Source organism: Pelophylax lessonae (genome assembly GCF_965119305.1).
Source record: "Pelophylax lessonae genome assembly, chromosome: 10".
In the NCBI taxonomy this organism is placed as follows: Eukaryota; Metazoa; Chordata; class Amphibia; order Anura; family Ranidae; genus Pelophylax; species Pelophylax lessonae.
Window position 1 is genome coordinate 232,421,676 of NC_138777.1, and position 72,089 is coordinate 232,493,764.

The window sequence follows — 72,089 nt, forward strand, 5'->3', positions numbered from 1 at the left end:
CCTGCCCTATTTAAAGCCCTGTTCCATGTGCCCCTTTTATACTTGGATCACCTGCCCCTCCAAAGGTCTCTGCATGGCCCTGCTCTAGATGACCTTGTCCCAGCACTGCTTGTAGGTAAAATTAATATCTCCTAAACCTACACGCATACCGTGCCAGAATCTCAGAGCTTCTTGCAGGAATGGAGGGCTCCCTCGCGCATGTGCGGGAGTGACGTCATCGCGGCTCTAGCTACTCACAGCACCGGAGCCCGCAATCCCAGAAGAAAGGATGGGAGAAGATGTCAGCTCCCTCAGCGGTGACCGGATGCTGCTGAGAGGGCTTCATTCTAAGGTGAGTAATTCATAATGTGCTAGTATGCAATGTATACTAGCACATTATGCTTTTATCTTGCAGGTTTTTTTTTTTTCTCTTCAGCAGGTTTACAACCGCTTTAGGACAATTTAATAAATGTGATTGGAAAACATTTTACATTTTTGTTTTCTTATTTTTACACATTGGAGACTTCTATACTTTAACCACTTGCAGACATACTGCAGCAGGCTGGCTTGGCTGTGCGAACCAACGTATAGGTACATCGGTTTGGGGAATAGCTCCTGGGGGCGTGCACGCGCGTCCCCATTAAGCAGCGGGGAAGCCGATCCATGGGGCCGCAATTGCCGCCGGGCACCCGTGATCGCTCCCCGTGGAGAGAAAACAACGGTCTGCTGTTGTAAACACGGCAAACCATTGTTCTCTCTGGAATGATCACAGAGCACCTGTGATCCTCCTATTTAGGATGACAGGTCTCTGTGTTGATTCCACAAGTCCTTCCCTCCCAGTTAGAAAACACCCCCTAGGCTAACACTTAACCCTCTGATCACCCCTGAGTTAACCCCTTCCCTGCCAGTGTTATTAGTACAGTAACAGTGCATATTTTTAGCACTGATTACTGTAGTAATGTCACTGGTCCCCCCAAAAGTGTCAAAAATGTCAGTTTTGGTTTCTGATCTGTCCGCCGCAATGTCGCAGTCCCGCTAAAAATATTGCCGCCATAGTAAAACAAAAAACAATAAAAATGACATAAATCGTCCCCGTAGTTTGTAGACGCGATAACTTTTGCGCAAACCAATCAAAATACGCTTATTGGGATTTTTTTTTTTTTTTTTACCAAAAATATGTAGCAGAATACAAATTGGCTTAAAATGATGAAAAAATTAGATTTTTAATTTTTTTTTTTTGTAATGTTACATTGCAGAATATGAAAAATATTGTTTTTTTTTTCAAAATTGTCGCTCTTTTTTTGTTTATAGCGCAAAAAGTAAAAATCGCACAGGTGATCAAATACCATCAAAAGAAAGCTCTGCTTGTGGGGAAAAAAAGGACATCAATTTTGTTTAGGTACAGCGTCGCATGACCACACAATTGTCCGTTAAAGTCACGCAGTGCTGAATCGCAAAAAATGGCCTGGTCATTAAGGGGGGGCAAATCATTCCCGTCCAGAAGTGGTTAAATGTTCCTCTGTTTAACCCCTTAAGTGGGGTATGCACTATAAGAAAATCAGGCAAACGATTGTCCGATTTTCCACGTTGTTCCACAGCAAATTGGAACCGATGAAAGAATTTTCTTACGAAAATTTGTCCGAAAATTCTCGTACGACAAAGTCTTTTTTTTGTTGTTTATTGTTTCTTATAATGCGCAGTCTTTCTTTTCTGAATTGTTCTTCTACAAAAATTGTACGAGAACGGTACACATTGAATGAAAATCGTTTGTTTTTTTTCCCATACGAGAAAAATTTTGAAGTTTATTCCTTTGAGAATTTTCGTACGCAAATTCTGAATCGTCTGCACAAAAGTTGTGTACACACTATACAAAAATCGTACGAAAATTCTTTGGACGAAAATGTTCGTGCAATTTTCTTATAGTGTGTATGAGCCTTCATTATCCCTTAACCACTTGCCGACCGCCGCAAGTACATATACTGCGGCGGTCAGCCACTCCTGGGCAAAGTGACGTATTGGTACGTCACTCCCCCACGAGCCTCTAGGGGGCGAGCGCGCGCCACAGGAGGCGCGCTCCCGCCCCTGCTCGTTCCCTGACATCCCCACGTGAATGACCGGCGGCTCCGATGTCCGCCGGTCACTCGTGATCTCCCGCTGGAGAGGGAGAAAGGCAGGCGGCTGATGTAAACACAACCGCCTGTCATTCTCCCTGGTGTAACTGCAGAGATCATATGATCCTGCTATGTAGGATCATATGTCTCTGTGATTACATCACAAGCCACGCCCCTTGACAGTTAGACTCACGCCCCTAGGGACACACTTAACCCCTTGATCACTAATAAAGTTAACCCCTTCCCTGCCAGTGTCATTATTACAGTAACAATGCATATTTTTAGCACTGATTACTGTAGTAATGTCACTGGTACCCCCAAAAGTGTCAAAAATGTCAGTCAGGGGTCAGATCTGTCTGCTACAATGTCGCAGTCCCGCAAAAAAAAAAAAATCGCAGATCGCCGCCATTACACGTTAAACAAAAAAACAATAAAAATTACATAAATCTTTCCCTTAGTTAGTAAACGCAATAACTTTTGCGCAAACCAATCAAAATACGCTTATTGCGATTTTTTTTTACCATAAATATGTAGCAGAAAACAAATTGGTTTAAAATGTTAAAAAATTTAGATTTTTACATTTTTTTTGAGAATTTCATATAAAAAATGTGAAAAATATTGTTATTTTTTCAAAATTATCGCTCTTTTTTTGTTTATAGCGCAAAAAGTAAAAATCGCACAGGTGATCAAATACCACCAAAAGAAAGCTCTGTTTGTGGGAAAAAAAGAATGTCAATTTCGTTTAGGTACAGCGTCGCACGACCGCGCAATTGTCAGTTGAATTCACGCAGTGCCGAATCGCAAAATAGGCCCTGGTGTTTGAGCAGCCAAATCCTCCGGGGCTTAAGTGGTTAAAGTAATTAGTTTTCCATCATGCTTATCCACATGCAGCTCTCTCGGCGTCATATTTCACAGCAGCAGTGTGTGTGTGACAGGTGAGCGTTCGCACACACCCAGGTAAGGTATCAGTGTGATCACAAATGTCACATGGTCCACGCCCAGTGATGATGTCACTAAGCACAACACGTGCCTTCCCCTTCCTACCACACATACCATAACACTGATCTATCCAGCCTGACTACATCCTCCCTCCAGAGTCTCACTCCTCTTCCCTACGCCGTCAGGACCTGTCTGCACTCAGCTCAGGTAAGGACTTTCGCCTTGATAAAATCCCACAACGGGTTCATTAAGACTTGTATGATCCCTACCGCTCCCTATTCCTGATTTCCAGCTCTGGGAAGCTAGTCCCTGAAGATGTATGTACCTTTAAATGTCTAGTTTTCTATACACAGCCAGTGCACATTATCTATGATGAGTTGTGATTAAACCCAAAAGCAAACATTTATAACACTGCAGCTTTATCAATTCTTAGATGTGACGGCTGCTTTAGTTTTCCTTTTTAGGCTTTCTTTTTTCTATTTTCATCTGGTGATCTTGCCAGTATGTTTGTTGTTTTTTTAACAGTACAAGCTGTCCAGCAGAGGCATCAGCTATAGCAGGGGTCTACAAACTTTCTAAACTAAGGGCCAGTTTGCTGTCCTTCAGACTTTTGGGGGGCTTGACTGTGGCCATTGGGAGTAGAAAAGGTCCCAATGTCAGCGAAAAAAAAAACAATGCCCCATCTCTGGTGTCAGTGGGAGGAATAGTGCCCCATCATTGGTGTCAGTGGGAGGAATAGTGCCCCATCATTGGTATCAGTGGGAGGAATAGTGCCCTATCATTGGTGTCATTGGGAGGAATAGTGCCCCATCATTGGTGTCAGTGGGAGGAATAGTGTCCCATCATTGGTATCAGTGGGAGGAATAGTGCCCCATCATTGGTGTCAGTGGGAGGAATAGTGTCCCATCATTGGTATCAGTGGGAGGAATAGTGCCCCATCATTGGTGTCAGTGGAAGGAATAGTGCCCCATCATTGGTGTCATTGGGAGGAATAGTGTCCCATCATTGGTGTCATTGGAAGGAATAGTGCCCCATCATTGGTGTCAGTGGGAGGAATTGTGCCCTTTCATTGGTGTCAGTAGGAGGAATAGTGCCCCATTATTGGTGTCAGTGGGAGGATTTGTGCCCCATCATTGGTGTCAGTGGGAGGAATAGTGCCCCATTATTGGTGTCAGTGGGAGGAGTTGTGCCCCATCATTGGGGTCATTTTGAGGAATTGTGTCCCATCATTGGTGTCAGTAGGAGGAATAGTGCCCCATTATTGGTGTCTGTGGGAGGATTTGTGCCCCATCATTAGTGTCAGTGGGAGGAATAGTGTCCTATCATTGGTGTCAGTGGGAGGAGTTGTGCCCCATCATTGGTGTCATTGGGAGGAATAGTGCCCCATCATTGGTGTCATTGGGAGGAATTGTGCCCTACCGTTGGTGTCAGAAGGAAAACTCGCTCATCCATGTCTTTATGGACCTTGCTTTGTGCACTGGTCCAAATCATTTGGTGGAGGGGGCATAATGGTGCAGGGTTGTTTTTCAGGGGTTGGGCTTGGCCCCTTAGTTCCAGTGAAGGGAACTTTTAAGGCATCAGCATACCAAGACAATTTGGACAATTTCATGCTCCCAACTTTGTGGGAGGAGTTTGGGGATGGCCCCTTCTTGTTCCAACATGACTGTGCACCACTGCACAAAGCAAGGTCCATAAAGACATGGATGAACTTTAAAATTAAGGTTAACATTGGCCCTTAGAACCCTTGATAAAGTCACGAGTGTTGTGACGTAACTCGTCGGGAGGAGCCGGGTGACGCCACTTCCAGTTTTCGGCTCAGACCGGAAGTCCACATTCAGATACATCATACGATCCGGGGACCTCGCAGACCTACTTGTTATTCATCTACCACTGTATACTTACCTGAAAATTACTACTTTTATTAATAAAATTCCTACTTTTACATGTTATACCATAGAGATGTTAGCTTGTTTTACATAAGCCGACCACTCACCATTATGGAAGATTTTCCCACTATTGGATTATTTTGAATGCGCAAATCCACCATTAATTAAGGTGAGCGGCCACTGCACTCACTGGTTGGATAAGTGCCTGTTTCCTTTGGGATTTTGCACAGAAGACACCTTTTATTATTGATTATCAACATTTAATGGTTGTGGACTTTATATTAATTCTGATATCTTTTTTCGCGTTTATATGGACTTTTATTATCAATATTCCTTGTGGAATTTTCATTTGTATTGCACAATTTTTACATTCACCTGTTTTAAATTGTTTCTTTAGATAAATTGAATAAGCACCACATCCCTAATATTCATAAAGATAGATTTAGGATTTTGTTGTGCAAACACACAAATAAATGATGGAGAGAAAATCATTTTGATAAAAACTATTTTAAAATAGTTTTTATCAAAATGATTTTCTCTCCATCATTTATTTGTGTGTTTGCACCTTAAAAGTCCCACAACAAAATCCTAAATCTCTCATTCACCTGTGTTCTCACTTTTAGCATGTTTTGCGCTTTATTTTTGCACTTTATTATTTTTATTACCATTATTTTATTATTATTTATTATTATTTATTGTTTATTTATTTATGTATTATTTTATTTATTATTTATTATTTTATTTATTGTTATAACTTTATTTATTTTGCACTTTATTTTTTGCACTGTATGCACATTATTGGATTTGAACACTTTTATTGATTTGTTGGTCCTCATATGCTCTATGTTGTTTTTGCAATAGTGCTGATTTTTCCTTTTTTTTATTATTATTTTATTGTATGTGGGTGACACTACAGTAATTAGCTGCTATTGTTTTTTATTTATTTGTTTGTATTTTTGTTTTTTTTTATTTGGATCCTCCCTTTATTTATTTATTTTGGTTAGCGCATTGGTTCATTGCACATTGGCCTAAGGCCCCGTTCACATACAAGCGACGCTACTTCCCGGGGCGACCCCCGAGGTCGCGGTGCGAGCAGTGCGCCGCGACCTCGGAGCGGCCGGCACGGACTTCATAACATTGAAGTCTATGACGGTCGCTCCGGGTCGCCCCAAAGAAGCTCCGGACCCTTTTTCTAAGTCGCAGCGACTTGTGTCGCTCCTATTAGAACGGGTCCGCAGCTTCCCTATGGAAGGCGACCTACGGCGACCTGTGAGGCGACCAGGTCGCCTCACAGGTCGCCCTAGTGTGAACGGGGACTTAAGAAAACTTGAGCTTTCCCCTTCATGGGCAATCGGGTCAGTTGAATGGTGGCCCCACCAGTAACACCTACCCACCTTCCCTCTGCTCTAATGCCACGCTATTCAACTGCCAGGAGCGAAGAAACATACCTATGGGGAAGGTATGGAGAACCATGTGACTCACTCCCCTCCATTCCATGTGACAGCACTGGTGCTTTGGTGCTTGGCGTTTGGCCACTCTGGCACCCAGCGCTGTCATATGATGGGAAGGATAAGTCTTTATAGTGAATTGGAGCTTACCCGGGGCTGAAGCTGGTCATACACCTATAGTCTACAGGCTGAATGATATAAGTCTAACAGATTCCCCCATCCACACTTGTAGGCAGGTGCAGTCTACTTTCACCAATGCAAGTGGAGCTTTTCCGCAGCAGCACTGCAGTTGGAGAGGCAGTCAAGGGGAACATGCCATGGTTCCTCTATGGCTTCCTGGGTCACATGGGAAGTGCTCCAATTGGATGATGACACCCAGGGGAGGACTGGGCCAGGGGGCAGGAGGGCAGTGGTCCCCTGGGCCACTCTGATGCCCTGTAAAGAGGCTGCACTGCTTCTGCCACAGGCATGCCTAAAGTATTCCTGGTGAAGAGAATTAAAAAGTCCCCACCGCTGACCTACTAAGTGCGGGTTGAAGGACAAGGACAGAGTGCAGACCTCTCCCCCCCCCCCCCCTCCCCAGCATGGATGGTGTAAACTGTGCCTGAGCAGAGGCCGGTTCCATGCCCAACTGGAGACTCTTCTGCCCCGGCCAGCCCCGACCGAGCTGTCCCAGCTCCCCCCAACCACCCCCTGCTGGCTAGGTCGGGAACCCTGATTCAGGCGGTAAGTGGAAAGTATCTGGAGCAGGGCTTCATCTTGGTATGGAGGTCAGGAGGAGGACGGGAAGAGGGAGAGTGGGAGGGGGCAGAATCGCTGCACCATTGCCAGTCATCCCCTGATGACTCTGGCAGCCATATTGGGTTAGGCAGAGACTATTTAAGACCCTGGCTCCCAGGCTTGGCCTTCATTTTGCAAGTGGGTAGAGTTAGAACAGGTACCCTATCTGGTAGGGTCAAAAATAATGGCAGGGAAAGGTTCCTGACGAGGAGGGAAAACATAGGGCTCGCAACTACTCTGGACATCTTCCCGCTTGGGCAAGAGAAAGCCAGGCCGCATTCTACCCCTCCTAACAGGCACTGTCAGTTCAGCTCTCTACACGCTGCTGGGCCTGTAAGTGTTCCCGGTTGGGTTTCCTTCCTGCTGTGCTTATTGTAAACTGTCTTTGCGTTGCTCCAATACAAGTTCATTCATTGCACTTGGACAGTGTGCGTTATTGCCGGCACACCACGCTGTCCCCCCCCCCCTACCTGTAGAGAAGAGGTGATGGGTGCTGCATGGTAAGGACTTGCCTCGCTTAGCAACGTTCTAGCAATGTCCTGCCCATCTTCCAATGGGGACACTGGTTCTGGTGAGCTGGGGATCCCCAAGGAATTCCCTTACTTTGCAAGGATTTCCTCTCACTTCCTGTTTTGGCTGTGGGACAGGAAGTGAAGGGAAATCTTTCAATGGGGACACTGGTTCTGGTGAGCTGGGGGGTCCCCAAGGAATTCCCTTACCTTGCAGGGATTTCCTCTCACTTCCTCTTTTGGTTATGGGACAAGAAGTGAAGGGAAATCTTCCAATAGGGACACTGGTTCTGGTGAGCTGGAGAATCCCCAAGGGATTCCCTTGCCTTGCAGGGATTTCCTCTCACTTCCTGTTTTGACTATGGGACAGGAAGTGAAAGGAAATCTTCCAATGGGGACAATGATTCTGGTGAGCTGGGGCGTCCCCAAGGAATTCCCTTACCTTGCAGGGATTTCCTCTCACTTCCTGTTTTGACTATGGGACAGGAAGTGAAAGGAAATCTTCCAATGGGGACAATGATTCTGGTGAGCTGGGGCGTCCCCAAGGAATTCCCTTACCTTGAAGGGATTTCCTCTCACTTCCTGTTTTGGCTACGGGACAGGAAGTGAAGGGAAATCTTTCAATGGGGACCCTGGCTCTGGTGAGCTGGGGGGTCCCCAAAGAATTCTCTTACCTTGCAAGGATTTCCTCTCACTTCCTGTTTTGGCTATGGGACAGGAAGTGAGGGAAATCTTCCAATGGGGACACTGGTTCTGGTGAGCTGGGGGGTCCCCAAGGAATTCCCTTACCTTGCAGGGATTTCCTCTCACTTCCTCTTTTGGTTATGGGACAGGAAGTGAAGGGAAATCTTCCAATAGGGACACTGGTTCTGGTGAGCTGGAGAATCCCCAAGGGATTCCCTTGCCTTGCAGGGATTTCCTCTCACTTCCTGTTTTGACTATGGGACAGGAAGTGAAAGGAAATCTTCCAATGGGGACAATGGTTCTGGTGAGCTGGGGGGTCCCCAAGGAATTCCCTTACCTTGCAAGGATTTCCTCTCACTTCCTGTTTTGGCTATGGGAGAGGAAGTGAAGGGAAATCTTCCAATGGGGACACTGGTTCTGGTGAGCTGGGGGGTCCCCAAGGAATTCCCTTACCTTGCAGGGATTTCCTCTCACTTCCTCTTTTGGTTATGGGACAGGAAGTGAAGGGAAATCTTCCAATGGGGACACTGGTTCTGGTGAGCTGGGGGGTCCCCAAGGAATTCCCTTACCTTGCAGGGATTTCCTCTCACTTCCTCTTTTGGTTATGGGACAAGAAGTGAAGGGAAATCTTCCAATAGGGACACTGGTTCTGGTGAGCTGGAGAATCCCCAAGGGATTCCCTTGCCTTGCAGGGATTTCCTCTCACTTCCTGTTTTGACTATGGGACAGGAAGTGAAATTAAATCTTCCAATGGGGACAATGATTCTGGTGAGCTGGGGTGTCCCCAAGGAATTCCCTTACCTTGCAGGGATTTCCTCTCACTTCCTGTTTTGGCTATGGGACAGGAAGTGAAGGGAAATCTTTCAATGGGGACACTGGCTCTGGTGAGCTGGGGGGTCCCCAAAGAATTCTCTTACCTTGCAAGGATTTCCTCTCACTTCCTGTTTTGGCTATGGGACAGGAAGTGAAGGGAAATCTTCCAATGGGGACACTGGTTCTGGTGAGCTGGGGGGTCCCCAAGGAATTCCCTTACCTTGCAAGGATTTCCTCTCACTTCCTCTTTTGGTTATGGGACAGGAAGTGAAGGGAAATCTTCCAATGGGGACACTGGTTCTGGTGAGCTGGAGAATCCCCAAGGGATTCCCTTGCCTTGCAGGGATTTCCTCTCACTTCCTGTTTTGACTATGGGACAGGAAGTGAAAGGAAATCTTCCAATGGGGACAATGGTTCTGGTGAGCTGGGGGGTCCCCAAGGAATTCCCTTACCTTGTAAGGATTTCCTCTCACTTCCTGTTTTGGCTATGGGACAGGAAGTGAAGGGAAATCTTCCATTGGGGACACTGGTTCTGGTGAGCTGGGGGATCCCCAAGGAATTCCCTTACATTGCAGGGATTTCCTCTCATTTCCTGTTTTGACTATGGGACAGGAAGTGAAAGGAAATCTTCCAATGGGAACACTGGTTCTGGTGAGCTGGGGGGTCCCAAAGGAATTCCCTTACCTTGCAAGGATTTCCTCTCACTTCCTGTTTTGGCTATGGGACAGGAAGTGAAGGGAAATCTTCCATTGGGGACACTGGTTCTGGTGAGCTGGGGGATCCCCAAGGAATTCCCTTACCTTGCAGGGATTTCCTCTCACTTCCTGTTTTAAATATGGGACAGGAAGTGAAGGGGAATCTCTGCAATGGGACTCAGATGGTGAAAAAAGTTTTACTTTTCTTTGCGTTGCTCCAATACAAGTTCATTTATTGCACTTGGACAGTGTGTGTTATTGCCGGCACATCACGCTGCACCCCACCTACAAGTAGAGAAGAGGTGATGGGTGCTGCATGGTAAGGATTTGCCTCACTTAGCAACGTTCTAGCAATGTCCTGCCCATCTTCCAATGGCAACACTGGTTCTGGTAAGCTGGGGATCCCCAAGGAATTCCCTTACCTTGCAAGGATTTCCTCTCACTTCCTGTTTTGGCTATGGGACAGGAAGTGAAGGGAAATCTTCCAATGGAGACACTGGTTCTGGTGAGCTGGGGGATCCCCAAGGAATTCCCTCACCTTGCAGGGATTTCCTCTCACTTCCTGTTTTGACTATGGGACAGGAAGTGAAAGGAAATCTTCCAATGGGGACAATGGTTCTGGTGAGCTGGGGGATCCCCAAGGAATTCCCTTAACTTGCAGGTATTTTCTCTCACTTCCTGTTTTGACTATGGGACAGGAAGTGAAAGGAAATCTTCCAATGGGGACAATGGTTCTCGTGATCTGGGGGGTTCCCAAGGAATTCCCTTACCTTGCAGGGATTTCCTCTCACTTCCTGTTTTGTTTCGCACGACCACGCAAATGTCAGTTAAAATAACACAGTGGGGAATCGCAAAAAACATGGCCTGGTCATTAACTTCTTCCGGACCACCCGCCGCAGATTAACTGTGGCAGGCAGCCCTCCTGCGCGAAGGGGGTGAGTGCCCTGCCGGCGGCGCGCTCCCGCCACCACTCAGCAGGGGGGACTCCGAAGCACGGGACGGGCGGCTCCGATTGCCACCAGGCACCCGCGATCGCTCCCCGCTGACAGAGAAGAATGGTCTATATAGGATCACAGGTCTCTATGATCATTTCACAAGCCCAACCCCCATACAGTTAGAAAACACTCCTCTAGGCTTACATTTAACCCCTTGATCACCCAAAGTGTTAACCCCTTCCCTGTCAGTGTCATTAGTACAGTGACAGTGCATATTTTAAGCACTGATTACTGTAGTAATGTCACTGGTCCTCCAAAAAGTGTCAAAAATGTCAGATAGGGGTCCGATCTGTCCGCCACAATGTCGCAGTCCCGCTAAAAATCGCAGATTGCCGCCATTACTAGTAAAAAAAAACAATAAAAATAACATAAATCTTTCCCCTAGTTTGTAGACACGATAACTTTTGCGCAAACCAATCAATATACACTTATTGCAATTTTTTTAAATAAAAATATGTAGCAGAATACAAATTGGCCTAAAATGTTGAAAAAATTAGATTTTTAATTTTTTTTGTGAATGTTATATAGCAGAAAGTAAAAAATGTTTTTTGTTTTTTTTTTTTTTTTTATTCTGAATTGTCGCTCTTTTTTTTGTTTATAGCAAAAAAAAAAAAAAAATCGCAGAGGTGATCAAATACCACCCAAAGAAAGCTCTATTTGTGGGGGGGGGAAAAGGGACTTTAATTTTATATGGGTACAGCGTCGCAATTGTCCCTTAAAGTGACGCAGTGCCGAATCGCAAAAAAATGGCCTGGTCATTAAGGGGGCAAATCCTTCCGGTTCAGAAGTGGTTAAAGGGATGAGGTGACAACCCTAATGTCAGCTGACCGCGGCTCTCTGTCACAGACCGGTCTGGCAGGTTTCAGGCCTACCTCCGCTGTGATATCATTACTCCAGTTTCAGCCGTTAATAACCTGACAGAAACTCCTCTACAGAGGCAGCTTGTCATGTATTGCCTCACACAAAGCACAGATATAATTACTCCTATCAGCAAACCGCGTGATCACAATACGTCACTAACATTCATTATCACTGACAAAGCGGAACATTATTATCAATAAACAATCAGATCGGTAATCAATACAAGCTTACTCGCCACCAGGGGTTGAGGTGTAGATACAGCGGGGGGGAAAAAAGTATTTGATCCCCTGCTGATTTTGTACGTTTGCCCACTGACAAAGAAATGATCAGTCTATAATTTTAATGGTCTTTTATTTTACCAGTGAAAGACAAAAATACAACAAAAATATCCAGAAAAACGCATTTCAAAAAAGTTATAAATTGATTTGCATTTTAATGGTTGATATATAGTCAGGTCCATAAATATTGGGACATGGACACAATTCTAATCCTTTTGGCTCTATACACCACAATGGATTTGAAATAAAACAAACAAGATGTGCTTTACCTGCAGACTTTCAGCTTTAATTTGAGGGTATTTACATCCAAATCAGGTTGAAAGGTGTAGGAATTACAACAGTTTGTCTATGTGCCTCCCACTTTTTTAGGGACCAAAAGTAATGGGACAATTGGCTGCTCAGCTGTTCCATGGCCAGGTGTGTGTTATTCCCTCATTATCCCATTTACAAGGAGCAGATAAAAGGTCCAGAGTTCATTTTAAGTGTGCTATTTGCATTTGGAATCTGTTACTGTCAACTCTCAATATGAGATCCAAAGAGCTGTCACTATCAGTGAAGCAAGCCATCATTAGGCTGAAAAAACAAAACAAACCCATCAGAGAGATAGCAAAAACATTAGGTGTGGCCAAATCAACTGTTTGGAATATCCTTAAAAAGAAAGAACGCACCGGTGAGCTCAGCAACACCAAAAGACCCGGAAGACCACAGAAAACAACTGTGGTGGATGACCGAAGAATTCTTTCCCTGGTGAAGAAAACATCCTTCACAACAGTTGGCCAGATCAAGATCACTCTCCAGGAGGTAGGTGTATGTGTGTCAGATGAAGATCACTCTCCAGGAGGTAGGTGTATGTGTGTCAGATCAAGAACACTCTCCAGGAGGTAGGTGTATGTGTGTCAGATGAAGAACACTCTCCAGGAGGGAGGTGTATGTGTGTCAAAGTCAACAATCAAGAGAAGACTTCACCAGAGTGAATACAGAGGGTTCACCACAAGATGTAAACCATTGGTGAGCCTCAAAAACAGAAAGGCCAGATTAGAGTTTGCCAAACAACATCTGAAAAAGCCTTCACAGTTGTGGAACAACATCCTATGGACAGATGAGACCAAGATCAACTTGTACCAGAGTGATGGGAAGAGAAGAGTATGGAGAAGGAAAGGAACTGCTCATGATCCAAAGCATACCACCTCATCAGTGAAGCATGGTGGTGGTAGTGTCATGGCGTGGGCATGTATGGCTGCCAATGGAACTGGTTCTCTTGTATTTATTGATGATGTGACTGCTGACAAAAGCAGCAGGATGAATTCTAAAGCGTGTTTCGGGCAATATTATCTGCTCATATTTAGCCAGATGCTTCAGAACTCATTGGACGGCGCTTCACAGTGCAGATGGACAATGACCCGAAGCATACTGAGAAAGCAACGAAAGAGTTTTTTTAAGGGAAAGAAGTGGAATGTTATGCAATGGCCAAGTCAATCACCTGACTTGAATCCAATTGAGCATGCATTTCACTTGCTGAAGACAAAACTGAAGGGAAAATGCCCCAAGAACAAGCAGGAACTGGAGACAGTTGCAGTAGAGGCCTGGCAGAGCATCACCAGGGATGAAACCCAGCGTCTGGTGATGTCTATGCGTTCCAGACTTCAGGCTGTAATTGACTGCAAAGGATTTGCAACCAAGTATTAAAAAGTAATAGTTTGATTTATGATTTGTTAATCTGTCCCATTACTTTTGGTCCCTTAAAAAGTGGGAGGCACATATACAAACTGTTGTAATTCCTACACCATTCACCTGATTTGGATGTAAATACCCTCAAATTAAAGCTGAAAGTCTGCAGGTAAAGCACATATTGTTTGCTTCATTTCAAATCCATTGTGGTGGTGTATAGAGCCACAAATATTAGAATTGTGTCGATGTCCCAATATTTATGGACCTGACTGTAAGTATTTGATCCCCTATCAATCAGCAAGGTTTCTGCCTCCCAGGTGTCTTCTATACAGGTAACAAGCTGAGATTAGGAGCACTCTCTAAAGGCCAGTACACACAATGATCTGCCGATTTTTGGATCGTTAGTATGGTGCTTTCGATAGCCAATTACGAATTTTCGGACCACAAAAACTGGATGTGCAGGCTATAAAAGTTTTATCGTACGTGAACACAACGTCCGATTTTAGTTTAATTGGCACAGTTTTCGTCCGAAAAAAATCATAAGAGCCAGACTAGGCATGCTCAGAAACTAAAGAATACAAAACAATTCAACACATGACATCACTTCTGAAGCTGAATTCTGTCGTACGAGAATTTTTGTATGAAAGTAACCTCTTCATATTTCATATGAGACCAGCATGCAACAAAAAAATGAAAGAAAATTCCTCCGATAATCTGATTGTGTGTACGAGGCTTTAAAGGGAGTGCTCCTAATCTCAGCTTGTTACCTATATAAAAGACACCTGTCCACAGAAGCAATCAGTCAATCAGATTCCAATCTCTCCACCATGGCCAAGACCAAAGAGCAGGCCAAGGATGTCAAAGACAAGATTGTAGACCTACACAAGGCTGGAATGGGCTACAAGACCAACGCCAAGCAGCTTGGTGAGAGGGTGACGACAGTTGGTGCGATTATTTACAAATGGAAGAAACACAAAATAACCGTCAATCTCGCTTGGTCTGGGGCTCCGTTGGGGCGGACAGATCGGACACCTAACTGACATTTTTGACACTTTTGGGGGGACCAGTGACAATACTACAGTAATCAGTGCCAAAAATATGCATTATCACTGTAATAATGACACTGGCAGGGAAGGGGGTAACACCAGGGGCGATCAAAGGGTTAAATGCATGCCTAGGGGGTGCTTTATAACTGTGAGGGGGATGGGCTTATGGAATCAATACAGGGACCTGTGTTCCTAAATCGAAGGAACTCAGGAGCCCTGTGTTGATAGCTGAGAGAACAGCGGTCTGTTGCGTTTACAACACGTCTCCACGAGGAGTGTTCACGGGTGCCCAACGGCAATCGCTGCCACCAGCCCCGCAGATCAGCTTCCCAGCAGGTGAATGGGCATGGGCGCCCCCCACGATCACTCCCGCTAAGCGCCGTACGGGTACGGCGATTTGCGGGAATCTGCTGACCTGCCGCCGTATATCTTCGGCAGCTGGTTGGCAAGTGGTTAAAATCCAGTAATGCACTGTCTCACCCTGCTCTGCACATGCTCAGTTGCTCTCCATTCTCGGCACTGTGCCCAAAATCAGAGCCGCTAGAGGCTGATCAGCTGACAGTTTTAAGACCTACACACTGGGTTGTTTATGGCTTCAGGCGTTTTTTTTCTGCAGCCAGTAAACTCCCCAGCATGTTATTCTATGTGTCCATGCACACACAGGCTTTTATCATCGTTTTTTGGCAGGGGCGTTTTTTCAGGCTGGAAAAAAAACAGAACTAGTGCTCTTGAAGAGAAGTTTTTCAGCTGGAAAAATGCTTACACTGAAAAACGTGGTAATATCCAGCATTTATGAGCGTTTTTGAGCCTTAAGCTTTTGTGGGCTTATAGTTTTGCTGAGAAACGCAAACGCTAAAAAATGCAGCAAAACGCTAAAGCAAAAACACTAAAAAAACATGGGCTTTTACACGGCATTCTACAGCTAACATTACTCGCGTTTTTTTAACATCCAGTGTGCATGAGGCCTAACTGTTGCTGAAGGTGGAAGAAGCAAGAGAAAACAAACAAAAGGCGCCTCTAAGTGCAGAAAACAAAAAACTTTTGTTGTCAAAGGATAAAAATGCACTCACTAGCATTAAAATAAGCCAGGCTCATCATAGGATGTGGCAAAGAATCCAGTGACAGGTGGTCCCAGGGGTGGTCCAATGTGCAGCTAGATGGTGGAGATCCCAACCAACCAGCAGAACCAGGAAGGACGGCCCCCCCTCTGGTGTTTGGTTGGGATCTCTACCATCAAGCTGCACATTGGACCACCCCTGGGACCACCTGTCACTGGATTCCTTGCCACATCCTATGATGAGCCTAGTTTATTATAATGCTAGTGAGTGCATTTTTATCCTTTGGCAAAAAAAATCTTTTGTTTTCTGCACTTAGAGGCGCCTTCTGTTTTCTTTGTACCAGAGTTTGCTTCCCTCTTGGTCTTGGAGTTGCTGCCCTAGTGTTGCTGAGACACCTACAGTATTTGCCTGTTCTGTATCCAGTCCATTGCGGACATAGCCTCTGGCCAGAATCCACTATCCAGAGCGCCCTCCATGTCCTCATCCTGGAAGAAGCAAGAGGACTGACACAGACTGTATGGAGGGCTAGAAAGCGGACGCGTAATCGCGCCGCCGGCGCCACGTGCGCGCCGGAGACCCGCTTTCGCGAGTAGCCGACCCGTATGGGTACAGTGGTTTGCGCAGAAGAGCCAGCCTGGTCGGGAAGCGGATAATCTTCTTTCTTCTTTTGAAGAGAATGTGGAGAGACTCTCCACCGTGACCATCACCTTTAGACACTGGTGAAAAAACGGAGGTACTTCCTGTGCGGGAGGGGTTGTAAAGGGGGGCATCCTTTCTGATTGGTTGCCAGTGTCCTTCACCTGTAGGTGGCTATATAACCCATATGTTATGATTTATGGCTCTGTGTCCAATGATGTACGAAAATAAATATTGGTTTTTTTTTTCAGAATTGTCGTTTTTTTTTTGTTAATAGCGCAAAAAATAAAAATCGCAGAATTGTTCAAATACCACCAAAAGAAAGCTCTATTTGTGGGCATCAATTTTATTTGGGTACAGCGTCGCACGACCGCGCGATTGTTCGTTAAAATAACGCAGTGCTGTATTGCAAAAAGTGGCCTGGTCAGGAAGGGGGTAAAACCAGTGCTGGGACAAGGTTATATAGAGCCCAGGGCGAACATGCCAAACTTTGCCCCTTCATTCCCCAAATCCCCCCAGCACAAATTCCCCCCAAATAAAAATCACCCCTTCTAGCAAAAATCCTCTACCCTTCAAATATTTGCCCACTCATCCCCCAACCCCCCCCCCCAGCACAAATGCCCCCCCCCCCAACAAAAATTACCTCTTCTAGCAAAAATCCTCTACCCTTCAAATCTTTGCCCCCCCCCCCAAATAAAAATTACCCTTTCTAGCAAAAATCCTCTACCTTTCAAATTTCCCCTCTGAGTACACATCCCCCCCCCCACTTTAATTCCCCCCTCCTAGCACAAATTCCCCCCCCCCCCCCCCCCACCAAATCACTTCTTCTAGCACAAATCCTCCAATTCCCTGCTACTAGCACAAATCGTCTTACGCCATCCCCCCTCCAAACACAAATTCCCCTAAATCACCACTCCTAGAACAGTTCTTAGCCCCTGTCACCCCCCCCCCCCCCCAAATTCCACCTCCAAACACAAATCCTTCCCCCCCAATCTGCTTGCAGTGCCTCCCCCATCTCACATGATACCACAGTGCCCAGGGCCGCCCCTCCTTCCCACCCCTTGTCCCGCGGCCCTGGGTATAACCTTCCAGTCCAGAAGTGGTTTTTGATCTAGGTGCGGTGCTAGATTACTGACGTTTATGTGTCCGTGTGTAAGCAATCGGCTGCATTCAAATGATCACACAAAAAAACAACAATGTGGCATTTTTGGCATCATCATTTTATTACATTTACACTATAAGGGCTCGTTCACACTTGCAGAAAACGGTGGCTGAGCTGGGTATAGTTTTTTTTATACTGGAATTTGCGGGATTGAAGCGATTGGGATCGTCATGGGTTCCCCTTTTGCTCCGCACCTCTGAAGAGTGAGCCTACTGGTTGCATCGGTGGTGATCAAGTGTGGTGGACTATTTCTATGGACTACATTTTTACTTCATAATATGAGGATTTCTTAATACTGGTTGCATTATATTGATGTCAGTTAGCTTTCCTGCCCATTGAGCTATGGGTGTGACATAAGACAAAAAGGTCCAAAGTGAGCAAACATTGACTCAGTACAGTGTGTCATTTTCCATTACTGATTACCAGCACGCCGCCGATGGATTTCTTTCTTCCACGTGATGGAGATAAACTCATAGGAAGAGAATTCGCACACCTGCCAGACGAGTACACGGCGGCACTGTGTATCCTGGCAAATCCACAAAGCAGAGGATTGTATTGTGGTTAACCTTTTACTTATATGTTTTATGTTATCATTACAGTGCAGTGTTTTATTTTATTTTTTTTATGTGATTTCTTTCTTCATTTATTATGGACGGGGCTGAAAAATACATTTTTATCTACAGTAAATCTTTTATATACAGTATTTTATACATAGCTCCCAACTGTCCCGGATTTGGAGGGACTGTCCTGGATTTGGAGGGACTGTCCTGGATTTCAAGGGACTGTCCTTGATTTGAAACAAAGCCCCTCTGTTCTTCTTTCCTCCTCATTTGTCCCTCATTTTGGTTTGATCTACCGTATATAGTTGTATAAAAATAAATTCACTTTTTAGCTTTCAAAAAAGTGTTTCCCAGTGCTAAACCTTTCATCCAATTTCTAAATTGCTGCATTTGTAAATTCCACAAGCCAATATAAAGGAATAGTAGAGGTAAAAAAATCACTGGTGGATTTAACTGATCATTTTTTTAAATTTAATTCTCCTTTAACCACTTCAATACGGGGCAGTTACACCCCCTTTCTGCCCAGGCCAATTTTCAGCTTTTAGCGCTGTTGCATTTTGAATTTGCGCGGTCATGCAACACTGTACCTAAACCAGATTTATGTCATTTTTCCCCACAAATAGAGCTTTCTTTTGGTGGTATTTGATCACCCCAAGTTTTTTCTTTTTTGCTACACAAATAAAAAAAGACCAAAAAGTTTGAAAAAAAAAGAAAAAGTTTTTTTGTTTATGTTATAAAATTTTGTAAATGTATACGTTTTTTCCTGCACTGATGAGGCTGCACTGACAGGCACTGAGGAGGAGGCACTGAGGAGGAGGCACTGATATGCAGAACTGATGGGTACTGATAAGTGGCACTGAAAGGTAGCACTGATATGCAGTATTGGTGGGCACTGATAGGTGGCACTGATAGGCGGCACTGAATGGCACTGATAGGTGGCACTGATGGGCACTAATCGTCATTAATGGGCGGCACTGGTGGGCAATAATGGGCACTGTTGGGCAGCACTAATAGATGGCACTGGTGGGCAGTACTGAAAGGTGGCAATGGTGGGCAGCACTGATAGGGAGGGCACCACTGGCAGGCTCCCTGAGCCCTGATTGCCATCACTGGTGGCCATGGTGGGCATCTGTGATGGTCATGGGTGGGCATCCCTGGTGGCCATTGGTGGGCATCCCTGGAGGCTCTAGTGGCACCCCCCCAAGGGTCTGCACTGGTAATCAATACTCTGATTACTAGCACAGACCCCCCCCCCCCCCGTCAGGAGAGCCACAGATCGGCTCTCCTCTACTCGTGCCGATCAACGGCTCTTCCTATTTACTATGTGACCAGCTGTGATTGAACACAGCTTGTCACATGGTAAAGAGCCTACGTCAGTAGGCTTTTTACCAAGATCGGAGATGCAGTGTGTCAGAGTGACACCCCCCATCACTGATCGCCGCTCTCATTTGCAGCTGAAAAGCCGTTCAGCTGTCATTACAAGGAGCGGAAGGGGACGTCCCCCCCTCCCACCGCCTTCCGTGGCTCGTCTGGGTCTCCCGTCCCACCGGGAGACCCGGGCATCCTACCTGCACCGCCACCAAAGAGAAGACCCGATCAAAGCCGCATTCGGCTCTGATCGGGTCTCCATATATAAACCCGGAAGTGATGTCATGACGTCACTTCCAGGTACTCGGGGCCAGATTAAGAAAAATGACAGCATTCAAAACAGCCAAACTTGGCGTTTTGAATGATTTTAAGTGCAGAGGAGGGGTTTGGGGTCTTTTAGACCCCCAGATACCTCCACAACAGTACCTGTAAAAAAAATTAATAAAAAAAATTTTAAAAATGTTAAAAGTCCGAAGATATCGGCCGATACCGATCTGTGATGACCAAAATATCGGTATCGGCAATAAAAAAACGATATCGGTCGATCACTAATTATATTATATTATATTATATTATATTTCCAGGTAAATATGAAATATTGCACATGAAAATGTGTCCTACTTATAGGCAGTCATATAAATGAGGAGCATTAGGCTTATTTGTTGTCGTTTTCTAGTTTCTCCTTAACTGCTGCTTTTGTTTACAGAGCTCAGCGGGTTAAGCTGAGATTTACACACAGATATAATGAGTCAAAGCAGTGAATCAGACACCGCGGTGTCGGTTTTCTAAAGGCAAATAGACTGTGTATCTAGTTACAGGAATTTCTCACTGTAAACTTACATTTTCTCTTTCTTTAGAGGAGAAGGCGCCATGCCGGGTTCAGGATTTAAATCTGAGCGACTGAGGGTCAATCTCCGACTTGTCATCAACCGTTTAAAGCTTCTGGAAAAAAAGAAAAGTGAGTGCACTGTACTGAATTGTTTTGCTTATTAATGATTTAGGGGTTGATTTACTAAAGGCAAATAGGCTGTGCACTTTGCAAAGTGCAGTTGCTCCAGAGATTAGTAAATGTGTGGGGGGGGGGGGGGATCTGCTGATTTCCATCATCCAATCACATGCAGGCAAAAATGCTGTTTTCTTTTCCTTGCATTCGATTGGGTATTCTTTGCCATATGAAGCTTTACCTCAAGCTCTGGAGCAACTGCACTTTGCAAAATGCACAGCATATTTGCATTTAGTAAATCAACTCCCTAGCACAGGTGTAAAACTGGCGTCCCTCCAGCTGTTGTGGAACTACAAGTCCCATGAGGCATTGCAAGCCTGAGCATTACAAGCATGACTCTCACAGGCAGGGCCGTTGTAACGTTAGAATTACCTACCCCGTGAGAAAAACCTACCCTCGTCACTTCCGGCCAGGAACAGCTGAGCAGCGCAGCAGTGCGCATGCTCAGAGCCCCGGATACCTAAAGGGACAACTGAGGAGCAGACTAGTGCGCATGCGCACTAGTATGAAAATAGCACGGTGTGCCGTGAAAAAAACCTACCGACGCGGCGGTTAAATAAAACAGCTGTGCGGCAATACGAGTCATCTCCGCTCCTGTCCCTGTCACTTCCCTGCTCTCGGCAAGTAAATATAAAAGAGGCTGGCGGCTCCGTGATTTATGTATTCATACAGCCGCCGCCGCTTTAATATTTACTTGCCGAGATCAGGGAAGTGACAGGGACAGGAGCGGAGATGACTCGTATTGCCGCACAGTTGTTTTAATGTAACCGCTGCATTACACACAGTGCCGTGAACCGGAAGTGACGAGGGGTAGGTTTTTCTCACGGAACACCGTGTTTAATATTGATTGGACCCTGGGAAAACATTTTCTTGGGCCCTCCCAAATCCACTTATTAACTATTCTCAGGAAGTGCAGGCTCAAGGGGCCCCTTTTGCCCTGCCTTAAAGATGGCCCTGCCCACAGGCAGAGACATGATGGGACTTGTAGTTCTGCAACAGTGGGAGGGCCACCAGTTTGGCACCCCTGCACCTAGTGCCTTTGTATGTGTGAAATTCTCTTTATTATTTTGTTATTATTATTATTATTCTGTTTATCTGCAGTCTTCTCTTCTCTACAGCTGTTCAAATTACAGAATTTATGAATATTGTCTGAGAGTTGAGAAAAAGGGAGCAGAGAGCTGAGGTTACACTTTGTAGAGATCAGTGAGGAGAGCTCTGAGAGCTGATTGGAGGAAAGGGACAGCCCCCCCCCCCACTTCACACAGCACACAGGAACAGCTGAGGCTGTCAATCACAGGCTGTGGGCTGGAGATCCGTCCCCTGTTACCATTTATCTCTTGGTGTCAGGCAAACCTGTCAAAAGTGACTCATGCTAATAACAGAGGAAGGAGGCAGCAGACAGAAATGACACTTAGTGCTCTGGAGTGAGACAAGTGCACATTATAGAGGGATAATCTTTGTTCATATTTCATGTCTGAGGGTTACAACCACTTTAACCACTTCTGAACATAGAGACCTGTGTTCCTATATAGAGGGATCACAGGCGCTCTGTGATCATTCCAGAGAGAACGGTTGGCTGTATTTACAACAGCCGACCATTCTTCTCTCTCAGCGGGGAGCGATCGCGGGTGTCAGGCAGCAACCGGAGCCGCCTGCCCCGTGCATCGGCTTCCCCGCTGCCGAGTGGGGTTGTGGTAGCGGGGTGTGCTCGCCCCCTAGCTGCCGGTGCGCGGCCGTCTTAGCCCTACGTCAGTTCGCACAGGAGGACCAGCCTGCTGCAGTATATATGCTGTGGGCGGACCTGAACCGGTTAAGAAAAAACTATCCTATTGGTGTAAGGCATGGTTTGGTTTTTAGCAATCTTTATTGCTTGCAACCCCTTTTAACCACTTGCCGACCACCTGCCGCAATTGAATGGCGGCAGGACGGCAGGTTCCCATACGGCGGTCCGCGTGAGCCTGCCCACTCACCAGCGGGAAAGCCACGGGGCTGTCGGCTGCTATTGCCGCTGGGCACCTGCAATCGCTCCCTGAGAAGAGAGAACGGCGGTCTGCTGTTGTAAACGCAGCAGACCGTTGTTCTCTCCGGAATCAATGCAGAGCTCCTGTGTTCCTCCTATTGAGGATCACAGGTCTCTGTGGTCATTTCACAAGCCCATCCCCCTCGCAGTTAGAAAACACCCCTTAGGCTCACACTTAACCATTTGATCGCCCCTGGGTTAACCCCTCCCCTGCCAGTGCCCTTATTACAGTGACAGTGAATATTTTTAGCACTGATTACTGTAGTAATGTCACTGGTCCCCCTAAAAGTGTCAAAAATGTCAGTTAGGGGTCCGATCTGTCCACTGCAATGTCGTAGTCCAGCTAAAAATCGCTGATCGCTGCCATTACTAGTAATAAATAAATAAATAAAATGACATAAATCTTTCCCCTCGTTTGTAGACGCGATAACTTTTGCGCAAACCAATCAAAATACGCTTATTAGGATTTTTTTTTTCACCAAAAATATGTAGCAGAATACAAATTGGCCTAAAATGATGAAAAAAATTAGATTTTTAAATTTTTTTTGAGGAATGTTAGATAGCAGGAAGTGAAAAATATAATTTTTTTTTTCCAGAATTGTTGCTTTTTTTTGTTTATAGCGTAAAAAATAAAAATCAGAGAGGTAATAGAAAGCTCTATTTGTGGGAAAAAAAGGACATCAGTTTTATTTGGGTACAGCGTCGCACAACCACGCAATTGTCCATTAAAGAAACGCAGTGCTAAATCGCAAAAAATGCCTGGTCATTAAGGGGGCAAATCTTCTGGTCCAGAACTGGTTAATAAAGTGACCATTAAATGGGAGGAACTGCCTTCGTTATTACCACTTGATATGTCTGAGTGACAGGTAGACAATGATTGTCGATTCTGTTGCGCCATTGTGGTGCAACAGAATCACGGGGCAATCACAGGAAAAGGCTAAAATGTTAAAAATCCCCCTAAGCCGGTCACCCATAAGGGAGCAGGAATTCTTATGGGTGACAAGCTCACAAATGGAGGCCTGTTGAAGTGACTATGCTGCCCTATGGACAACACGCGTTTCCACCTACACATTTTGCTTTAAAAATTGTGAGTGGAAATGCTCGGTCGTTCCCGTAACTCCATGTTTCATCTTCAAAAAATCCATTGCCCTATTGTAGGACGAAAGTATCCGGAGACTGATATCTGATCTTTTCTGCCACGTTTTCAAGTTGGCTTTTGTACTTCAGTGAAATACTTAATAAAAAGTAATGGAAATGAAAAAATCCATTGCCCTACAGTTATAAAAGGGAAAAATTAGCTTTCGTTGCAATACGCTTTTCAGGCCTTGTCCTCTGAGGCTTCACTCCTCTATGGTCCAACACTGAGCATCATCTAATCCATTTTCATTGAGCCTTGGGCAGTGATGGCCAACCTTTGCACCCCAGATGTTTTGGAACTACATTTCCCATGATGCTCAACTAAAATGCAGAGTGCATGAACATCATGGGAAATGTAGTTCCAAAACATCTGGGGTGCCAAGGTTTGCCATCACTGGCCTAGGGTATCAAGGACATGCTGTCTGGGGGTGCATCATCATGCTAGTTAGCATTGGGGAACTGCATGCAGCTAGAATTGTTACTGTTACTCATGTGGGTTCACCCTCCCTTATATGTTTGGAAGGATAATGTCCTTTCACCTGTCCTGGCACTGACTACAGAGACATTTTGAGGGTTACAGCACTGAGCGCTGATTTTCTCCACCAGCTCTTCACCACATAGCGATTTTCCTGCTTCAGCCAATAGGCTAAGAAGGGAGTCACTTGTAATCATCGTAAGGCCTTGTACACCATGGTTCCAGGCCAGGTCCTTCAGACCCGACTGCTTGGCAGGGTGCATCATGATTTTCCTGCTACAGCCCATAGGCCAAGTGGGGAGCCAATGCACACATCACAAGGCCTCGCACACCCTGGTTCCAGGCCAGGTTGCTTGGACTGGTTCCTTTCCGCAGTAGGCCCTAAGATAGAGACCCGACTGCTTGGCAGGGTGCATCATGATTCCTCCTGCTTCAGTCTATAGGCCAGGTGGGGAGCCACTGTACTCCTCACAAGGCCTCACACATCATGGTTCCAGGCCAAGTCGCTTAGACTGGTTGCTTTCCTCAGCTGGCCCTAAGATAGAGACCCGACAGCTTGGCAGGGTGCATCATGATTCTCCTGTTTCAGACAGTAGGCCAGGTGGGGAGCCACTGTACTCCTCACAAGGCCTCACACATCATGGTTCCAGGCCAGGTTGCTTGGACTGGTTCCTTTTCGCAGCTGGCCCTAAGATAGAGACCCGACTGCTTGGCAGGGCGCATCATGATTCTCCTGCTTCAGCCAATAGGCCAAGATGGGAGCCAATGCACACATCACAAGGCCTCGCACACCCCGGTTCCAAGCCAGTTGCTTGGACCGGTTCCTTTGCGCAGCTGGCCCTAAGATAGAGATCCAACTGCTTGCTGGGTGCATCATGATTCTCCTGCTTCAGCCAATAGGCCAAGATGGGAGCCAATGCACACATCACAAGGCCTTGCACACCCTGGTTTAAGGCCAGGTTGCTTGGACCGATTCCTTTCTGCAGCTGGCCCTAAGATAGAGACCTGACTGCTTGGCAGGGTACATCATGATTCTCCTGCTTCAGCCCGTAGGCCAGGTGGGGAGCCAATGCACACATCACAAGGCATTGCACACCCTGGTTCCAGGCCAGGTTGCTTGGACCGGTTCCTTTGCGCAGCTGGCCCCAAGATAGAGATCCAACTGCTCGGCAGGGTGCATCATGATTCTCCTGCTTCAGCCCATAGGCCAGGTGGGGAGCCGATGCACACATCACAAGGCCTCGCACATCATGGTTCCAGGCCAGGTCGCTTGGGCCGGTTCCTTTCCACAGAGGGCCCTAAGATAGGGACCCGATCATTTGGCAGGGTGCATCACATGACAGACCACCCTGCTTACAGAACCTCCATCACCAGCCACCACTGTGCCCTCTCCTGAGCTGACCGCTCCTCCTTCTTGAACCCTTACACATTTTACCACCCAAAGACTAAACATGAAAGTTTACACTTTACCAAAAAATCTTTTATACAAAAATATAAGCAGGAGGGGGCAGGGGGTCAGCGAGGGTAAAGTGGAATAGGCTTCAAGCACCCATTGCAGGGGATGCCTATGATTTGATTTGAAGCTCTGTGTGAGTTTTTGGGGAAAATCAAAGTGCCAATCACACAAGCAGGAAATTCGATTTCTGGAGGCATTCTGTGGACCATCAGTGAACCGGACATTATATCGGTGTTTGCATAATTGTAAGAATGCAACATTTAAATTTTTAAAGAAATGTATAGAAGCTGCTGAGTAAAAAGTAAATAAGAATAACTTGAGATAAATTGCAAGATGGCTCGTGTAGAAAATCTATTATTTATTAAGTGGAGATTTCACTACATAACGATTAATCTTTGAGTTTTTTATGTCCCTGTAGCGGAAATGGCCATGAAGTCCAGGAAAGAGATTGCCGACTACTTATCGTGCAGAAAGGACGAACGAGCGCGAATCCGCGTGGAGCACATCATCCGAGAAGACTACATGGTGGAGGCAATGGAGATCCTGGAGTTGTACTGTGACCTCTTGTTGGCCCGATTCGGATTAATCCAGTCCATGAAGTAAGACTAAACAGGCTTTGCTGAATAAAAATGGGGCTCCAGACCAAACAATGTTAGGAATGGATGAGGAAGGGTTAAATACTGCATTTGGCATTTAGGCTAGGTTTCCACTAGTGCGGCTACGAAGTCGTGCTACTTCTAGCACGACTTCGTAGCAAAAGTAAACCGCGGCTTCAGTTAGACTTGTCCCTCATATATAGAGGGAAGTCGCGCTCAAAAGTAGTACACGATTTACTTTTGAGGTCGCGGCAACTGAAGCCGCGGCAGTGGAAACGTGCCCCATTGAAAACAATGGGTTTTGACTTGCTGTGCGACTTGACATGTGTCAAGTCGCACCGCAAGTCGCACTAGTGGAAACCGAGCCTTACTGCCAAATTATCCTGAATGGGGAGATTTCCCTTCACCTTATATCCCAATGTCACTGGGACAGGAAGTCAATGGTAATTGATCCAGTGGGGACACATGCAGTAAGGGCTCTTTCACACGGGCGGTACGATCAGATCCGCCTGTCAGTTTTTTAGGCGGATCTGATCGGATGCCCCATTCAGCCCTATGTGACTATGGGTCATGTCCGCTGACACCCACTGCCATCCGCATCCGATCCTGTCTGTGAAATCCGGACGGATGGAAACCCTATTTTCCATCCGTCCTGGGGATCAGATGAGAGCGGACAGGTGGTCCGCTCTCATCCGATTTCCCATAGAGGGCAGCGGGGGCTGTGACACCTCCCTCTCCGCACTGCAAGTGGAGACGGAGCTGTCATCCGCCGACTCAGCGGGGATCGCGGATCGATCCCCGCTGAGCAGCACGGATCCGCCTACGGAGGCGGACCGTGTGAAAGAGCCCTAATAAGAATTGGTCGGAGGTTTTGTGTACTCAAACCCCCGTTAGTCTTTATTGACACCTAAGCATCGCATTTTGAGCATTTTTTCAGGCGTTTTGTGACGTTTTTGCACTTTTTTGTGCATCATATTTTTTTTTTTTTATCAATCAATAGAGAAAAATATCTGTTTTATCATTTGTTGCTATAATTTTGTCAGCTTTTTAATCCTCTTTTATTTGTTATTATTTAGTTATTATTATTATTTTTTTTGTTAGGGGGTTAGATTTAAGGGTTTGAGTTGGAGGTTAGGGATTATTTAATACATTAATTATTCTTATTATTTATTATTAATTATTTATTGATTTATTTATTTAGTTTTGTTAGGTTAGGGGTTAGGATTACAGTTAATTTATTTATTATTTTTATTATTAATTATTATCATTATTTATTTAATTCTTTTATTGACTTACTAATGTGAAAGGGGCCTTAGCGGTTAGTTTTGTTGGATAATTTTAAATGAGGGTTTCTAAAATAACTTTTTAAAGCACTAACCTGTTTTCTTGTTCACATATCCTTCCTGCAAAAAAGTTAGGGCATCTCACTAACTAACACGAAATAACATGCTGGCTATCACTTTGTACCATAAAAAAAAAAAAAAGAAAGATAAAAAAAAAAAAACGACATTAATGTACCTAAAATGTACAAAAAGAGGTTTGAAGAACTAAATGCCATCAATGAGGGGGTTAAACACACATTGATATTTTAGGGTCCTGTGTAACAGTCTTCTCTTATACAGGGAATTGGACCCCGGACTGGCTGAAGCTGTGTCCACACTGATCTGGGCTGCCCCCCGCATGCAGACAGAAGTCTCTGAGCTGAAGACTGTAAGTCAACATACCAATTTAATAACAGCTTCCAAAAATTGTGGTGTCTACTTCTACAACATGCTGTGTCTAAGCTGAACAAAAATTGTTTGTATATGAGAGTCCTGTGTATTTCTTCATCAATCTTGGAAATTTATGGGTATTTTTGTTCCATATCAGTGCAGTAATCCAACATTAAACAACACTGGCACCTAGCCTCTGTGCAGGAGTTTCCTGTAATAAAGACCGCTCACTGCTGCCCTCTCCTTGTGCAGAGTGACTGGTCTTGTCTCCGCCCCCTCCTGTAATTTTCTGCAGGTAGCCTGCAGTGGGTGGAGCCTGTTGGGAGCTTTCCACAGCTCTGCTCTCTGCACAGTCTATGTACAGCACAGTGATGATGTCGCTGATATCTGTATAAAGATTTATCTGGGTTTGCAAAGGTATTTGGTGCACACAAGGTGGCTACTGAGCTCTCTGATCCCTCTTGCATTGAATTGCATTGTAATTGTAATGTCTCCTATTTTGTAAACCGCAGTGCAACTGTTGGTGCTATGTAAGTCCTGAATAATAATATTCAATATGTTCTTCTTATTATTATCATTATTCATAATATTTTAGTAGTATTATTATTAATAGTATTAATAGTATTAATATTATTTAGTATTATTATTATTATTTTTTTAATAATTATTATTTTTATTAGTAGCAGTTTGCGTAGTATTATTATTAATAGTGTTAATATTATTTATCATTATTATGTTTTTTTTATAGAATTATTATTATAAGTAGTAGTAGTCGTTTGAGTAGTAGTAGTATTAAAAGTATTCTTAATATTTAGCATTATTATTTTTTTTTAATATAAAAATTATTATTAGTAGTAGTAGTTTGAGATTATTATTAATATTAGTAGACGTAGTTTGAGTATTAGTAGAATTAATATTATTATTATTATTATTATTATTATTATTATTATTATTATTATAATATTAGAAGTAGTAGTTTGAGTAGTAGCAGTAGTATTAATAGTTTGAGATTATTATTATTATTATTATTATTATTATATAAGTAGTAGTAGTATTAGTAGTATTTTTACTATTATGATTATTATATTAGTAGTAGTAGTTTGAGTAGTAGTAGTATTAGTAGTATTCTTATTATTATTATTACTATTAGATTAGTAGAATTAGTATAAGGAGTAGCAGCATTGATATTATTATGATTATTAATATTATATTAGTAGTAATAGTTTGAGTAGTAGTAGTATTAATAGTATTCCTATTCCTATTATTATTATATTTGTAGTAGTAGTTTAAGGAGTAGTAGTAGTAGTTTGAGTAGAGTAGTAGTAGTAGTAGTTTGAGTAGTAGTAGTAGTAGTAGTAGTAGTAGTAGTAGTAGTAGTAGAAGTAGTGTTAATAGTATTATTTTTTTTTAATATACATATTATTAGTAGTAGTATTAATATTCTTATTCTTATTAGTAGTAGTAGAAGTAGTTTGAGCATTAGTAGAAATAATATTATTAATATTATTATTATATTAGTAGTAGTAGTTTTAGTAGTAGTAGTATTAATAGTATTCTTACTAATATTATTATATTAGTAGTTTGAGTACTAGTAGCATGAATAGTATTCCTATTATTAGTAGTAGTAGTGGTTTGAGTATTATTATTATTATAATATTAGATTATTATTATATTAGTAGTAGTAGTTTGGGTAGTAGTAGTAATTATAGAATTCTTATTCTTATTATATTAGTAGTAGTAATTATAGTATTCTTATTCTTATTATATTAGTAGTAGTAGTAGTTTGAGGAGTAGTAGTAGAAGGTTGAGTAGAAGTAGTAGTAGTAGTTTGAGGAGTAGTAGTAGAAGGTTGAGTAGAAGTAGTAGTAGTAGTAGTTTGAGTAGTAGTAGTAATTATAGTATTCTTATTCTTATTATATTAGTAGTAGTAGTAGTTTGAGGAGTAGTAGTAGAAGGTTGAGTAGAAGTAGTAGTAGTAGTTTGAGTAGTAGTAGTAGTTTGGGTAGTAGCAGTTTGGGTAGTAGTAGTAGTAAGTTGAGTAGAAGTAGTTGTAGTAGTTTGGGTAGTAGTAGTAGTAGTGTTAATAGTATTATTGTTATTAATATTAATTCTCAATATATTTAAATACACAGATCTACAACCATCATTATTGTACATAGAAAACCCGAAACATTTAATTACAACACAACTAATGGACAAACAATAAAAAAGTACATTGTTATTATTGAGTTGATTTGTTACAGTCTATTTGATAAACACTTACAATATAAAAATCCACAATAACATGGACTTTTCTCTTTTTCTTTTTCTTTTGCATACTGTATGTTCTATGAAGGCACCAACAGCCTAACCACATTGCTTGATAGAGATCTATCATCCCTATAAAAGATACATTTGCTGTGTACACAGCCCTTCCCAAAAGCTTTGCAAAGCAAGTAAATAATAGCAATCTATATATCACAGTCTACAATAGATATGAGTATGTTGCACCCTCACCTGGCCAAAAGAAGAATTGCAAGAACAACACTGTTAACATAAACAGTATATTGCACATTCACATCCGTCCCTTCTCTCAAGGAGCTTACAATCTAAGGTTCATACATACACATACATGGGCCAATTTATATAGGAGCCAGTTAATCTACCAGTATGTCTTTGGAGTGGGGGAGGAAACCCACACAAGCTCATGGAGAGCATGCAAACTCCATGCAGGTAGAGTCCTGATTGGGATTTGAACCGGCAATCACAGCACTGTGCTAACCACCAAGCCACTGTGCTGCCCATATATGAATTCTGACTCCAAATATTATTGTTATTTGCATATTGGATTCTTTAAGTGTTCAGGTCTCTGAGCAAGTTTCTTTCCTGAAAATGGATATTACCCAAAATCTTTATTTTTTTTCATGTACAGTATGTGTTCACATTTGTGTATTTTATAAATCATAGGCTCTATCATTTTCTTGTACTTCTTCTATCTGAAGTACCCGGCTGATCCTCCCAGTCACCTTTCTTTTTTCTAAACTGATCACACAAAGTACAGAAGCTGATCTGTGCTAGGTGGTCAGTTATCATCCTTTGGCTGCCATTCAGAGGTACAGGACACTGTGCAGGCACACAGCATGCCTGGATTGGGTAGTCTGTTCAGACACCACACTCCCCCAAACAATCACAGCTTGCCTCTTGAACACGCCCTCTCCCAATCACAACCTGCCTCTTAAACACACCCCCTCCCAATCACAGCCTGCATCTGGCGCACGCCCCCTTCCCAATCACAGCCTGCATCTGGCGCACACTCTCTCCCAATCACAGCCTGCATCTGGCGCACACTCTCTCCCAATCACAGCCTGCATCTGGCGCACGCCCCCCTCCCAATCACAGCCTGCATCTGGCGCACACTCTCTCCCAATCACAGCCTGCATCTGGCGCACACTCTCTCCCAATCACAGCCTGCATCTGACGCACACTCTCTCCCAATCACAGCCTGCCTTTGACACCCCCCACCCCCCTTCCAATCACAGCCTGCCTCTGACACCCCCCACCCCCCTTCCAATCACAGCCTGCCTCTGACACCCCCCACCCACCTTCCAATCACAGCCTGCCTCTGGCACACACCCCCTCCCAATCACAGCCTGCCTCTGGCACACACCCCCTCCCAATCACAGCCTGCCTCTGGCACACAACCCCTCCCAATCACAGCCTGCATCTTGGGGCTGAACAGACTATGGAATACAGGCGCAGTGTGTGTCTGCACAGTGTCCTGTAAGCCCACCTCCCTATATCAGGAAGATGGTATGCATGGTCACATGGCAGAACTTTTTAACCTTGTAGGATCAATTCTGAAACTGAGCAAAAGCAGATATTGTGCCGGCACAGTTCTAAATGTATTGGAAAGTGTTAGTAACATTGTATGGTCACAAGAGGAGTTTGGTGGCTCAGGCAAGGGACAGATAAGTATCATTTGCTTGCTTTGGAGACAAAACTGCTTATTGGGTTTTATAAAGAGCAATAGAGTTGCTTTAAAGCATAGCTGTTGTTTTGCCATGCATGGACACAGCACAGGTTTCCTATAAAAGTTAACTGGCCCAACCTACAACATTTGTAAGGTAAAATATGTGCTAAATTGTGCATGTCAGAGCCCCTCTGTGTTGGCCTTCAAAATGATCCCTATGTCCCTGTGGACCCCTGAGATAAGAGACATAGGTGGCACGAGACTGACTTCTGCTAAAGTCAAAATTAAGCCCTGCCCACTTCAGACACCAAGCCCCACCCTCTACAATTCAGCTGTCAAATGTCAGAGCTTCAATGGGTAGTAAAGGTTTTGATATTTAGGAGTGGAAACTTTTTTCTTGCTATTGCAATAGAAAATACGTGAATACAGCTACATACCTTTATTACTTTCTGTTCCAGGTGGCCAGCCAGCTGTGCAATAAATACAGCAAGGAATACGGCAACCTCTGCCGGACCAATCAGATAGGAACAGTCAGTGAAAGAGTGAGTATGATCTGTGAACTGACACCATGTATCTCTGCCTTCAGAACACAGTATACTAGGGTTGTACTGATACCGGTATCAGGATCGGTGCCGGTACTACGCATTTGCATGAGTATCGGCAAGGCCGCTGATAGGGGGGGACCACCAGCCCTCTTATAGGGGGCCTGAGCACACAGGGGGGCCCACACAGAGAGGGGGATTAGTGATGGACAACAAATACAGAAATCTTCCTCCAGCACCTGAATATGATCTGTCCCCCTTCCTGCTATCAGCTTTTATCTGCTGAGAAAGAGACAGTCGTGCCTTCACTAATCCCCCTCCCTGTGTGGGCCCCCCTCCCAGCACTGGCTCTAATGTTATCTCTACTCAGGAGTTTATTTGTAACTTTGTTTCTCTCTCTCTGTCTCTTTGATCCCAGAGCTCCAACTGCCCAGCCTGTATATTTTTCTTATCTCATCTTCATTTTTATTTAACAGTTTTTTTTGTTATGTTATATTTGTGTCTTCTAATAGTGATTTTGTTGTAATTTTAGCTAAATATATTTTTAATATTTTCTTGGGGGGGGGGGGCCTGCCAGGTAGTCTGTACGGGGCCCCGCAATTTCTAACAGCAGCCCTGAGTATCGGTACCCGTGTAATGCTCTCATACCTAAAACCAATACTTTCATGCTCGGCTCTTTTAGCTGTCAGCGGGATTCCCCCACTGACAGCTGAAATGTAAAAGAAAAAAAAAAAAGCAGGCAATTTTCAGTTGATAAGGAGCCGGATCGCTGCGTCCTTAACAACCGATGACTCATTCAGCTGTCAGTGGCATTCTCTGTTGACGGCTAAAATGAAAATGAAGTCCCAGCAATTGACATTTTGGACAATTTCCAAAATTTTGGGGACGGCCCCTGCATGTTTCAACATGACTGCACACCAGTGCACAAAGCAAGAGTCCTGACCTCAGCCCGATAGAATACCTTTGGGATGAATTAGATCCATGTCTTGCATTAGAGCCACGGACCTTGCTTTGTGCACTGGTGCGCAGTCATGTTGGAACAGGAAGGGGCCATCCTCAAACTGTTCCCACAAAGTTGGGAGCATGAAATTGTCCAAAATGTCTTGGTATGCTGATGCCTTAAGAGTTCCCTTCACTGGATCTAAGGGGCCAAGCCCAATCCATGAAAAACAACCCCACACCATAATCCCCCCTCCACCAAATGATTTGGAGGGGTGGCCCAATACTTTTTGCAATATTGTGTGGATGAGCAGGTTTGAGGTGGAGAAACTTGACTGATCTGCACCCAATAGAACACCTTTGGGATGAATTAGAGTGGAGATTGCGAGCCAGGCCTTCTTGTCCACCATTAATGCCTGACCTCACAAATGCACTTCTGGAAGAATGGTCAAACATTCCCATAGACACACTCCTAAACCTTGTGGACGGCCTTCCCAGAAGAGTTGAAGCTGTTATAGCTGCAAAGGGTGGGTCAACTCAATATTGAGCCCTATGGACTAAGACTGGGATGTCAGTAAAGTTCATGTGTGTGTAAAGGCAGGCGTCCCAATACTTTTGACAATATAGTGTATTTACTAGCCTCTTCCCCCCACTCTCCATCCTAAAACATCCACACAGACCGCTAGGGTTACAGTTTACATGTACTTTAATAGTTATTGATGCTTCATAAATCAGGGCTATATTTGCTTCTTTTAAATCCTATATACTAGTGATCGACCGATATCGTTTTTTTACCGCCGATACCGATTTTTTGGTCATCAGATATCGGTATCGGCCGATATTGGCCGATATTTTAGAAAATGAAAAAAAAAAATATTATTTTTTTAATGTCTACAGGTACTGTTGTGGAGGGAGGGGGGGGGGGGAGACGTCCCCTCCCGCTCCTTGGAATGACAGCCGAGCGGTGTTTGCTTCTCAGCCGCATCGGTTGTCATTACAAGACAGCCGACCGTCGGCTATGGACGCCGGTACCGGGTGATGCCTCTAGCTGCAGGCATTACTCCGGTACAAGCACTTTCCCGAAATATCGGCAATATCGGTAAATCAAAAGGCTGATTCCGATATATCGGGTAAAGTGCATATAGGCCCTCGATAAAGCAGCGATAATCGGTCGATCTCTACTATATACTGCTTTTTTTTATAGATCCTTTTTTACGTTTTGCATAAACCTACAGAACAATAATGTTATATTTAATTCTGTAATTGCCGTATGCAAACATCTGCTGAACACGCTTTCCTTCCACAGCTCATGCATAAGCTAAGTGCGGAGGCGCCCCCTAAAATCCTGGTGGAGAGATACCTGATTGAGATTGCCAAGAATTACAACGTCCAGTATGAGCCGGATGCCAGAGTCATGGTTAGTAAGTCAGAAGTTTGTGGCAGCGCTGCTTTTATTGAGCCTTAAAGACAATTGTGACATCACTGGGTTCAGCAAGTATTACATTCACTCTCTGATTCCTGCCAGCCACCTGGACTGCTCCACTTTCCTTTGTCTGATACCAACTTGCATTTGTGGCGGGTTTGACCCAGCCGCTGCCTAGTACAGATAGAGAGAGGAGGGGCGTGATCCAAGTGTAACAAAACATATTGATTGGAATAAAAGACAATAGGCAACTTCAGGGCCGTGCAGAGACCTTTGGAGGGGCAGGTGCTCAAAGTATAAAAGGGGCACATGGAACAGGGCTTTAAATAGGGCAGGTGCGGGGGGTGATCAGTGGATGTGGACATGGTGCAGGGGGTGATCAGTGACGCTCCAGCAGTCAGCAACAAGAGACCCTCCAGCACACCCCAGCACCCCTTTCCATTACAAACGTTCTGTGCTGGAGGTGCTAAAGGTGCTGAAGGTGCTGGAGGTGTTGGAGGTGCTGAAGGTGCTGGAGTTGCTGGAGGTGCTGAAGGTGCTGGAGGTGCTGAAGGTCCTGGAGGTGCTGAAGGTCCTGGAGGTGCTGGGGATGCTGGAGGTGCTGAAGGTGCTGTAGGTGCTGTAGGTGCTGAAGGTGCTGGAGGTGCTGGAGGTGCTGGGAGGGGCTGGAGGTGCTGAAGGTGCTGGAGGTGCTGGGAGGGGCTGGAGGTGCTGAAGGTGCTGAAGTTGCTGGAGGTGCTGAAGGTGCTGAAGGTGCTGGAGGTGCTGAAGGTGCTGGGGATACTGGAGGTGCTGAAGGTGCTGGAGATACTGGAGGTGCTAAAGGTGCTGAAGGTGCTGGAGGTGTTGGAGGTGCTGAAGGTGCTGGAGGTGCTGAAGGTGCTGGAGATACTGGAGGTGCTGGAGGTGCTAAAGGTGCTGAAGGTGCTGGAGGTGTTGGAGGTGCTGGGAGGTGCTGAAGGTGCTGGAGGTGCTGGGAGGGGCTGGAGGTGCTGGAGGTGCTGGAGGTGCTGGAGGTGCTGGGAGGTGCTGAAGGTGCTGTAGGTGCTGGGAGGTGCTGAAGGTGCTGGAGGTGCTAAAGGTGCTGAAGGTGCTGGAGGTGCTGGGAGGTGCTGGGAGGGTCTGGAGGTGCTGGAACTGCGTTCCCACTGAAAAAAAACCCTTGTTGTAACTGTACACTTTCTAAGCACCCTTCACATTGTTGGTGCACTTTAGACATAAAAGAGTAGAATTGTTTCCCCCAATATATGTGAATGGGCTCCATGTGAATGCATTGCTTTCTGCATTATCTTGGGTTACCAAACGCATGGAAGCTCAGCCGCTGTGACTACTAGTCCTAAATCAGAGGATTATAACTTTGTACGTCTCTCTCTTTAGAGCGAGGTGCCCCCTGAAGTCAATGGAGGCGATTTTAGAAGAAGCAATAGAAGAGGGGGTCCAGGTAATGGAGGAGCTGGTGGTGGCGATTTCGGAAGCAAAGCAAATAATCTATACCCAAAAGTGATAGTAAGTTTTATTATACAATTTTCAGTTTTATAATTGCTAAGTGAGCGCATTCCATGAATGGTATGATGACGCACAGATTATTATGTAGCACGGCTCTCTGGACTGTTCCAGTAATATGGCCCGTGTTAGCACACGCTACAGAAAAATGGCAACCAATTGCACACAGGACGCCGACTCACTGTGACCAAAACTAAACCAGGTCATGTAAGGTGGCTTTAGCTCTGCTCCCCCACCCCTGCAGAAGAGGTCCCTCGGACGCGTTTCGTCCCCTAGTGGGCCTAATTGTTGGGGCCATGTTTAGCACATGGCTTATCAAAGAGAACCAGGTGAGTACATTGGGGAGGATTTACTAAAACTAGGGAGTGCAAAATCTGGTGCATCTCTGCATAGAAAGGTTTTATTGTTCAAGCTTAACCCCTTCACGCCAACCTAACACAAATATGCAGCCCCACTGGACTTGCCTTTTTTCCTGGTGCGAAGGGGTTGATTGAAGAACCTGAAGTTAGAAGCTGATTGGCTACTGTGCACAGCTGCCCCAGATTCTGAGTGCTCAAGTTTTAGTAATTTTCCCCATTGTGTCTCTCCATATTCATGAAGCATACCTTCATATACTTGTGGATTCCTACACTTCTGTATTGAATGTGCCTCTGACTTCACTTCCTGGCTGTGCAATCACTATGTACCCATGTGAGGGCACAGGATTACTAGTAAGGCTGAATTGGATAGAGGGTAGTGCTGGGACAAGGTCCTTTGGACTCCAAGATCAGGACTCCAAAATATTAAAGAATGCATAGCATTCTGTAATTGGAGGAAGGAAACAGCAGAGGGCGCCAACTTAGTGCAGTATATAAGAAAATATTAAAATCAGAGTGGCAACTCACAAGATGCATAAGGATAAGAGCATGTAATCTACCGAGTGCTGTTTGCTGTTGAGCCTCAAAGTGTCTTCTGGATCCAAGCAGCAGGTGCAGCTGTCAGGAGCTTTGTAGGTTTGATTCCGGCATCCTACTCAGCTCCTGACAGCTGCACCTGCTGCTTGGATCCAGAAGAAACTTTGAGGCTCAACAGCAAACAGCACTCGGTGGATTACATGCTCTTATCCTTACGCATCTTGAGAGTTGCCACTCTTGTATTTTTTTTTTTTTTTGGTTCCATAAAGATTTTATTGATAAAAGAAAGGCAGGCTTTTCCTCTATATTGCACCTATTTGGCGCCCTCTGCTGTATACTTTATATATTGTATAGATTGCAAAGATTACTTCAGAAGAAATGACACTTTGCTACAATGTAATGTATTGAGTGTACAGCTTGTATAATAGTGTAAATTTGCTGTCCCCTCAAAATAACTCAACACACAGCCATTAATGTCTAAACCGCTGACAAAAGTGAGTACACCCCTAGGTTCAAAATGTCCAAATTGGGCCCAATTAGCCATTTTCCCTCCATGGTGTCATGTGACTCGCTAGTGTTACAAGGTCTCAGGTGTGAATTGGGAGCAGGTGTGTTAAATTTGGTGTTATCGCTCTCACTCTCTTACTGGTCACTGGAAGTTCAACATGGCACCTCATGGCAAAGAACTCTCTGAGGATCTGAAAAAAATTATTGTTGCTGCTTGATGTCAACATGCTTCTGATGACTTTCTTTATATTGTAACCACAAAACTTTAATTAAAATTTTATTGCAAATAAAAAATAAAATTGTTGCTCAACAATTATGGCTTTAAGAAAATTGCCAAGACCCTGAAACTGAGCTGCAGCAGGGTGGCCAAGACTATACAGTAGTTTAGTTTGACATGACAGGTTCCACTAAGAACAGGCCTCGCCATGGTCGACCAAAGAAGTTGAGTGCACGTGCTCAGCGTCATACCCAGAGGTTGTCTTTGGGAAATAGACGTATGAGTGCTGCCAGCATTGATGCAGAGGTTGAAGGGGTGGGGGGTCAACCTGTCAGTGCTCAGACCATACGCCGCACACTGCATCAATTTGGTCTGCATGGCTGTCATCCCAGAAGGAAGCCTCTTCTAAAGATGATGCACAAGAAAGCCTGCAAACAGTTTGCTGAAGACAAGAAGACTAAGGACATTGATTACTGGAACCATCTCCTGTGGTCTGATGAGACCAAGATAAACTTATTTGGTTCAGATGGTGTCAAGCGTGTGTGGCAGCAACCAGTTGAAGAGTACAAAGACAAGTGTGTCTTCCTACAGTCAAGCATGGTGGTGGGAATGTCATGGTCTGCGACTGCATGAGTGCTGCTGGCACTGGGGAGCTACAGTTCATTGAGGGAACCATGAATGCCAACATGTACTGTGACATACTGAAGCAGAGCATGATCCCCTCCCTTTGGAGACTGGGCCGCAGGGCAGTATTCCAACATGATAATGACCCCAAACACACCTCCAAGATGACCACTGCCTTGCTAAAGAAGCTGAGGGTAAAGGTGATGGACTGGCAAAGCATGTCTCCAGACCTAAACCCTATTGAGCATCTGTGGGACATCCTCAAACGGAAGGTGGAGGAGCGCAAGGTCTCTAACATCCACCAGCTCTGTGATGTCATCATGGAGGAGGGGAAGAGGACTCCAGTGGTAACCTGTGAATCTCTGGTGAACTCCATGCCCAAGAGGGTTAAGGCAGTGCTGGAAAATAATGGTGGCCACACAAAATATTGACACTTTGGGCCCAATTTGGACACTTCCACTTAGGGGTGTACTCACTTTTGTTGCCAACGGTTTAGACAATAATGGCTGTGTGTTGAGTTATTTTGAGGGGACAGCAAATTTACACTGTATAAACAAGCTGTACACTCACTACTTTACATTGTAGCAAAGTGTCATTTCTTCAGTGTTGTCACATGAAAAGATAGAATAAAATATTTACAAAAATGTGAGGGGTGTACTCACTTTTGTGAGATACTGTAAGTTTTTATGTTGCTGTGACTCCGTACACCTTCAATAAAAATGTATTGAGACAGAAAATCAAGGTGTGCATGCCCAATGTAAGTTTCACCCTTTCTTAATTGATTTTGAAACTGACCTGCTAGTAATTTTTTAACTTGTTGGTGTAAACTTTTTAGGAGCCAATTCCTAATGCAGAAGTTGGGATCTATGAAGAGTGTGCATTCATGTATCCTCCTCCTCCTTCTCAGAAGGGAAATCTGCCACCAGCCCTCCCTGGTCTTCCTCCATCCTATAACATGGTAAGTACCTCTTTGGAGATCGTGCTGGTCCGACTCCATCAGTCACTGTTTGTTGGTAGGTGATGATGTTGGCGGGTAAGAAGAATTCCTTTCCAAAGATTTGTGTCCAGCTTTAAAGGAGGTGTTAGTGAACCCGATCAGGGCCTGGGCTGCTGCCTCAGGTACGGCCTTGTGGTCGAATGGGAATTTAATCTTGGAAAGTAGATAGAAAGGAGCACTCGGTATCCAGCAAATGTGAGTTTGAAGGACGTTTTTTTGAAGGTAGTAAAATCAATCCAACGCGATTCAGGGGAACAGAGAAAAAAGAGGGAGTCTCTGTTCCCCCAAAACGTGTTGGCTTGATTTTACTTGTTGCTACTGTAGGGGAAACAACAAAACTCATGGGTTTCAGTAACATTTTGACTGTTGAAGCCAGACTGAAAAAAATATTTATTTTACAAACATGTTGGTAGAAAGACATGTTTGGAGAGCAATTCGGTCACATTACATTCTGTTGGTTTGAAATCAATTGTTCTAGCTGGCTAGGACACCCAATACAATTTATACATTCTGAAGTGGGTGGCACCTGGCTAGCTACATTATTTTGAAGTCCCATTTGGTCTTTGGTGACATTTTTTTATATGCAGATGGTCATTCACATAGGCTTGTCACTTTCAAGGCTCCTTGGCTGAACAGGTCTTTAAAGGTCCAGAAAGCAATCTATACAGCTGAACAAGTAAACGGCATTTGAACACAACAGTTATTATACAATATGACTTCTAACATATACATTCAATATATCTGCTTAAACCAGGGCTTGACAAATTTGCCTGAAATCTAGGAGCCAGCTAAAAAAGTAAGGAGCCAGTTTTCTTTTTTTTTTTTTTTTTTAAACTAACAACCAAGCTTTATTTAATAAAACAGATACTAAATTTACACATAAATACGACTAGAACCCCACTCTCCTCTATAGCGCAATTGGATGGAAACAGACTGTCTGTCTCTTTCCATCCGATGCCATCTGATCCGATCCACGGGATGGATAGAAAATAGAACCACCATCCGTCTGTTTTTGGCGAACAGGATCAGATGGCGGCAGATTACTGCTCCATAGAAGAGAATGAAGGGTCCAATCAGGTCTGCCTGAAAAACTGACAGGCGGACCTGATCAGACAGCCTGTGTGAATGGGGCCTTCGGCTGTGGCTGTGGCATGACGATGAGGAAAAAAAAAAGATTATATATATATATATATATATATATATATATATATATATAATTTTTTTTAAATAATAATAATTGAAAAAAAAAGAAACATTTTTTTTTTTTAATAATTAAAAAAAAAAGAAAAAAATTATTATTATTATTTATTTTTTTTAAATGTAAAAAATAAATTAATAATAATAACCACACTCCCTGTCCACTCTCCTTTAAGCAAAGGTAAGTGGACAGGGAGATGAAGCCTGCAAAAACTTTCCTCTCATTTCCTCTTGGGAAAGAGATGAGAATGCATTGAGAACAGGCAGTGGAAAGTCATTACTCCTGGCCACCACAAGAGGGCGCCAGTTCCCCATTGGAAGCCTCTCATCTCACAGAAGAAGGCCGAAAAGCCAGGGACTCAATTTTCGGACGGCGCGGAGGTCCGTGCACTCGGGGAGGAGGTGGGGGCGCAAAAGGGACAGGACACCTCCTGCAGGGCACCCCAGGCGCCAGGTCGCTAATTCTAGTCGCAAATGCGATCTGGCGCCCGGGGCATTCGAGCCCTGGCTTAAACACGTTTGATAAATAAAATGGCTGTTCCCTTTTCCCCCTAATTACCTTCAATAAAACGTCCTTTCAAACTCATATTTACAGTATAGTGGTACCAGTGCACCAGCCCTGCCTATCAACCCCTTTTTAGAACAAGAAGTGAAAGAAGTCTTTAACCTGGTGTCCAAGTTTTATTGGGGACCAGCTGGCTGTGTGGGCAAGTGTAAAAGCACAAAAAAAAAAAAATAGGAAAACATATAAGCGTCACTGACTAACTGTAGCAAATATTTTAATAAAAAGTAAGTACGCACTCACAATTGTATATTCCACAAAGCACATATAATCCCAACCAGCAGGTGGCAGCCTATCCAGAGCCAAGCTGAGTATCTCCTGCAGAGAGCTTCTTGACCTTGATCAGCAACCAGCTGTACACTGCACAGAAACCTCAGGGTAGAATCTGAGCATCCGGAGGGCATGACGATGTCACAGTGGGGTATGGCAACGCATTTCAGGATAATGCTACCCCTTTGTCAAGCCAATCATCTTTGGAGCTGGGTCAGAATATATTCACTCCGGCCACCATTTGAGCAGGTGCGCACAGCCTTTATAATCTAGAGCCTGGTCACAGTTGAGGGCTCCACCTAGACAGTAGGTCTCCTGCCCTAGTCATGGCATGGGTCCTGTGCAGCAAGTTGCTGCAAGAGTTATGCAGACGATGCATGAGGAAGTGCGTAGATTTCATGTGACCACTATGGTATCGTGAACCACCCTGAGGGACCAGCCAAAAGGTCTGAGTTTGAGGCCTAAGAAGCGTTGCAGCAAAAGTGAGCCAGGAGGCTGGAGGATGCCACAAAGAATAATGGCAAAAGAGGGTCCAACCCGGTACTAGCAAGATGTACCTAATAAAGTGGCAGAGGAATACATGAACAGAACTACTGAATTGGAACTGAACTGTATGGATGTCATATTTGTGACATTTGTGTTTTGTTCAACTTTGCCCTCCCAGACCTTAGCAAACCGATGTTATGTACTATGGGCAGGTGGATGTAAACAGACGTGCATCTGTTTACATCCGACTACCTCAGATCCATCATTTTTATGTCTGAAAAAATAATAAAAGATTCAGATCTTTCCCCTTTTTTCTGTTATTTTCACGTCTTCTGACCTAGATGGACTGTAACTAGTGCTGGTGCAATGATTTTTGACACCCTAGGCAAAATCTCATTTTGCCACCCCCTTGGCTCCACTCCTGACTCCACCCCCTTTGCCCTGCCCTTGTATACGGTGGAGGTGGCGGGGGTGGAGTCAGCAACCATTAAATCAGCAGTCAGCATCCCCCATTAGAGACCCCCCATTAGTACAGACTCACCTTATATCAGCACCAGTGGCGATTATGGTGTGAATGAGCCCCCCCCCATAGCGACCTCCACTGATCCTTACAGAGCACAGAACCCCATTCCTTTAAAGTCCTCTTATATATTGACGGCATTGGCGGCATCGGTGGCGGGGGTGTGCTGGTGGGAGAGAGCACACAGTGCATTGAGCTGCAGCATTTAGGCTTCATTAGCACTGCATTGACTGGGGGCGGAGCCAAAAGTCATTAACCCTGTAGGAGCGGGGGAGGGGGGGTGCTGTTGGCAGGGAAGAGTGCACCACAAATCAGTGACATTGACTGGGGGGCAAGGAGGAGGGAGGGAGCACTCACCACCGCTGAAGCCGCAGCCAGAAGTAGCCCTGTGGGAGCGGGGCGGGGGAACGGCGCTAGCGGGGGCTGGAGGTTTTAGTTCCAACACTGGCTGAGACTAGATGTCTGCTGCTGTGTCCAGGTTTCAAGAAGAATTCCCATACAGGAGGCAATCCCAGGTGGCGCCCCCGACTGATGTGGGCTCCAGGCCATCGCCTACCTTGCCTATAGGTAGCACCGGCCCTGAATGTAACCGGACTCACATCTGTTTACATCTGACTGCCCATAGACCAGTGATGGCAAACCTTGGCACCCCAGATGTTTTGAAATGACATTTCCCATGATGCTTATGCACTCTAGACTAACACAGAGGTTTTGTTCTGATCCGCCTGCAATACTGACAGGCAGATCCGATCAGACCACGATTGTGAAAGGGGCCAATGCATGGAGAAAAGGAGAAAAAGAAAAGTCTTGAGTGTGTGAGATCCAATTTTCTTCAACCATAAAATATCCGTCATTGTTCTGGCTATACAAAAGGAATATAAGGAACGTTGGAAGAAATCAGTTGCTAGAGGTAAATCTACCCAACGCTTCCTTATTACCTGTGTGTAATAACGGGGAAGGGCAGGGGAGGTTATATGGTTTAGAGGCTCGTTGTGAAAATCTTTTTTTTTATTTATTCTTCCCAGCTGAAACCCCCTGGACCTGACACACAGGTTTTTCCTGCACCGAGCAATGGTAAGTACAATATAGGATCTGTATCGTTTTTCTTATCTAAGTATTGTGTCAATCAGAATGCAAAGAGTCATGATGTGTACAAAAAATGACCATTTGTATACTTCATAATTCAAATATTCATTTATTTTATTAATTTTCCATAATGCATGTGTAAAATAAAAGTATGCAGATGGCAGAGTTCATATCACCGTTTCCTACCATAATTTACCTTAATTTACCATAATACCATAATTTCTTACATAATTTACCTTAATTTAACAGAATACCATCATTTCTTACATAATTTACCTTAATTTAACAGAATACCATCATTTCTTACCATAATATACCTTAATTTACTATAATACCATCATTTCTTACATAATTTACCATAATACCATAATTTCTTACCATAATTTACCATAATATAATCATTTCTTATCATAATTTACCTTAATTTACCATAATACCATCATTTCTTACATAATTTACCTTAATTTACCATAACACCATAATTTCTTCCATATGTTACCTTCATTTACCATAATACCATCATTTCCTACCATAATTTACCCTAATTTACCATAATATTATAATTTCTTACATAATCTACCCTAATTTACCATATTACCATAATTTCTTACTTAATTTACCACAATACCATCATCTTACTATAATATACCTTAATTTACCACAATAGCATAATTTCTTACATAATTTACCATAATACCATAATTTCTTACCATAATTTACCATAATATAATAATTTCTTATCATAATTTACCATAATATAATAATTTCTTACCATAATTTACCTTAATTTACCACAATACCATAATTTCTTACCATAATTTACCATAATACAATAATTTCTTAACATATTTTACCTTAATTTACCATAATACCATAATTTCTTACCATAATTTACCTTAACCCCTTTGCGCGAACACGGAACGTAAATATACGGCCTCGGCTTCAAGGGGTTGTAGCGAGATGATATGCAGCTAGAGGCATCACCCCGGTACCATTGTTTAGAGCGGACGGTCGGCTTTCTTTTAATAACAACCGATGAGGCTGAGGAGCCACTGGGTTGTTATTACAAGGAGCGGGAAGAGACATCCCCCCCTCCTGCCACCTTCCGCAGGTCGCCCAGGTCTCCTCTCCCACTGGGAGACCCGAGCGACCAGCCAACACGTCCGTGGGTGTTCTGCCGAAAACTCTAACTTGCCGAGAACTCCAACCAAGTCACTTCCGTTGAGGGTACACTAGGAATATTTGCAGATTTCGACCACTTGGTATTTTCACAGAACACCGGCAGCCTTTACACTCCGGTACACGCTATAATGAATGGACCTTGTTAGTCCACCTGCTAGTTGTCGCCGCCTTGGAGGCGGCCATGTTGTTGGTTACTAGGGGGCGTGTAGCGTGTACCGGAGTGTAAAGGCTGCCGGTGTTCTGTGAGGACACTAAGTGTTCAAAATTTACAATTATTCCTGGTCTACACTCAACAGAAGTGACGTGATTGCAGTTCTCGGTAAGTTGGAGTTTTCGGCACAACACCGGCTGGCTGAAGACCCAAACAAAGCAGGATTCGGCTTTGATCGGGTCTCCGATGTAAAAATCCAGGAGGCGATGTCATGACATCACTTCCGGTTACTGAAACCTTAAATGCGACAGATGACAGCATTCAAAGCAGTCAAACTTGGTGTTTTTTTAATGCTTTTAAGTGCAGAGGAGGGGTTTGGGGACTTTTAGACCCCCAAACCTTCCATAAAGAGTACCTGTCACTGCCTATTACTGTCGCAGGGATGTTTACATTCCTTGTGACAGCAAAAAAAGTGGTCTTTCACATTATACAAAATTGGGCGTCAGTGGCTTGATCCTTGGGTTTGGTTTATGCCAAACTGAGGAGGCTCTTTAAGGGAGATCTGGGCAGGAGTAACCAGGTATGGTTCCAAGGAGTCATTACAACAGCATAGCTGGCCATATCTAACAGAGAGTCAACTGTCTGATCCTTAGGTTGAGTGGCTGGTTCTTCCAGCTCTTAGTTAATGATTAAAAGATTCCTTCAAGATGAAAGATATGAGGGGTTGGATCTTAGAAGTTCTTGAATAAGGAAGACAACAGAGAATTATAGATCAAGTTTGATATCCTGTAGCCCTATGTGTAATAACCATGTCATGTATTCTCATTTGTAGGACCTGTAACTAAACCAAGGACAACACTGAGCCCAAACAATGTTCCTGACGGTTATGATGGCCTACCACTACCCAAGCTCCCTTCTATCCCCGTCAGCCCTGTTCGGACCCCCACAACGGACCCGTCCCCGTATGAAGATATAGACTTTGAGGACCTGTCTAAACGTTTGGAGGGGCTAAAGAAGAAATAAAATCTCTTCTGCTGTTTATTTCCTATGAAGATAAAGAACAATTTAATTTTCTCCAAGTCTGCTGCCTGGAACTTTTCCTATTCAATCAATCTCAAGGATGTACGCCGTCTGTGCGCCTTACCAGAAATACAAAATACTCATCTTCTTTCTTCTGCATTAAATTATAGGATCATTGCCAGGAGAAATTGAAGGAAACCAAGGCCTGGTGACAGAGGGACATTTTCAGGTTTCTTATGTCTTAAATAACAACATCTGAGAAAATAATAAATTGTCACTTCCTAGCAGGGGAGGACTGGCAAGGGGGGCAGGGTGGCAAATGCCCCCCGGGCCACTCTGGAAAAAGTGGTAAAAACTAGTAAAAAGGCAACACTCAGGGCTGGATTAATGTAGGGGCCAGACACTGTATACAGCTGGCAGTCCAAAACCAGGTGGGCATGGATGGTGAGCTGATTCCATGGTTCAATAGGCCACTTGACTGGACTTGCCCCCCAGGCCTAAGGCTGCCAGCCCTCCCCTGCTTCCTAGGTAACCAGTTCTGGACTGGAAGGATTTGCCCCCTTAATGACCAGGCCATTTTTTGCGATTCGGCACTGCGTTACTTTAACGGACAATTGCGCGGTCGTGCGACGCTGTACCCAAGTAAAATTGATGTCCTTATTTTCCCACAAACAGAGCTTTCTTTTGGTGGTATTTGATCACCTGTGCGATTTTTATTTTTTGTGCTATAAACAAAAAAAAAGAGCAGCATTTCTGAAAAAAAATACATATTTTTCAAATTCTGCTATATAACATTCCCAATAAAAAAAAAATAAAAAAAAAATATTTTTTATGCTTTTAGGCCCATTTGTATTCTCCTACATATTTTTAATAAGTGTATTTTGATTTGCGGCGCAAAGGTTATCGCGTCTACAAACTATGGGAAAGATTTGTCTCATTTTTATTTATTTTTTTACTAGTAATGGCGGTGATCTGCGATTTCTTTCATCCTTTTAGGCCAATTTGTAATCTGCTACAAATTTTTGGTAAAAAAAAAAATCGCAATAAGCGTATTTTTTTTGGTTTTCGTAAAAGCTATCGTGTCTACAAACTAGGGGAAAGATTTATGTAATTTTTATTTATTTATTTTTTTTTTTTTTACTAGTAATGGCGGTGATCTGCGATTTGTTTTCTGCTACATATTTTTGGTAAAAAAAATCGCAATAAGCGGATTTTGATTGGTTTGCGCAAAAGTTATTGTGCCACTAACTACAGGAAAGATTTATGTCATTTTTTTTGTTTTGTTTTTTTTTTATTACTGGTAATGGCAGGTAACTGCGATTTTTTGTGGGACTGCGACATTGCAGCAGACAGATCAGACCCCTAACTGACATTTTTGACACTTTTGGGGGGACCAGTGACATTACTACAGTAATCAGTGCTAAAAATATGCACTGTTACTCTGGCAGGGAAGGGGTTAACCTAGGGGTGATCAAAGGGTTAAGTGTGAGCCTAGGGGGTGTTTTCTAACTGTATGGGGGATGGGCTTGTGAAATGACCACAGAGACCTGTGACCTATATAGATGTGATCATTTCAGAGAGAAGAATAGTCAGCTGTGTTTACAACAGCTAACCGTCCTTCTCTCTCAGCGGGGAGCAAACGTGGGCGCTGGCCCCGTGCATCGGCATCCCCGCTGCCTAGTGGGGGTGGGAGCGCTCCACCGGCCCCCCAGCACCACTCGCAGGACTGACATAGGGCTATGTCAGTTTACGCAGGAGAGTCAGCCTGCCGCAGTATATGTGCGGCAGGCGGTCTTATAAAGCAGAACCCCAAGCAAGTATAAGAGGCACAAATTAATGCAGCTTCAGATTCATAATTAATTACATCATTAAATGTATATTTTTTAAATGTAAGTAATTTAAGCAACTGGATTGGACTTGGCTTTGCAGTCCTTATACAGCAGAGCTCAGACTATGAGTGGGAGAAGCAGCACAATGAGACAATCAGTTGTACTGTACAGCTGATAGGAGGAGAGAGCAGAGTGACAGAGACAGTGGCAAGAATCCCTTCGAACCCTTTGGAATTAACTGGTTTTCTGCAGTAATTTGCCATAAAATGTGATCTGATTCTCTCATTAGTCACAACAATAGGCAAACAGCTACAACAGATTGTATGGCTGAATTTGCATTGCATTCGGACCAATGTCGCACAGGAACCTTTTTTGGTCTGCACCAGAATCGGATTGCATTATTGTTCACACCTATGCGATCCGATTCATGTCTGAACTGACAGATCGCACTGCGATATGTGAACTGATCTGGAGGTATCGTTAACTTTGTATTGACACCCCCAGCAATTCACATATGGCAGTGTAAACTGTACATCGGCTCTTGCTCTGGCTCTGGGGGAACACCCATGCTCTTCCACCTGCCCGCTCCCGCTGTGATTGGGACCCGCTGATCATCAGAGGAGAGGCAGAACGGCGGCCTGCCTATGTAAACAAGGCAGACCGCCGTTCTGTTCCAGAGAAGGATGGAGATTTTGTGTTTCTGCTAAGCAGAAACACAGATCTCGGTTTCCCTCTAGTACATGCAGTGCCCACACAGTTAGAAAGCACTCCCTAGGAGCACACTTAACCCTTTGATCTCCCCTGATGTTAACCCCTTCCCCTGCCAGTGTCATTTATATAGTGACAGTGCATTTCTTTTAGCACTGATCACTATATTGGTGTCTCTGGTCCCCAAAATGTGTCACTTAGTGTCAGATTTGTCCGCCACAACGTCGCAGTCCTGTTAAAAATCGCTGATCGCCACCATTGCTAGTAAAAAAAAATAAAAAATTCCATAAATCTACCCCATAGTTTGTAGACTCGATAACTTTTGCGCAAACCAATCAATATACACTTATTGGAATTTTTTTTTTTTTTTTTACCAAAAATATGTAGCAGAATACCAATTGGCCTAAAATGATGAATAAATTTGATTTTTTACTGCCCTTTCCTCACCATGCTAATCAATAGGTCACTGAAAACAATGCACTCCCTGTGCAATCGATATATTATCTCAAAAGCTGTTAAAGTGGCCCTGTTATGAAAAAAGTTTTCCAGACATGTGTACCTTCTAAATAAGGGAGGGAATATTATTATTATTATTTCAGGTTCTTATATAGCGCTGTCAATTTACGCAGCGATTTACATATACATTGTACATTCACATCAGTCCCTGCCCTCAAGGAGCTTACAATCTAATACTCAGCTCTCCTGCTTCCTATGCTATCAGCATGCTTCTCGTTTAATAGAAAGCTTCTACCTAGAAACACTTCAGGGAGTGTCACTCTCCTGGAACCCCCGCCGCTCTTCGCAGGTCTTTTCCTCTGACCTCCGCGGTAATACTGTATGCATGCGGAGGTCAGGAGGAGAAGCCAGAGAGCGTGAAGAGGGACTTAGGAGATTGATACCCCTGAAGCATCTTTAGGGGGACAATTTCTATTGAAGGCTGGTGTTTGGCAGCACGGGCAGCAGGTAAGGTAAGTATTCCCGCGCCTATTTGCAAAACATTTTTGACAGGTGCTTTTTAGGATGGAAGGGGTAATTCCAGTCTGAATGATTGCGTTCTCTAGTGCCAACCTACAAATCTCAATGCTTAAAACAATAAAGTATAGAAGAGTACAAATTATGTTCAAGGTCTCAAAGCAAAGAAGAGACACTGAAAATGGGGGTTTTGAGAGTGCCCAAGACAAAAAAAAATCTTAAACAATACATTTTTAATTGGTAATACAACAAAAATATATATATTACACGAAAATATGATACATTAAAATTCCTACACATATGCATGTAAAGATAGAGTACACATGTAAAGATATTGGATGAACCCCGAAAGACGTATGGATCTACGCGTTTCGCCAACACTACAGACTTCTTCAGGATCCGACTTCTATTTCGTGTAAACCTTATATTAAATAAACAATACATAATGAATATACAATGTGTACAAATAAAAATGAAATGAAAATAAATATTGCATATACTAAGCGAACATACATTAATTATATATTGTATATATAAAAAACAAGGGAGAAAAAGGAGGAAACTCCTCTATAGAAGAGCAACCATGAAAAATGCAACATTTGCTGTGAAAATTATGTAATAATTAAGTAATAGTGCAAATTTTAATCTTTTTATTTTACAGAGAATATACATATTGCATGTATTGTTACAGTGTCTCTCAACATAGAATGTTTGTACATAGTGTCCAAATCTTTACAACCCATAGCGTGATATGTCATCAATATATTGTATAAAGTAAAACAAGATTATACCAATGATCTGTAAGAATCTGTGATTTGTAAGCATCCCATCAGGCTGATTTTGCAAGTGTGCAGGGCTGGGACAAGGGGTGGGCAAGAGGGGAAGCTGCCCTGGGCACTGTGGTACCACATATACCACACAAGGAGATTGAGGGGATTTGTGTTGGGAAGGGATAAAAAATACCCCTTTCCGCAAAGATGCTAAGCAGGTGCTTTTCACCAACAGAAACTGACCTTGTACCTATTTATAGTTGCCAAACGGGCGATAGCCAGGGCCTGGAAAAAACCCTCAGTACCGTTTGCAGAGGTGAAGATCATTTTGACCACTCTAATGGTCCATAGGAAAATGTGTAGTGTACTTCACGATACTCACGCCATATTGCTTTAAACACTTTAATACCGGGCACTTTCACCCCCTTCCTGCCCAGGCCAATTTGCAGCTTTCAGCGCTGTCACAGCTTGAATGACAATTGCGCGGTCATGCTACACTGTACCCATATGACATTTTTATCATTTTTTTTCACACAAATAGAGTTTTATTTTGGTGGTATTTAATCACTGCTGGGTTTTTTATTTCTTACTAAAGAAACAGAAAAAAGACAAAATTTTGAAAAAAAAAAGTTTTTCTTTTTTTCTGTCAGTAAATTCTGAAAATAAGTACCGTCATTTTTCTCCTTCACTGATGGGCACTGATGAGGCGGCACTGATGGGCACTGATGGGATGCACTGATGGGCACTGATAGGTTGCACTGATGGGCACTGGTGAGGTGGCACTTATGGGCAGTGATGAGGAGGTACTAATATGCCACACTGATAGGTGGCACTGATGATCACTAATAGGCGGCACTAATGAGCACTGATAGGCAGCACTGAAAGGCGGCACTGACGGGCACTGAGCGGCGGCACTGATGGTCACTGACAAGCAGCACATATGGGCACTGACAGGCAGCACTGATGGGTACTGACGGGTGGTACTGATGGGCACTGATGGGCAGCACAGATGAGCGGGCACTGATGGGCACTGACTGGCAGCACTATGGATACTGATGGTGGGAACTATGGGCACTGATGGTGGACAGTATGGGCAGTGATGGTGGGCACTGATTGGCACTGTTTTTTCACTTTTCTTTAATCAGGGCACTGATGATCAATTGCAATTGCAACCTCTGCAACCCCTGTAGTGCTAAATAATATGCACTGTTACTGTATAGATGACACTGGCAGGGAAGAGGTTAATACTGGGGGTAATCAAAGGGTTAAATGTATACCTATTTGTGCTTACTAACTGTGGGGGGGTTCTATGACAGGCACACAGAGATCGTTGTTTCAGCTTAGCTGAGACACACAATCTCATTGTGCCTGTGCGATAGAAGAACCGCCTGCTTTGTTTACATAGACAGGTGGCTCTTCTGTCAGTTTCTGTGAAGATTGCAGGAGGCCGGCGGCGGTTGTGCCCGCTCCTCCCGCAGTCTGGCTAGACACAGCGGGAGCGTGGCTTCAGCGGCGCGAGCATGAATATAATCACGTACATCTACGTGATTATGCGCAGCTGAGCCGCCCTGCTGCAGTAAATCTGGGTAGGGCGGTGGGCAAGTGGTAATTGTCTGCAGAAGGAGCAGTGATACAATCGGAGATTCATTGTGAAGTTTGTAAGTGAATTCACTCTGCCTGGAGGAGGTAACTTACCTTCACTCCTCATCGTCTTTATTCATCTGCATGCGTGTAATTGTAGAAATAAAAATAAATGTTGAAAGTAAATAACTACACCCTGCTCGTGAGTAATTAATTATACCATTAATTAGATTTCTCAGAGTAAAGCCTTTATGTGCTGTAAATTATTCAGAGAAAGGCTGAAATAAGGATATCAATTAAGGAGCTGTCAGTATAGATTATATGTTGAGGAGACACGCGTGTCACTGTGCAGTACACAGAAGGGAGGGGAGGTTTCCTAATTATAAAGAATATCTGAGGATCATTTATACTTTTACACCCAATCTACCCAAAAAGGAGTGCAAAGGTTTTCTTTTTTCTTTTTAGATTGAAACTTTTTTTACTTTTTTTTTTGGCCCAGCAAATTTTGTATTCTCATTTTCAAGTTGTCGGTTTCCCAATTTTTTCTAAAAAAAAAAAAAAAAAATAAATAAATAAAATTCATTATTTTAAAATCTGCAGCTTTCATTAAAATAATACTTCCTGTTTTTTAGTACATGCAGATGGAAAAAAACTGGTTTCATTTCGGCTCAATTTGTTAAGTTACTAATTTCGTTTTGCATTCGTAACGAAATTTGTTTAATTTAGTTTTGTTTTACCTATTCCTTTTTTGACTAGATTCAAATTTTTGTCAATAGGTTCGAATCAAAAATATCGAATTGATACGAATGCATTGTGAAGAATAGCTGGCTCTTTTTAATTTACAAATTCGAGTTTCGGAAGACAGATATATTCTTTTTATTGTATTCTATTCTATTTTAATCAATTTTTTTTCTTTTATATTCTACTCTTTTCTATTCTATTTTTTTTTTTTTTTAATTTCTATTTCATTCTATTATTTTATTTTCTATTTTATTCTATTCTGATTTACTCTATTATTTTATAGTCTATGCTGTTCTTTTATTTTCTGTTCTATTCTTTTCTATTTTATTTCCTTATTTTCTATTCTATTTAATTATTTTCTTTCTGTTTACTCTAGTCTTTTCTATTCTACTCTGTTTTATTCGATTCTATTCAAAATTCAAACTTTGGAAGACAGCTATATTCTATATTCTTCTATTCTATTTTAATCAATTTTTTTCTATTATAGTCTATTCTTTTCTATTCAATTTTTTTATTTTATTTCTATTCTTTTCTATTTCATTCTATTATTTTATTTTCCATTTTTATTCTATTCTGTTTTACTCTATTATTTTCTAGTCTATGCTGTTCTTTTATTTTTGTTCTATTCTTTTCTATTATATTTCCTTATTTTCTATTCTATTTAATTATTTTCTTTCTGTTTACTCTATTCTTTTCTATTCTACTCTGTTTTATTCTATTCTATTCAAAATTCAAACTTTGGAAGAAGGCTATTCTATTTTTTCTATTCTAGTTTATTATTTGCGATTCAATTCTTTTATTTTGTATTTTATTATTTTCTATTCTATTTTATTCTATTCTTTTCTAAATTAAAACATAGTATATTCTATATTAATACACAATCAGAAATAGTGAGTAATATGTTTCTATTTTGAATTTGTTTTTTAATTTGATTAAGTTTATAAATTCAATTTAAACTAAATTATGATTTGTTATTTAAAGTGTTACTAAACCCACAACAGTAAAATCAGTCTGTATATGTAGTAAGGCATGCTTGCTATACTCACTGTGGAACCTAAGGGGTTAATCCTCTGCATTGTGTAAAAAGGCTGTTGGAAACGGTCTTCTCTGATCCTCCCCTTCTTCCACTGTCCCCAATCCATGTCCTGATAAGACAGAGCCTTTGGAGTCACTCTGCACATGCTCAGTTTGGTGAGTATTGCTAGAGAGTTTTTTTTTCCTTGGAAGAGTGCATGTGATCAGCACAGGGCCAATCAGCACTGTCCAGACAGAGGTTCAGGGGTCCTGCCACGTCATAGGACAGTCAGAGGAGAATAAAAATTCATCCTAAAAGCTTTAGCCAGTGCTCGGCTGGACAATGATAGAAGTCACAAGACTGCTATATACTGCTGATAAGCAAAGGTATCTAGCAGTTCATATTTACTAAAATAATTGCATTTCCATGTTCTGTGTACTGTGGGAGATCAGATATAGTGAATGCAGAGTCCTGGGGAGAGCAGATATAGTGAATGCAGAGTCCTGGGGAGAGCAGATATAGTGAATGCAGAGTCCTGGGTAGACCAGATATAGTGAATGCAGAGCCCTGGGGAGATCAGATACAGTGAATGCAGAGTCCTGGGGAGATCAGATATAATGAATGCAAAGTCCTGGGGAGATAAGATATAGTGAATGCAGGGTCCTAGAGAGATCAGATATAGTGACTGCAGAGTCCTGGGGAGATCAGATATAGTGACTGCAGAGTCCTGGGGAGATCAGATATAGTGAATGTAGAGTCCTGGGGAGATCAGATATAGTGACTGCAGAGTCCTGGGGAGATCAGATATAGTGAATGCAGGGTCCTGGAGAGATCAGATATAGTGACTGCAGAGTCCTGGGGAGATCAGATATAGTGACTGCAGAGTCCTGGGGAGATCAGATATAGTGAATGCAGAGTCCAGGGGAGATCAGATATAGTGAATGCAGAGTCCTGGGGAGATCAGATATAGTGAATGCAGAGTCCTGGGGAGAGCAGATATAGTGAATGCAGAGTCCTGGGGAGATCAGATATAATGAATGCAAAGTCCTGGGGAGATAAGATATAGTGAATGCAGGGTCCTGGAGAGATCAGATATAGTGACTGCAGAGTCCTGGGGAGATCAGATATAGTGACTGCAGAGTCCTGGGGAGATCAGATATAGTGAATGCAGAGTCCTGGGGAGATCAGATATAGTGAATGCAGAGTCCTGGGGAGATCAGATATAGTGAATGCAGAGTCCTGGGGAGATCAGATATAGTGACTGCAGGGTCTTGGGGAGATCAGATATAGTGAATGCAGAGTCCTGGGGAGATCAGATATAGTGAATGCAAAGTCCTGGGGGGGGGGGGGGGGATCAGATATAGTGACTGCAGAGTCCTGGGGAGATCAGATATAGTGAATGCAGAGTACTGGGGAGATCAGATATAGTGACTGCAGAGTCCTGGGGAGATAAGATATAGTGAATGCAGAGTACTGGGGAGATCAGATATAGTGACTGCAGAGTCCTGGGGAGATCAGATATAGTGAATGCAGAGTACTGGGGAGATCAGATATAGTGACTGCAGAGTCCTGGGGAGATAAGATATAGTGAATGCAGAGTACTGGGGAGATCAGATATAGTGACTGCAGAGTCCTGGGGAGATCAGATATAGTGAATGCAGAGTACTGGGGAGATCAGATATAGTGACTGCAGAGTCCTGGGGAGATCAGACACAGTGAATGCAGAGTCCTGGGGAGATCAGATATAGTGAATGCAGAGTCCTGGGGAGATCAGATATAGTGAATGCAGAGTCCTGGGGAGATCAGATATAGTGAATGCAGGGTCCTGGAGAGATCAGATATAGTGAATGCAGAGTCCTGGGGAGATCAGATATAGTGAATGCAGAGTCCTGGGGAGATCAGATATAGTGAATGCAGAGTCCTGGGGAGATCAGATATAGTGAATGCAGAGTCCTGGGCAGAATGCAGGGTCCCACTGTGCTTACTTGCAAATGTGAACACATACGTTACTTCTGCACGCATATGTAAACAGTGATTGCCCCACCCATGTGAGGTATTGTCGCGAACGTCGGGGCGAGAGCAATAATTCTATCACCCGACCTCCTGTGCCACTCTAAACTGGTAACCTGTAAAGGCATTTAAAGCAACACCTACCACTTTATTCTCTAGGGTCTCTGCTAAAAAAAATATATATATAATGTTTCGGGGTTCTAAGTATAAAAAGAAAACACCGCAGAAAAGCTCAAAAGCAAACTGCATAGGTGGAAAAGGAGCCTCGGGGTGTCCGATACGCTTCACCCAATTAAATACAAATTAAGAAAAAATTAATGAAAAGAATTCAAGGTTGACGTAGATATAGAAAGCAGCTTACGCTGTGTGACTTTATAAATACCTGACATGCGTGTTGTGTCCACCTGTCAGAAATTCCACCATCAGCACAGCCTGGGGCTAAATGATCAACGGCACAAAAAAATAGAAAATAAAAATAAATAAAAAATTGTATAAAATAAATAAATAAAAAAAAAAATAAAAAAATTAAAGCTCCCCTGTCCCACCGTGCTTATGCGCAAATGCGAAACACATATGTTACTCCCGCACTTTATTCTAGGGTCTCTGCTAAAAAAATATAAATAAATAATAATAAAAAAAAAGTTGTATAAAATAAATAAATAATAATAAAAAAAAATTAAAGTGCCCCTGTCCCACCGTGCTTACGCGCAAATGCGAACACATATGTTACTCCCGCACTTTATTCTAGGGTCTCTGCTAGAAAAAATATAAATAAATATTAAAAATAAAAAATTGTATAAAATAAATAAATAATAATAAAAAAAAAAAATGAAAGCGCCCCTGTCCCACCGTGCTTACGCGCAAATGCGAACACATATGTTACTCTTGCACTTTATTCTAGGGTCTCTGCTAAAAAAATATAAATAAATAATAATAAAAAAAAATTGTATAAAATAAATAAATATTAATAATAAAAAAAAAATTAGAGCGCCCCTGTCCCACCGTACTTACGCGCAAATGCGAACACATATGTTACTCTCACACTTTGTTCTAGGGTCTCTGCTAAAAATATATAAATAAATAATAAAAAAATTGTATAAAATAAATAAATAACAATAAAAAAAAATTAAAGTGCCCCTGTCCCACCGTGCTTACGCGCAAATGCGAACACATATGTTACTCTCGCACTTTATTCTAGGGTCTCTGCTAAAAAAATATAAATAAATAATAAAAAAATTGTATAAAATAAATAAATAATAATAAAAAAAAAAAAAATGAAAGCGCCCCTGTCCCACCGTGCTTACGCGCAAATGCGAACACATATGTTACTCTTGCACTTTATTCTAGGGTCTCTGCTAAAAAAATATAAATAAATAATTATAAAAAAAAAAAATTGTATAAAATAAATAAATAATAATAATAAAAAAAAAATTAAAGCGCCCCTGTCCCACCGTACTTACGCGCAAATGCGAACACATATGTTACTCTCGCACTTTGTTCTAGGGTCTCTGCTAAAAAAATATAATTAAATATTAAAAATAAAAAAATTGTATAAAATAAATAAATAATAATAAAAAAAAAAAAAATGAAAGCGCCCCCGTGCCACCGTGCTTACTTGCAAATGCGAACACATATGTAACTCCCACACGCATATGTAAACAGTGATCGCACCACACGTGAGGTATTATCACGAACGTCGGGGCGAGAGCAGTAATTCTATCACCCGACCTCCTGTGCAACTCTAAACTGGTAACCTGTAAAGGCGTTTAAAGCAACACCTACCACTTTATTCTCTTGGGTCTCTGCTAAAAAATATATATATAATGTTTGGGGGGTTTCTAAGTATAAAAAAAAACACTGCAGAAACGCTCCAAAGCAAACTGCATCGGTGTGAATGAAGCCTCGGGGTTCCGATGCACTTTATCCAATTGAATACAAATGAAGAAAAAAAATGAATGAAAAGAATTTAAGGTTGACGTAGATATAGAAAGCAGCTTATACTTCATGACTTTATACATACCTGACATGCCTGTTGTGTCCACCTGTCAGAAATTCCACCATCAGCACAGCCTGGCACTAAATGATCAACAGCACAAAAAAAAAAAAAAAAAAATTGTATAAAATAAATAAATAATAAAAAAAAAATAATAAAGCGCCCCTGTCCCACCGTGCTTATGCGCAAATGCGAACACATATGTTACTCCCGCACTTTATTCTAGGGTCTCTGCTAAAAAAATATAAATAAATAATAATAATAAAAAAAATTGTATAAAATAAATAAATAATAATAAAAAAATAATAAAGCGCCCCTGTCCCACCGTGCTTATGCGCAAATGCGAACACATATGTTATTCCCGCACTTTATTCTAGGGTCTCTGCTAAAAAAATATAAATAAATAATAATAAAAAAAATTGTATAAAATAAATAAATAATAATAAAAAAATAATAAAGCGCCCCTGTCCCACCGTGCTTACGCGCAAATGCGAACACATACGTTACTCCAGCATGCATATGTAAACGGTGATCGCACCACACATGTGAGGTATTGACGCGAACATCGGGGTGAGAGCAGTAATTCTATCACCCAACCTCCTGTGCCACTCTAAACTGGTAACCTGTAAAGGCATTTAAAGCAACACCTACCACTTTATTCTCTAGGGTCTCTGCTAAAAAATATATATCTAATGTTTGGGGGTTCTAAGTATAAAAAAAAAACACTGCAGAAAAGCTCAAAAGCAAACTGCATAGGTGTGAATGGAGCCTCGGGGTTTCCGATGCGCTTTACCCAATTGAATACAAATTAAAAGAAAATGAATGAAAAGAATGCAAGGTTGACGTAGATATAGAAAGCAGCTTACACTGCGTGACTTTATAAATACCTGACATGCGTGTTGTGTCCACCTGTCAGAAATTCCACCATCAGCACAGCCTGGCGCTAAATGATCAACGGTACAAAAAAATAAAAAATAAAAAATAAATAAATAAATAAAAAAATTGGGGATTTTCTTAATTTCATTTTTTTTTTTAATGAAAGCCCAATCTCTGCCTCAGAAGCAGAAGACTTTGTATACCAACCAGCTGTAGAGCTTTCCTTCGCTGACTTGTGACACGCCACTCCTATTGTTGGAAATGTCACCTGAGCTATTTCCGTTCATTGCTGCAGGCGTGGGGGGGGATGGGGGGGGGGGTAAATCTGCAACACAAAACTGAAGACTTCAATGAAATCCAACTGCATGCAAAACATTTTTTGAGTTTACCATAAGCAGAACCATATTGTGCTGGAGTCGGAGGTCCAGATATCCCCCCCATAGGGGTGCAGGACAGGTTCTTCCTGTGACATCCAGGTGTCACTTCTCCCAGCCTACGTCACAGGTCGGGGGAGGGGCTACAATCGGTGATGAGGATTTACCTGTTGACTTTTGCCTGAAAGTTTAAAATTTCCGTCCGGGTGACATGGCTGCTTGGGCTGCATGAAGGAAGGAGTGCGTGGAAGGGACGATGGAGCAGATTATATTGGAGCAGATTATGAAGGTACTGCGATTTATGTGCTGGGAGAATGGAAAGATTCACCATATTGCTGCCATGTGGGTGAACGCGGGTTCTGGTGAATGGCTGATTCAAAAATAATGGACTGCCAACGCACCCAAAACCTGCCAGAGATTGGATGTGACCAGGGGGGCGTCGCCTTTTGTTGGGGCGCCGTGCAAAATGTAATGCCTGCTGCCGCAAATTTGCAATATTGCGCGCGTTAACGCATCCCAATACTGCGGCGTGTGAATGGACCCTTTATGGCCCCTACAAACCATCCGAAAATCGCACGCAAGAGCGTCCATTTTTTTTTTTGCATGCTTGTCGCACATCGAAAATCGGAGAAGTTACTAAAGTTACGAAAATTCTCGTAAGACGGGATAAAAATTGGGAAGTGATGTAATGTGTTGTATTGTATTTTCGGATGACAACTGTACTGAATAACTACTTGACCGCCCGCCGTAGTCGGCTCTGTCTGCGAAACAGTGTAACTGTACTGAGCTACTTACCGACCGCCCGCCGTAGTCGGCTCTGTCCCCCGAAGCGGTGTAACTGTACGGCGCTTTGCGGGGGCGCGCATGCACGCCTATTCGCCACAGGGGGAGTCGACTAGTTTTACTGCGGCATGTCGGCTCTGGCCCGCAAAACAACTTGATTGTACGTCACTTCATGGGACCTCTAGCAGGGGGGGGGGGGGGAGGGTGCATGCGCGCCTATTCCCCACAGGGGAAGCCAATTAGTGGGTCCGGCGTATATTGCTGCCGGATATCCGCGATCGCTCCCCGTGGAGACAGAACGGCGGTCTGCCGATGTAAACACAGCAGACCACTGTTCTGTCAGTGATTAACACAGGGATCCTCTTATTTAGGAACACAGGTCTCAGTGTTCATGCAAAAGACCCCCCCCCCCCCCCACAGTTACAAAGCACCCCCTAGGGACACATTTACGACAACTGTACTGATACGGACAACAACTATACTGATTAACCACTTAACCACCTCCCGCCACAGTTTTACCGCGGCAGTTCATCTCTCTCCCATGAAACAACGTAACTGTACATCACTTTGCGGGACCTCTAGCAGGGGTGGCCGATTAGCGCGTCCGGCGGGCGCGGTTGCCGCCGGGCACGCGCGATCGCTCCCTGTGGAGACAGAACGGCAGTCTATCGTTGTGAACACAGGGATCCTCTTATTTAGGGACACAGGTCTCTGTGTTCATGCAGTAAGCCTACCCCCCTCACAGTTAGAAAGCACCCCCTAGGGACACATTTACAACAACTGTACTGATAAACCACTTAACAACCGCCCACCGCAGTTTTACTGCGGCAGGTCGGCTCTGTCCCACGAAACAACATAACTGTACGTCACTTCGTGGGACCTCTACCGGGGGGGGGGGGGGGCAGGTGCCGATTCGCCATAGGGGAAGCCGCAATTGCCGCCGGGCACCCTCGATCGCTCCCCGTGGAGACAGAACGGTGGTCTGCCGATGTAAACACAGCAGACCACTGTTCTGTCAGTTATGAACACATGGTTCCTGTTTTCCTATATTTAGGAACACAGGTCTCTGTGTTGATGCAGCAAGCCCATCCCCCACACAGTTAGAAAGCACCCCTTAGGGACACATTTACGACAACTGTACTGATACAGAAGATAACTGTACTGATTAACCACTGAACAACCGCCCGCCGCAGATTTACTGCGGCAGGTGAGCTCTGTCCTGCGAAACGACATAACTGTACGTCAGGGGTGGGGAACCTGTGGCCCACGGGCTGCATGCGGCCCGCACAATCGTTGCGTCCGCCCCCCCCGTGCCGCTGAGCCTGTGTATGCCAGCGGAGCTGTCAGAAGGAGCTGATGGCTCCGTCCTGACAGTGTGAGTTACAGAAAAGGTTCAAAAAAGGGTGAACCCGGGGCGCAGAGCAGTGCGCCCCGAGCCCACCCATTTGTGTGACAATAGCGAATGAAAATTTGCTAATGCCACACGGATCCTCCTTCTGGCCAATCAGGAAGCGGGTCCGAGACCCGCTTCCTGATTGGCCGAAAGGCGAACCCATGCTATTGGTCGAGGAGGAGGCGGGAGGACTCGAGGAGACGCCGCCGCTACAGGTAAGTGCACTGGCTCTCTGCATTGAAAGGGGGCACGCTGTGGTCAGTCTGCATTGAAAGGGGGCACGCTGTGGTCTCTCTGCATTGAAAGGGGCATGCTGTGGTCTCTCTGCATTGAAAGGGGGCACGCTGTGTGTGGTCACTCTGCATTGAAAGGGGGCACGCTGTGGTCTCTCTGCATTGAAAGGGGCATGCTGTGGTCTCTCTGCATTGAAAGGGGGCACGCTGTGGTCCCTCTGCATTAAAAGGGGGCACGCTGTGGTCTCTCTGCATTGAAAGGGGGCACACTGTGGTCAGTCTGCATTGAAAGGGGGCAAGCTGTGGTCAGTCTGCATTGAAAGGGGGCACGCTGTGGTCAGTCTGCATTGAAAGGGGGCATGCTGTGGTCTCTCTGCATTGAAAGGGGGCACGCTGTGGTCTCTCTGCATTGAAAGGGGGCATGCTGTGGTCACTCTGCATTGAAAGGGGGCACGCTGTGGTCTCTCTGCATTGAAAGGGGGCACGCTGTGGTCTCTCTGCATTGAAAGGGAGCACACTGTGGTCTCTCTGCATTGAAAGGGGGCACGCTGAGGTCTCTCTGCATTGAAAGGGGCTACGCTGTGGTCACTCTGCATTGAATAGGGGCACGCTGTGGTCAGTCTGCATTGAAAGGGGGCACGCTGTGGTCTCTCTGCATTGAAAGGGGGCACGATGTGGTCAGTCTGCATTGAAAGGGGGCACGCTGTGGTCTCTCTGCATTGAAAGGGGGCACACTGTGGTCAGTCTGCATTGAAAGGGGGCACGCTGTGAGGATTTTTAACAGGACTGCGACATTGCGGCGGACAGATCGGACCCCTAACTGACATTTTTTACACTTTTTGGGGGGACTAGTGACATTACTACAGTAATCAGTGCTAAAAATATTCACTGTTACTGTAATAATGACACTGGCAGGGAAGGGGTTAACCTATGGGGTGATCAAGGGGTTAAATGTAAGCCTAGGGGCGTGTTTACTAACTGTATGGGGTGGGGCTTGTGAAATGACCATAGAGACCTGTGATCCTACATAGAAGGATCACAGGCACTCTGTGATCATTTCAGGGAGAAGAATGGTCGGCTGAGTTTACAACAGCTGACCGTTCTTCTTTCTCAGCGGGGAATGATCGCGGGGGGCAGGTTGTGATACCAGCGGCGAAGGGGCCGCCCCCCCCAGCACCAGGCGCGCGATCGACGTACACATACGGCGGTTCACGCAGGAAGGGCTGCCTGCCGCAGTATAACTGCAGCGAGTGGTCCTTAAGTGGTTAAAAACCAACACCCCCCCTGGACTGTTTATTGTATGAGGAGCCATCGGGAGTAAGGATAAATGTGTGAACTGTACCCTAAATGACTGTCTGCTGGTAATCAGAGGAGTCATCATACAGCAAGCCCTACAGGGACAGCGCTACATATATGTATAAATAATCAATGAAAGTTTACTTCCACTTTAAAGGGTAACTACACTTTCATGGGGAAAAAAGTCAGCCAATAAAGAAAAACCCATATAGCGTATACAATTGCGACACAAATCATATTGTAATTGTCAATTAGCTGTGGCAGCTGCAGGGCTCTAATGAGGAAATCTGCTGGGCCTGCGTCCCTTTAGACGTGTTCCTATTGGGAGGATGTCACCAAAAATTACATTTGTGTTGCAGGGGATGCCAGAAATCTGACTTGTATCTTATGCAAACTTCTGGGAAAATTGGTGAGCCAATCACACAAGCAGGAAATGATGTTTCTGGGGGTGTGGTCAGTATACATTCTGTGTACAGAGAAGGCGGCCATATTGCATTTTCAGAAAATTACAACAGCTGCAGATTGAAAAGGAAAGATAATTTTTAATAAGATTCAATTACAATATGATTTGTGTCACAATTGTATACGCTGTATTGTTTTTTCTTTATTTGCTATTTTTTTCCCCATGAAAGTGGAGTTACCCTTTAAAGTGTTTGTATACTCAAAAAAAAAAAAAACACATGTAAAGACAAAGGCATAATGAGCTAGTATGCATCGCATACTAGCTCATTATGAATTACTTACCTTAAAACGAAGCCCCGACAGGGACCCCCGGACACCGCTGTGGGAGCGGACATGATCCCTCGGCGTCTCTTCCAGGTTCGGCGGCTCCAGCGCTGTGAGTGGTCGGAGCCGCGATGACGTCACTCCCACGTATGCGCGTGGGGGATTAACTTTCCGTCAACTTCCCAGCAAGGAACTCTGAAGATCCGCCGGACCTTCAGAGCGCATGCGCCGCTAGCGCCAGCGGCTGCATGCAGTGCAAATATCTCCTAAACCGTGCCGGTTTAGGAGATATTAATTGTAGCTACAGGTAAGCCTCATTATAGACTTACCTGTAGGTAAAAGTCACAAAAATCGGTATACTACCACTTTAAGGGTTAAGGAGAGATTAGAGGTCTTTTTGACCCCAGATCTCTCCATAAAGAGGACCTGTCATCCCTATTTCTATTACAAGTGATGCTTAAACTTATTAAACTTCTGTTTGGCTCAGCCCAGGGAATGGGATCCCCCTACAAATTTCTAGCAAAAAAAAAAAATTTAAAAATTGGGGTATATATTGTGTTTTGTTTTTGTTTTTCATTTAAGTCATTAAAATTGAATTTCTCCCCAAAAATTGTGTTTGAAAAACTGCTGCGCAAATACCGCATGACATAAAAAAAATTGCAATGATCACCATTTTATTCCCTAGGGTCGTTGCTAAAATATATATATATATATATATATGTACATAAATAAATACATACATATATATACATAAATATATATATATATATATATATATATATATACACACACATATATATATATATGTATATATATATATATATATATATATATGTATGTATATATATATATATATATGTATATATATATATATATATATATATATATATGTATATATATATAGATCTAGATATATATGTATATATATATATATATATATATATATATATACTGTATATATATATATATATATATAATTACAATTTTTTTAAAGACCCTGGGGAATAAAATGGCAATCTTTGCAATTTTTTTTTTTTTAGGAAAATAAACATTTTGGAAAAAATACATTTTAATTAATTAAAAAGCAAAATACAATATATACCCCAATTTTTTGTATTTTTTTCTAGAAAATTACTACTTATAACCCCCAAACTTATATATATATGTGTGCATATAAAACGAATGTTTGGGGTTTATAAGTAATTTTCTAGCAAAAAAAAAAAGTACTGATTTAAACTTGTAAATAAAAAGCCTGATCTTTATAAAAAGGGTTTTGTTTGGCTCAGCCCAGGGAATGGGATCCCCCCTACAAGCAGCTGTCACCTGAAGGGGGCGGCGCCTTTCACTGACAGGTCGTCTCACGTCATCCGCCTCCGCCCTCAGGTGCCGGTGTAGCGTGAGAATTACCTACCCCGTGAGAATTACCTACCCCTCGTCACTTCCGGCCAGGAACAGCTGAGCAGCGCAGCAGTGCGCATGCTCACAGGGCCGGATACCTAAAGGGACGACAGAGGAGCAGACTAGTGCGCATGCGCACTAGTATGGAAATAGGACGGTGTACCGTGGAAAAAACCTACCCACGCGGCGGTTAAATAAAACAGCGGGGTTGCAATACGAATCATCTCCGCTCCTGTGGCTGTCACTTCCCTGCTCTCGGCAAGTAAATATAAAAGCGGCTGGCGTCTCCGTGATTTATCTTTTCATACAGCCGCCGCCGCTTTTATATTTACTTGCCGAGAGCAGGGCAGTGACAGCCACAGGAGCGGAGATGATTCGTATTGCAGCACAGTTGTTTTAATGTAACAGCTGCATTCCATACAGTGCCGTGAACCGGAAGTGACGAGGGGTAGGTTTTTCTCACGGGTAGGTAATTCTCACGGAACACCGGCGTCACGTGCTCCATGACAGCACCCTGGGCACCGCCCTCCCCTTACTTCCGGGTCTGACAGTGACGGGGCACTGAGCTGACGTCATCACTGGCTGCCCTCGGCCGCCTCACTGCTATCCTTCCGCCGCTGAGAAAGAGTTCCGGTGCCCCCGGAGCGGGTGACGTAGAGCCCGATTCTCCTCCCTCCCACGGCGGCGGCCCGTTGGACTCACACCGGCCTCGCTGAGCCCCCGGATACCTCCCGTCTTCTCCGCGGCGGCCCGCGCTCAGGCTTTGGACGGATTCCTCCGCACAGCCGCGGTGCTGCGGCCCGTCAGCCGCCATTTTGGGTGTCCCGGAGCCGAGGAAGGAGTAGCAGCACCGGGCGGTGAGAGTGACAGCGGCTGGAGGGGGGTTGGGGGAGGGGGTGTGAATGAGGGGGTGCTGGAGGGGGTGTCAGTTGGGGGAGGGGCGGATTACTGACTCCCTCAGAGTTGTCAGGGGGGCCCCTGAGATCCGGGCTGAGTCCCTGGAAGGGGCCCCTCAGTGCTCAACTCCTCCTGTCATTGGGGATTCCTGAGCCTACAGCTGGGCTGGGGGACAGATTGGGGCCCCTGAGGACCTCACAGGGGCCCCTCCCCCTCGGTGATATGCAAATGGCGACTTTGAGGAGAAGTCGCTGCTGAGGCCCCATCCCCCGCGAGCTCTCATTGGAGGGGGCGTGACTTTCCTTAGAAGTCGCCATTTGCGCCCTGCCGAGGTCTCCGTGGCGTCCTCTTCTGTCTTCTCCTTACACTATTGCGTGCCCCCCCATTGCCACCTCGCAAATTGCGTGCCCCCCCATTGCCACCTCGCCATTGCGTTTCCCCCCATTGCCACCTCGCTATTGCGTGCCCCCCCATTGCCACCTCGCCATTGCGTTTCCCCCCATTGCCACCTCGCTATTGCGTGCCCCCCCATTGCAATCGCGTTTCCCCCCATTGCCACCTCGCTATTGCGTGCCCCCTCCCCCATTGCCACATCACCATCACGTTCCCCCCCCATTGCCACCTCGCAAATTGCGTGCCCCCCCATTGCCACCTCGCCATCGCGTGCCCCCCCATTGCCACCTCGCAAATTGCGTGCCCCCCGCATTGCCACCTCGCCATTGCGTTCCCCCCCCATTGCCGCCTCGCTATTGCATGCCCCCCCCCCATTGCCACATCACCATCACGTTCCCCCCCATTGCCACCCTTCAGTCGCGTGCCCCCCCATTGCCACCTCGCCATTGCGTGCCCCCCATAGCCACCTCGCCATTGCGTGCCCCCCCATTGCCACATCACCATCACGTTCCCCCCCATTGCCACCCTTCAGTCGCGTGCCCCCCCATTGCCACCTCGCCATTGCGTGCCCCCCCATTGCCACCTCGCCATTGCGTGCCCCCCCATTGCCACCTCGCCATTGCGTGCCCTCTATTGCGTGGCCCCCCATTGCCACCCTTCAATTGCATGGCCCCCCATTGCCACCTCGCTATTGCGTGCCCCCCCCATTGCCACATCACCATCGCGTGCCCCCCCATTGCCACCCTTCAATCGCGTGGCCCCCCCCATGGCCGCCCTGCCATCATGGTGCCACCTCGCCATTGCGTGCCCCCCATTGTGCGCCCCCCCCCCCCCAGTGCCACATTACCATCGCGTGCCCCCCCAATGCCACCCTTCAATCGTGTGGCCCCCCCATTGCCGCCCTGCCATCGTGGTGCCCCCCCCGGTGCCACCTCGCCATCGCGTGCCCCATTACCATCGCGTGCCCCCCATTGCCACATCACCATCGCGTGCCCCCCCATTGCCGCAGTGCCCCCCCATTGCCGCGCTGCCATCTTGTGCCCCCCCATTGCCGCGCTGCCATTGCGGTGCCCCCCCCCCCCATTGTCGCCCTGCCATCTCGTGGTCCCCCCCCGTTGCCGCCGTACAATCGCGTGGACCCATTACCACCCCACCATCGCGTGTCCTCCCGCCCCCCACACTGCCGCCCCGCCATTGCGTCAGGGGTGATCATAGGATAACTTGTGTGCCTAGCCGGTGTTTGTGTACTGTGGGAGGGGCTTTTACTGATGGGAAGAGATGGATTTTATTCCCCGCTTTGCAGGGACACAAATCCATCCCTTCCCCCTCCCCCCTGTCAGAGCGGAGATCTGCCTTGTTTACACAGCCGTTCCGTCTCTCTGCCAAAGGACATCGGGTACCGGGCGCCACCGATTGGCTTTCAGTGTGTGTAAGAAGAGCCGGCGGGATGCATGTGCACCCCCTACCTGGTGATCCTGCCATAAAGTCTGTTGTTTTTCAAAAGAACAAACGATTGTGCAGATGTAGCAGTTGCATGGATGACACAAACCTTTTACTACTGACAGGAGTGCTTACAATGATCAGCTTTTATTTATTGATGTCAAACCTTTATCCAAAAGGAACAAAACTGGAACTGTTTATAAAGTATGAGGAGTCTGGTTTCAATTTGTTAGTGTATCTAAATCTGCTAGTCCATCTGACACCCCCCTCAGACTGACAGTGCTGCTGTCCAGTGGTGTCCCCTGTGCTACTTCATCCAGAGTGTGTGTGGGGGGGCACTCTAATATAGGAGCCATGTTACTGGCAAGATCACCGGGTGTAAACAAGGGGGGGGGGGGGAGCATAAGAAAAGAAAAGAAAACTAATGCAGCCACCACCAGTGCTGTAGTTTTGGTTTTGTGCTGCCCTAGGCAAGACTAAAGTTGTGTCGTCCAAGTGCCATATATGTGGGGTAGAGGATGGGGTCAGCACGGTAGAGGACAGGGATCAGTGGGGCAGAGGATGGGGTTGGAGGGATGTAGGACAGAGGTCAGTGGAGCAGAGAATTGGGTCAGCGAGGCCAGAGGATGGGGTCAGCAGGGCAGAGAATTGGTGTCAATAGGGCACAGGATCGGGTCAACAGGATATAGGACAGGGGTCAGTGGGGCAGAGGATGGGGTCAGAAGGATGTAGGGCAAGGGATGGGGTCAGCAGGGTATAGGACAGGGGTCAGTAGGGCAGAGGATGGGGTCAGAAGGATGTAGGGCAAGGGATGGGGTCAGTAGGGCAGAGGATGGGGTCAGCAAGGTATAGATAAGGGTGGTCAGTAGGGCAGAGGATGGGGTCAGCAGGGTATAGATAAGGGTGGTCAGTAGGGCAGAGGATGGGGTCAGCAGGGTATAGATAAGGGGGGTCAGTAGGGCAGAGGATGGGGTCAGCAGGGTATAGATAAGGGGGGTCAGTAGGGTGTAGGGCAGAGGATGGGGTCAGCAGGGTATAGATAAGGGGGGTCAGTAGGGCAGAGTATGGGGTCAGCAGGGTGTAGGGCAGAGGATGGGGTCAGCAGGGTATAGATAAGGGGGGGTCAGCAGGGCAGAGAATTGGTGTCAATAGGGCACAGGATCGGGTCAACAGGATATAGGACAGGGGTCAGTAGGGCAGAGTATGGGGTCAGCAGGGTGTAGGGCAGAGTATGGGGTCAGCAGGGTGTAGGGCAGAGGATGGGGTCAGCAGGGCATAGATAAGGGGGGTCAGCAGGGTGTAGTACAGGGGTCAGTAGGGCAGAGGATGGGGTCAGCAGGGTGTAGGGCAGAGTATGGGGTCAGCAGAGTATAGATAAGGGGGGTCAGTAGGGCAGAGGATGAGGTCAGTAGGGTGTAGGGCAGAGGATGGGGTCAGCAGGGCATAGATAAGGGGGGTCAGTAGGATGTAGTACAGGGGTCAGTAGGGCAGAGGATGGGGTCAGCAGGGTGTAGGGCAGAGTATGGGGTCAGCAGAGTATAGATAAGGGGGGTCAGTAGGGCAGAGGATGAGGTCAGTAGGGTGTAGGGCAGAGGATGGGGTCAGCAGGGCATAGATAAGGGGGGTCAGTAGGATGTAGTACAGGGGTCAGTAGGGCAGAGGATGGGGTCAGCAGGGTGTAGGGCAGAGTATGGGGTCAGCAGGGTATAGATTAGGGGGGGTCAGTAGGGCAGAGGATGGGGTCAGCAGGGTGTAGGGCAGAGTATGGGGTCAGCAGGGTATAGATTAGGGGGGGTCAGTAGGGCAGAGGATGGGGTCGGCAGGGTATAGATAAGGGGGGTCAGTAGGATGTAGTACAGGGGTCAGTAGGGCAGAGGATGGGGTCGGCAGGGTGTGGGGCAGAGGATGAGCACTGTTGGGACTGTACTGATAATTAGGACACTGATTCATAGAGTAGATGTCCCCTTTCACACTTACCGGTGTCCGGCTCTCCTCTCCTATGTCAGTGTGAGGAAAGGAACGCCCATAACCAGCAGTGTGTTTTTTACCTGTAAAATCCTCCCTTGTGCTGCCCTCAGAAAGTCCCCAGACTTCTTCTAGGTGCGGCCATCTCAGGTGTGATGTCAGCAAACCCACAGCTGCCAGTCAGGGGACCCTCTGTAGTATTCTATGTTGCTCCTCCCCTGTCGGATGGAGGAGCTTGGCCAGCACAGACAGTATTTAGATGCTCCTAGAAAAGGAGAGAACTATGATGTACAAGGAGGGAGGGGCTGTGCCAGGAAATTCATGTTTTGGTGTAAAGGCACAATGCATGTGAATACAATTACTGTTAGTGGAAAGGATAAAAGAGATTCAGGTGAAATTAACCACTTCAATACCGGGCACTTCCCTCCCTTCTTGCCCAGGCCAATTTTCCCCTTTTAAGGCTGTTGCAATTTGAATGACAATTGCACGGTCATGCAACACTGTACCTACACCAAATTTATGTCATTTTCCCCCCACAAATAGAGCTTTCTTTTGGTGGTATTTGATCACCTGTGCCATTTTTACTTTTTACTAAACAAATAAAAAAATACTGAAAAGTTTGAAAAAAAAAAAAGTTTTTTTGTTTGTTATACAATTTTGTAAATAAATAAGTTTTTTCCTGCACTGATGGGGTGGCACTGATGGGGTGGCACTGATGGGGTGGCACTGATGGGGTGGCACTGATGGGGTGGCACTGATGGGGCGGCACTGATAGGTAACATAGATATGCAGCATTGGTGGGCACTGATAGGCGGCACTGATGGACACTGATCGGCGGCATTGATGGACACTGATAGGTGGCACTGATGGGCACTGATAGGTGGCACTGACGGGCACTGATGGGTGGCACTGACCGGCGGCACTGGTGGGCAATAATGGGCACTGGTGAGCGACACTAAAGGATGGCAATGATGGGCACTTGTGGGCAGCACTGATAGGGAGGACACTGGTGGGCATCACTGATGGGGAGGGCAATGGGGGGCTCCCTGAGCCCTGATTGCCATCCCTGGTGGTCATAGTGGGCATCCCTGGGGTCATAGTGGGCATCCCTGGGGTCATAGTGGGCATCCCTGGTGGATCTAGTGGCATCCCCCCCCCCCCCGAGGGTCTGCACTGGTAATCAATGATCTGATTACCAGTGCCGACCCCCCCCCCCCCCCCTGTCAGGGGAGCCGCCAATCGGCGCTCCTTTGCTCGTGCCTGTCAGGCACGAACTAAGGAAAGCTGATCAACAGCTGTTCCTGTTTACTATGTGACCAGCCGGCTGATCACATGGTAAAGAGCCTCCGTCAGAGGCTCTTTACCGAGATCGGAGATGCAGGGTGTCTGACTGACACCTCGCATCACCGATCGCCGCTCTGCGCTCCCCCAGGGGGCGCCCAGAGCTGTGTTATCCTGCCGCCGTCATATGACATCCGGTCAGGATAACACAACCACATTCCCGCCGTCATTTTGTAATAGGGCGGGCGGGAAGTGGTTAAAGATTTTTTGCTTTTATTTTTTTTCCTCCAACCCCCCCCCCCCCCCCAAGCCAGATAATAACAAATCCGGCGGTGGCAGAGGTTTACCATAGAGCTGACTGCGGACCATATGGTCCCCCGCTATCTCTATGACTCTGAGGCCAGAGGAGATGTCATGACTTCCACCATCGGCAAATGTAAACACTGCCGTTTTTTTTGCTGGAAGGCCTATTTTTTTTATATCAGGCTTTCCAGCATAAAGGAGAGATGTGGGGGTTTATAGACCCCGGATCTCTCCATAAAAAGGACCTGTCGTGCCCTATTCTGTTATAAGGGATGTTTACATTCCTTGTAATAGGAATAAAAGTGATAAAAAAAAAAATGTGAAGGGAAAGTATAATAATAAAATAAACAATAACATTTTTTAATCCCCCACCCCATGCGCTCGCATACATTGGTCACGCCCGCATATGTACACGGCATTTAAACCACATGTGAGGTATCACCACAAACGTTCGAGCAAGAGAAATATATCTAGCGCTAGACCTCCTCTGTAACTCTAAACTGGTAACCTGTGAAAATTTTAGAGCGTCACCTATTCGATTTTTTGTAAATACCGAAGTTTGGCGCCATTCTATGAGTGTGCGCAATTTTAAAGTGTGACGTTGGGTATCTATTTACTCAGCGTGACATCATCTTTCACATTATACAACAAAAAAATTTGGCTAATTTTACTGATTTGTTTCTTTTTAATTCATGAATGTGTATTTTTCCCCCAAAAAATTGCATTTGAAAAATTCTTGCGCAAATATCGTGTGACGTAAAAAATGCATTCACCGCTATTTTATTCTCCAGTATCTCTGCTAAAAAAAAAAAAAGAAATTATATATATATATATATTAGTTTGGAGGTTCTGAGTTATTTTTTAGAAAAAAAATAATGATTTTTTACATGTAGGAGAGGAATGCCAGAATAGGCCTGGGCTGGAAGTGGTTAAACTGTTGTGACCGCGCAGTCAGCTGTGAGCGGGTATGTCACCCAGGAATGTCAACCAGGTGAGAGGCTCCAGGAGGATTGTTTTATTTCGAGGAAACTGGCCTTTAAGGCCCTTTTCACACGGGCGCACCGCCCGACGGAGTCCGTTCTGCACAGCGGGAGATCGATCCGCTGATCCCTGCTGAGCAGGCGGATGGCAGCTCCTTCTCCACTCTGTGTGCAGAGACGGAGCTGTCA

At 44.7% G+C, this 72,089-nt stretch overlaps 2 protein-coding genes across 4 annotated transcripts in view; both read left to right on the plus strand.

The window, feature by feature from the left end:
* The first annotated feature begins 3,111 nt into the window (after nucleotides 1–3,111).
* Nucleotides 3,112–46,180, plus strand: LOC309564963 (IST1 homolog). The gene is made up of 10 exons (XM_082269690.1): nucleotides 3,112–3,236; nucleotides 20,334–20,434; nucleotides 25,986–26,166; nucleotides 27,786–27,873; nucleotides 32,283–32,366; nucleotides 34,612–34,722; nucleotides 36,106–36,234; nucleotides 39,308–39,430; nucleotides 43,530–43,578; nucleotides 45,756–46,180. Exons 2-10 carry the CDS (start codon nucleotides 20,347–20,349, stop codon nucleotides 45,944–45,946), a joined length of 1,044 nt encoding a protein of 347 aa, XP_082125816.1. The 5' UTR covers nucleotides 3,112–3,236; nucleotides 20,334–20,346; the 3' UTR covers nucleotides 45,947–46,180.
* Nucleotides 46,181–58,966: 12,786 nt separating this feature from the next.
* AP1G1 (adaptor related protein complex 1 subunit gamma 1) overlaps nucleotides 58,967–72,089 on the plus strand; it is a 116,426-nt gene continuing 103,303 nt past the window's right edge. Inside the window, exon 1 of one of the 3 annotated variants that reach the window (XM_082269682.1) lies at nucleotides 58,967–59,101. In XM_082269682.1, coding sequence (XP_082125808.1) covers nucleotides 59,069–59,101 — 33 coding nt within the window. In that variant the 5' untranslated portion in view covers nucleotides 58,967–59,068. Of the gene's footprint in view, nucleotides 59,102–65,229; nucleotides 65,502–72,089 lie in introns of those variants that run through there. The other 2 variants (XM_082269684.1, XM_082269683.1) reach the window with 2 other exon arrangements.

Bases quoted from the DNA above. Each gene is read 5' to 3' on its own strand.
- LOC309564963 (XM_082269690.1), top strand. From the start codon at position 20,347: ATGCCGGGTTCAGGATTTAAATCTGAGCGACTGAGGGTCAATCTCCGA. The intron at 20,435-25,985 runs GTGAGTGCACTG...ATGTCCCTGTAG, and splicing joins GCTTCTGGAAAAAAAGAAAA to CGGAAATGGCCATGAAGTCC. The intron at 36,235-39,307 runs GTAAGTTTTATT...TAAACTTTTTAG, and splicing joins ATCTATACCCAAAAGTGATA to GAGCCAATTCCTAATGCAGA.